The sequence below is a fragment of the Oncorhynchus kisutch genome, linkage group LG7, assembly GCF_002021735.2.
Source record: "Oncorhynchus kisutch isolate 150728-3 linkage group LG7, Okis_V2, whole genome shotgun sequence".
Lineage (NCBI taxonomy): Eukaryota > Metazoa > Chordata > Actinopteri > Salmoniformes > Salmonidae > Oncorhynchus > Oncorhynchus kisutch.
The window spans coordinates 45,875,809-45,947,897 of NC_034180.2; positions in this window are offsets into that span (position 1 = coordinate 45,875,809).

Here is a 72,089-nt window from a genome sequence, read left to right on the forward strand (position 1 = left end):
ACATGGCACCGTCCCTAAGGTAAATCATGGTGGTGGCAGCATCATGCTGTGGGGAGGTTTATCAGTGGCAGGGACTGGGAGACTGGACAGGATCAAGGGAAAGATGAATGGAGCAAAGTACAGAGAGATTCTCGATGAAAACACGCTCAGGACCTCAGACTGAGGCAAAGCTTCCCCTTCCAACAGGACCATGACCCTAAGCACACATTCAAGACAATGCAGGAGTGGCTTCAGGGCAAGTCTCTGAATGTCCTTGAGTGGCCCAGCCAGACACCAGACTTGAACCCGATCGAACATCTCTGGAGAGAACTGAAAATAGCAGTGCAGCGAAGCTCCCCATCCAACCTGACAGAGCTTGAGAGGATTTGCAGAGAAGAATGGGAGAATCTCCCCAAATACATGTATGCCAAGTTTGTAGCGTCATACCCAAGAAGACTTGGGTAGACAATATCCCTGATCTTACCTGTTTCAATATGCAGAGACAATATCCCTGATCTTACCTGTTTCAATGTGCAGAGGCAATGTCCCTGATCTGACCTGTTTCAATATGCAGAGGCAATGTCCCTGATCTTACCTGTTTCAATATGCAGAGGCAATATCCCTGATCTTACCTGTTTCAATACGCAGAGGCAATATCCCTGATCTTACCTGTTTCAATGCGCAGAGGTAATATCCCTGATCTTACCTGTTTCAATGTGCAGAGGTAATATCCCTGATCTTACCTGTTTCAATGCGCAGAGGTAATATCCCTGATCTTACCTGTTTCAATGCGCAGAGGTAATATCCCTGATCTTACCTGTTTCAATGCGCAGAGGTAATATCCCTGATCTTACCTGTTTCAATGCGCAGAGGTAATATCCCTGATCTTACCTGTTTCAATGCGCAGAGTTAATATCCCTGATCTTACCTGTTTCAATGCGCAGAGTTAATATCCCTGATCTTACCTGTTTCAATGCGCAGAGGTAATATCCCTGATCTTACCTGTGCACATAGCGATCTCTTGTTTTTAGGTAGGTTATACATAATATATATCTCACACACCAATTCACCCTTAATCAAACAAAAGGTTCTCGATTTGGGTTTATGATTAATCTCCTCCACCCATTTTTGTTCACATTGCATCAACAGTTGTTTTTTATATCTATGTCTCCCTTAATCAGGTTTTCATACAGTTGTTCACGTCATACTGTTGATAAAGGTCAGACATTTCAGTTGCCCAGGCTCCCCCTATGGATAGACCCCATTGAAACACTTTACTAGCCATTCCGGCAGTTGGCATATCCAACTATCTATCTATTCCAAAGTCTCACCATACACGCCTTCCATCTCACCTCACAGGGTTCCCAGCCCATGTCCCCTGTTAGTGCAAGTAAAGATGTAAACTTGTGGACACCTACAAAGTAAAGTACTGCTCTGTTATGAACATGCTCGTTTTTAAAACACCCCACACTCCTGAATAGTTCAGAACAGGACACAGGCATGTCTGATACAGTTTGGAATACCTGACATAACCAAGATCTTTGAGTGGTTTGGTTTTTCCTATAACTCCCCCAAGAGCTCTACTTGCTGAGTCGGCAAGGGCAGATGTTGGGTAAAGAAAGGTTATATGTTACTAAATTAAAATACCCAAATATTTAGAAATGCTAGTAAACTCTAGAATGTCTTCACCAAAACAAAACTGAAAAATACTTCTCTTAGTAGCTGGTTTTCTAAAATGCATTATGTGTTTTTGTCTGGTTATTCATGAGTCTCCATCTTTTACCCCAATTGACTGCACATAATAACATGTTCTGCAGGTCTTGTTTAGTTTCTGCCATCAAAATAATATCAGCATATAAAAAGGATACTTAGCATTTCATCATATCTTACTCCAATATTAAGTGTCTACATTTATTTTGCCAAAACATTTATAAACAAAGTCTGTGATAAGGCATCTCCTTGTTTTACACCCGAGGGTGTGGGAAACCATTCTGTACGATATTCATTAACACGCACACAAGCAATTGGTACTTTGTAAAGAGACTGGATTGCTTGAAAAAAATTCCCATCAACCCCTGTCTTTAACAAACTATAAGCTAAAAGATCCCTATTTACAAAATCAAAAGCTTTCTGGAAATCAATGAAACATGCAAAAGTAGGCTTCTCGTCATGTAATCTATTTCTGATTATTGTACAGACCGATAAGATATTGTAATGAATACTCAGGGAGAAGAATGTGTAGATTCACACGCAGAGCACGGCAGGTGTTTATTTCACCTTCGCAGAAGGCAGGAAACATGGTCACAGGCCGGCAATGAGCATACACAGGTAGGCAAATGGGCAGGTGAATCAAAACTAGGACTTGAATGCATTAACTGGTTCTCACGAACGAGCCAAGAACAGGCTTAGTAGAGTCAAAACTAACAATACCTCACAGACACAAACAGAATGAACTGAACTAAATAAGGAGCTGATGAGACCAGGTGAGTAACTAACACAGGTGAAATCAATGAACAAAAATGGCAGACAGGGCTACGTTCAAGAACAAAATGAAACAGAACACAAGGTTGATCTATACAGCCTCTGGATTTACGAAAAACATTTTGTTCTTCCACCATAATGTTTTGATCCTCCAAAAATGTAATTAGCCTATTGTTGAGGATGGATGAATATTATTTATAAACCGTACTTAATAAACTTATGCCTCTATAGTTCAGTGGCACTCTCAGACATTTTTTGAAGATTTGGGAATGGTATTCACTATATACTTATACCAACTGGATGGCAGTATACTGTACTCAAAACACATTTGGAGCAAATTATATAATCAATTAATTTAGGGGATTTTAAAATCTCATTAGGCAATTCATCAACACCAAACGCTTTCCCATTTTTTGCAGTGTCAATCACCTTAACTTCTGCCACAGACAGCTCCTCATTGAGGTATTGGTTACATATAAGAGGGTTCTAACATTGTATTTTCCAGTTTCGTTCTCAGGGAACATACGTCTTTATAAAATTCTTCCTCAAAGTATGTCACATTTTTGTTACCTGAGAACAAACGAGCAAACCCCTTCTCCCACTTCTTAAGTACCTGTGTAATATCAGAGTTCAGCCTCCCCTGCTCTTCCATAGCTTCCATTGGAATGTTCTTATGTCGTTTTGGTCCTATCTTGTTTATTTGGCTCCAAAACGGTTGGGGAATTTCTTGTCTGTATCTCCTCAAGGTGTATTAACTGCCCTCTCTGATATCTCTGTTTAAATAGGCACAGTCTTTTATCAAACATGCTGTTTTTTTCTAAAATTCCTTCCTACACTGTTCTCTTGTATTCCTATCTTTACAGTTTAAAAATAAGTACTCAGCCTTGCACATTGCTGACCATAGATCCCTAAACTTTCTTGGACTTCGGGTATATTCCCTATTCAAATTTTTTCCCCATTTCAGAAAATAGAATATCACAAAATGTTTCATATCTCACATCTAAATCAAATGTTGTTTCTTGGCATCTTTCCAGAGTTTCGATGAGTTCCATCAGAGCTCTACATGCCATTTCAGAACATAGAAAGTCATTTGGCATATTTCTTTCCATACATCTAGGCCTATGCGGGGTATGTATCTTTGCCACGTGTGATGCACAGCAATACCTGGTTGAGAAAGTTTGTGGCCAACAGAAAATATCATAAATAAAAAGAGAATGATCAGAAAGTCTACTTTTTTCTCAAATTAAGTCAAAACCTCTGCATTCTTCAACCATCTGTGTAGGAGATAATGCCTTAATTTCCAAACAAGTTTCTAGACTGTCGTGGAGGGTAACTATATAGTCCACCACAGCTTTTCCTTTGCCAGATATGGATGTAAAGTTATCGCATGTGGGGCATATCCTTCCATTAATGATACACATTTTAGTCACAAAGGAATTCTAATAGGGTGGAATGCGATGGAATATCATCAATATCATTTATATAATCATCTAACCTACCAATTTGACTGTTAAGATCCCCACATATGTAAATAGCATCTGCTTCTGTATATAGGTATTCTTGACTTAACAAATGATTATAGCAGGAGGACGCATCTCTACCCCATGTGGACTGTTCAGGTGGCAAATAGCATGAAAACACAACAAAACAAAAATATGACACCCTATGTTCAAAACACAAACCACTAATTCCTTTTATGGCTTTATCGATAATTTCAATTTCATATGCTTTCATCATATCAGACTTTACACGTATCCCCACTCCCCCAGAGCCCCAGGGGACTTTCACGAGTGTTTATGTTGTGTCCACACCATACATAACCTTCAATATCAATAGTTTCTTGCCGACGCAAATGCGTTTCATATATTGAGATAATGTCTGGGTTGAAGCATTCATATTCATAATTTATTGTTCAATGTGGTCCATCGGTTAACATTCCAATGTGCTATTGAAATCGAATCTCGGAAAGGTTGGGAAGCCCCTCAGTATGTAGTAGGTCTGTCCACCCCATGTCCTTGTCCGCGTGGTCCTTCTGGTTGATCTCATCCATGACCCGTCCCCTTCCCGTGACAAAAAAGTCCTTTCCTCCGGGTATTTCTCTCAGCAGCGTCTTGACGTTCAGTTCTATAAGGCGATCGGTGTGGGACTTGGTTGATTGAAGGAAGACTGTTATAATCAGGATGGTCTCGCAGCTTTTGTTATTCCGTAAGAGAGCCACTTTGTCCTCCATAGACCGACACTCCACCTTCACAACCCCAGGACCTTTACCTCTCAACTGCAATCACCTCTGTTTCGCAGCCTAGGCCTACCAATATCAACTGTTTCACTTTGGAGATTAGGTCGTGGTTTTCATCATCTGACTGTCCTGCCATTATGATAGACACGTCTGGGTCGAACTTTATTGTTTTGGCAGAGCCTATTCTCCCAGATTCTCCCGGGACTCCAGACGTCCAACTTCAAGAGCTATATGGTCTTGTAGCTGCTTGTTATTATTCTCCAGTTGAGTCAGGAAAGCTGTATGATTATCCTGAACGGCTTTCTCCAAAGATGCATGTAAGCTGTCAACTTGACTATTCATTCTTTTTTCAATACTCAGCTTCAGTTCATCCATCTTTTTTTCAATGTTTGTACCTTGACTCCTTATCTAAATCATAAGATTAGTCATGTTATTGGCACTTTCTTTCTTTGATAAATTAGTCTCCATGCTCAAATCAAATCAAATCAAATGTTATTTGTCACATACACATGGTTAGCAGATGTTAATGCGAGTGTAGCGAAATGCTTGTGCTTCTAGTTCCGACAATGCAGTAATAACGAACAAGTAATCTAACTAACAATTCCAAAAAACTACTGTCTTATACACAGTGTAAGGGGATAAAGAATATGTACATAAGGATATATGAATGAGTGATGGTACAGAGCAGCATAGGCAAGATACAGTAGATGATATCGAGTACAGTATATACATATGAGATGAGTATGTAAACAAAGTGGCATAGTTAAAGTGGCTAGTGATACATGTATTACATAAGGATGCAGTCGATGATATAGAGTACAGTATATACGTATGCATATGAGATGAATAATGTAGGGTAAGTAACATTATATAAGGTAGCATTGTTTAAAGTGGCTAGTGATATATTTACATCATTTCCCATCATTTCCCATTATTAAAGTGGCTGGAGTTGAGTCAGTGTCATTGACAGTGTGTTGGCAGCAGCCACTCAATGTTAGTGGTGGCTATTTAACAGTCTGATGGCCTTGAGATAGAAGCTGTTTTTCAGTCTCTCGGTCCCAGCTTTGATGCACCTGTACTGACCTCGCCTTCTGGATGATAGCGGGGTGAACAGGCAGTGGCTCGGGTGGTTGATGTCCTTGATGATCTTTATGGCCTTCCTGTAGCATCGGGTGGTGTAGGTGTCCTGGAGGGCAGGTAGTTTGCCCCCGGTGATGCGTTGTGCAGACCTCACTACCCTCTGAAGAGCCTTACGGTTGAGGGCGGTGCAGTTGCCATACCAGGCGGTGATACAGCCCGCCAGGATGCTCTCGATTGTGCATCTGTAGAAGTTTGTAGAAGAGTGCTTTTGGTGACAAGCCGAATTTCAGCCTCCTGAGGTTGAAGAGGCGCTGCTGTGCCTTCTTCACGATGCTGTCTGTGTGAGTGGACCAATTCAGTTTGTCTGTGATGTGTATGCCGAGGAACTTAAAACTTGCTACCCTCTCCACTACTGTTCCATCGATGTGGATAGGGGGGTGCTTTTCTCACCACTGCGTAGATTTCTACAGGAGTCCATATGTTTTAGTGATTAAGTGTTTCTGTTATTGCTGTTCAAGGTAACATTACAGCTAAATGTAACATTATAGCTAGGCTAGCCAGATTACTCGCCAAACGATCCCTGACAAGGCCATTTTGAGCCTGTAATCGAACCCAAAAATGCTGAGGCTCCAGATACTCAACTTGTCTGAAGAAGGCCAGTTTTATTGCTTCATTAATCAGAACAACAGTTTTCAGCTGTGCTAAGATAATTGCAAAAGGGTTTTCTAATGATCAATTAGCCTTTTAAAATTATTGGATTAGCTAACACAATGTGCCATTGGAACACAGGAGTGATGGTTGCTGATAATGGGCCTCTGTACACCTATGCAGATGTTCCATAAAAAATCGGATGTTTCCAGCTACATTAGTCATTTACAACATTACCAATGTCTACACTGTATTTCTGGTCAATTTGATGTTATTTTAATGGGCAAAAAAATTGCTTTTCTTTAAAAAACAAGGACATTTCTAAGTGACTCCAAACTTTTGAACGGTAGTGTACACAATATAATCAGCAGGATAAAAAGCAGAGAACACTAAACAAGATGGCAGACTAAACAAGGAGAACAGTAAACATCAAAATCAAATACAATTGTATTTGTCACATACACGTGTTTAGCGTTATTGCGGGTGTAGCGAAATGCTTGTGTTTCTAGCTCCAACAGTGCACTAATATCCAATAAGTAATATCTAACGATACACACAATCTAAAAGAATGGAACTAAGAATATTTGGATGAGCGATGTCAGAGCGGCATAGACTAAGATACAGTAGAATAGGATAGAATACAGTATATACATATGACATGAGTAATGCAAAATATGTAAACATTATTAAAGTGGCCAGTGATTTCAAGTCTATGTATATAGGACAGCAGCCACTAATGTGCTAGTGATGGCTATTTGACAGTCTGATGGCCTTGATGGCCTTTTCAGTCTCTTGGTCCCAGCTTTGATGCACCTGTACTGACCTCACCTTCTGGATGATAGTGGGGTGAACAGGCCGTGGCTTAGGTGGTTGTTGTCTTTGATGATCTTTTTGGCCTTCCTGTGACATCGGGTGCTGTAGGTGTCCTGGAGGGCAGGTAGCTTGACCCCAGTGATGCGTTGGGCAGACCTCACCACCTTCTGGAGAGCTCTGCGGTTGCGGGCGGTGCAGTTGCCGTACCAGGCGGTGATACTTCCTGACAGGATGCTTTCAATTGTGCATCTGTAAACGTTTGTGAGGGTTTTAGGTGCCAAGCTCAATTTCTTCAGCCTCCTGAGGTTGAAGAGGCGAGGTTGCACCTTCTTCACCACACTGTCTGTGTGTGGTCCATTTCAGTTTGTCAGTGATGTGTACGCTGAGGAACTTAAAGCTTTCCACATTCCCCACTGCTGTCCCATCTGTGGGTATGGGGGTTGTGCTCCCTCTGCTGTTTCCTGAAGTCCATGATCAGCTCTTTAGTTTTGTCGACATTGGTAATCAGGCCTACTACTGTTGTGTTGTCTGCAAACTTGATGATTGAGTTGGAGGCGTGCGTGGCCATGCAGTCATGGGTGAACAGGGAGTACAGGAGGGGGCTGAGCACGCATCCTCGTTGGGACCGAGTTTTGAGGATCAGCGAAGTGTAGGTGTCGTTTCCTACCTTCACCACCTGGGGGCGGCCCGTCAGGAAGTCCAGGACCCAGTTGCACAGGGCGGGGTTCAGACCCAGGGCCTCAAGCTTAATGCTGAGCTTGGAGGGTACTACGGTGTTGAATACTGAGCTACAGTCAATGAACAGCATTCTTACATGCTGTGGACATCTTGAATCATGTGGGGACAACAGACTGGGATAGGGAGAGAGTGAATATGTCCGTAAACACTCCAGCCAGCTGGTCTACGCATGCTCTGAGGATGCGGCTAGGGATGCCGTCTTGGTTGGCAGCCTTGCGAGGTTTAACACGCCTAAATGTCTTACTCCTGTCGGCCACGGAGAAGGAGAGCCCATAGTCCTTTTTAGCGGGCCGCGCAGGTGGCACTGTGTTATCCTCAAAGCGGGCAAACAAGGAGTGTAGCTTGTCTGGAAGCAAGACGTTGGTGTCCGCGATGTGGCTAGTTTTACCTTTGTAGTTCTTGATTGTCTGTAGACCCTGCCACATACGTCTCGTGTCTGAGCCATTGAAATGTGACTCCACTTTGTCTCTATACTGATGTTTTGTCTGTTTGATTGCCTTACTGCGGGAATAACTGCACTGTTTGTATATGGCCATATTCCCAGTCACCTTGCCATGGTTAAATGCGATGGTTTGCGCCTTCAGTTTTGAGCAAATGCTGCCATTTATCCACGGTTTCTGGTTAGGGTAGGTTTAATAGTCACAGTGGGTATAACATCTCCAATGCACTTCCTAAAAACTCAGTCACCTTGTTAGTGTATTCATCTATGTTGTTCTCGAAGGCTACCCGGAACATATCCTAGTCCACCTGATCAAAACTTGGATTCCGATTTGTCAGACCAGTGTTGAATAGTCCTTAGCACGGGTACTTCCTGTTTGATTTTTGCCTATAGGAATGGGGGGGGGGAATGGAGCCCTGGTCAGATTTGCAGAAGGGAGAGCGGGAGAGAGTCTTGTAGGCATCCCGGAAGTTGGAGTAGTATTGGTCAAGTGTTTTAACAGCACGAGTACTGCAGTCAGTGTGTTGATAGAACTTCGGGAATGGTTTCCTTAAATTTGCTTTGTTAAAATCCCCAGCTACAATAAATGCAGCCTCAGGATATGTTGTTTCCAGTTTGGATGAAGTCCAGTGTAGTTCGGTTTGAGGGGGAATATACACGGTTGTGACTATAACCGAAGAGAATTCTCATAGGAGGTAATACGGTTGACATTGAGATATCTTGCGTCGGGTGAACAAAAGGACTCACGTTCCTGTATGTTATCATATCACACCATGAGTAGTTAATCATGAAACATAGACCCCCGCCCTTCTTCTTCCCGGAGAGATTTTGATTCCTGTCTGCGCGATGAACTGAAAACCCGGCTGGCTGAACATTTCCATGAAACAGAGTATGTTACAATCCCTGATGTCTCTCTGGAAGGAAATCCTCGCCTTGAGCTCGTCAACTTTATTTTCCAGAGACTGAACATTAGCTAATAATATACGCGGAAGCGGTGGGTGGTGTTCGCCTCCTGAGTACCTCTTTTCCCGCCGACTCTGTTTCCTGGTCATAATGCTGGTAATGCTGGTGAGATACTGCCCCTCTGATATCCAAAAGTTCTTCTGGGCTGTATGTAATTACACAAAATATTTACTGGGCTAATAATGTAAGAAATAACACATAAAAAAACGAAATACTGCAAAGTTTCCTAAGAGCTAGAAGCACGGCAGCCCTGTCCGTCGGCGACTAACCATGAAGAACAGTAAACATGATGACAGACTGACCATGGAGAACAGTAAACATGATGACAGACTGACCATGGAGAACACTAAACATGATGACAGACTGACTATAGAGAACAGTAAACATGATGACAGACTGACCATGGAGAACAGTAAACATGATGACAGACTGACCATGGAGAACAGTAAACACGATGACAGACTAACCAAGGAGAACAGTAAACATGATGACAGACTGACTATAGAGAACAGTAAACATGATGACAGACTGACCATGGAGAACAGTAAACATGATGACAGACTGAACATAGAGAATACTAAACATGATGACAGTCTGACCATTGAGAACACTAAACATGATGACAGACTGACCATGGAGAACACTAAACATGATGACAGACTGACCATGGAGAACACTAAACATGATGACAGACTGACCATGGAGAACACTAAACATGATGACAGACTGACCATGGAGAACACTAAACATGATGACAGACTGACCATGGAGAACACTAAACATGATGACAGACTGACCATAGAGAACACTAAACATGATGACAGACTAACCAGGGAAGTGAACTAGACAGAGGTTAAAGCTAAGACAACAGAGAATCTGTGTAAGCCTGTGTGAAGAGGTGTGTCTTTAGTGTGGACTATAATATCTGTATGGATTGTGAGGTTCTGACATGGAGAGGGAGGGAGTTCCAGAGTTGGGGAGCTGCACTGCTAAAAGCCCCGTCTCCCATGGAGTGGAGGCTGGTGAGAGGGAGGGTGAGGAGGCCAGTATCAGAGGAGCGCAGTGAACAGGTGGGAGTGTAGGAGGTCAGTACGGTATGTGGGCGTGAATACATTGATTGCCTTGTAGGTGAGCATGAGCTATTTGATGATGATCCTGTATTGAAGTGGGAGCCAGTGGAGTTTGATGAGGGTGGGGGTGATGTGGTGCCAAGGTCTGGTGTGTGTGAGGACTCCTGCAGCTGAATTTTTAATATGTTGAAGTCTGTCCAGTGTTTTGACGGGGAGTCCGTAGAGAATGTTTTTGAGGTGGAAGAAGGCTGACTTAGTGATGTTCAGGACATGGGGTTCAAATGGCAGAGTGGGTTCAAATGGCAGAGTGGGTTCAAATGGAAGAGTGGGGTCAAATGGCAGAGTGGGGTCAAATGGCAGAGTGTGGTTCAAATGACAGAGTGGGGTCAAATGACAGAGTGGGGTCAAATGTAACGCCAATGTTCCTGACTGTGGATTTAGAGTCGATGGTGCAGTTGTCAATTGTCATATTGAATTGACCCAGTCATCCTAAGTCCACCAGATCAGAGGCAGCAGGGATGACAACGCATTATATTGTTAGTTGCGTGAATTGGACTATATTGAGTATTCAAAATGTAAGAAGTACTTTTGAGTGTCAAGGAAAATGTATGGGAGTAAAAAGTACATATTTTCTTTAGGAAGGTAATGGAGCAATATATTAAATGGAGCAAAGTATTAAAATATATAAATAGGAAAGTTCAGATACCACCAAAAACAACTTATTAGTACTTCAAAGTATTTTTTACAGTACACCACTGAAACCAGGGAAGAGGAGGATGAGCAGAGATGAAATGCTGAGTCACTCTCTGTTTGTCATGCAGGATGGACAGATCACAACCAGGAGGTGGACAGGCTGAGCATGACATCATCAGTTTCCACAGATACCTTGGCATTGACCAATGGAGCTCAAAAGAGGGATTCTTCATCCTCCAAATCCTATGACATGGACACACACAATGTCTCGCATGTACCATATACTATGTGTAGGCTACTAAATCACACAACTGTCAGGGGACTGCAAGGCTTTGTGTGTAAATTGTAGGATCATCCTGCAGACATAATGAGTCGGAACCTATTCTACATCCACAAAGCAATCAGACAGAGCAATTTAAGAAGCAAATTAGTTAAACCTATATTCCTCACTCTGTTAATCAGAGCGCAGCATGAAAGCAAAACCATGCTTTGTCGATCTCCACAAGAAGACCATACCAATTTCCCCAGCACGTTAAGATGTGATGAACGCTGGAATTACTTTTAGATTTCAATCATAATGATGGCTCTCTACAGTGGGGTTTCATTGCTTGATTTGACAGTTACTTGCTGACATTTTGCCTATAAGTCAAATGAGGGCCTTTGGAACATCTACATTTTTTAAAAGTCTAATAATAAATCCATTTAATATAGCCTACACCATCATAAGAAATCCATGAATTATTTTAGGTAGAACATACAGAAAAATTAATTTCAGAAGAACAGAATAATAGCACATTCTAAGTTGTCCTTTTGTTAGGTCCTGATCCGGCTATGCTATATGGCTGTGGGCTACACTAGTTCATTTAGCAGACAAGATTTGCTCACAATTCCTGTGGCATTATTTTATAGTAAGAAGAATACAATTAAACATAGCTGAATAAAATAGAAAGGATGTTTTTTCCCATTCGATTTCTGAGGGAGGGAGTGGGCACATACAGCTATTCTGTGCTGAGCAGTTAACAAAGTGAAAAGCGCTTAAAAGCGTTGGGCCAGTAACCGAAAGGTTGCTGGTTCAAGTCCCCGAGCTGACCAGGTGTCCTTGAGCAAGGTACTTAACCCTAATTGCTCCTGTAAGTCACTCATCTCCTAAAATATAATAATTTGAAACAGGTTTTCCTACAGTATATGCTAAATTTATAGTTGTCGTACAAACCTTGGGCAAAATGTCTAAAACATTCTAAGGCTGCCTGATGCGACTCTAATGATGATTTGAAAAAATGTGCACTAAAGGCTGACACTCTATTTTGCTTCTTGCTCTTGGCTGCACACACTTCCTCAGTGTCTCATTCCCAATTTGACAAGCACTTGATAATATTCTCACCCATCAGACTATTCTCAATTTAATCTACTTATACATATAGCCTACTGATATACACTGAGTGTACAAAACATTAAGGACATCTTCCTATATGCTATATTGAATGGGTGGTGGACCATTTTTGATGCACACGGGAAACTGTTGGGTGTCAAAGGCACTTCAATATTTTGTCTTGCCCATTCACCCTCTGAATGGCACACATACACAATCCATGTCTCAGCTGTCTCAAGGCTTTACAATCCTTATTTAACCTGCCTCCTCCACCTGGATTCACCTGGCCAGTCTGTGTCATGGAAAGAGGTGTCCTTAATGTTTTGTATTCTCAAAAGGTGTTATTTATTTAGAATGCCACCAAAAAGAGAGTTATCCATAGCATGGTCTCAAATAGCGAATGGATGAGGAGCTCCCTGTGGATATGTTTTTTAAAAATATTCCAGGTAGTCTATACCGGTTGTAAAGTGGATTAATTAGAGTTATTTGGCCACTTTATTTGTGATACAAAAGTTAATTAAACTTACATGATGCATACAACTATGATATGAAAAGGTAAAAAAAAAATGCATGCACTGTTTCTTACCTTGGGCCGCACACGATAGGCATCATTCACAAGTGTTGATATTCTAACCCATCAGATTATTCTCAATTTAATCTGGTCTTTACATATACTAAGTCATATATGTGTGAAATTAGTTTTGATTTAGAATAGGCCATTATCATGCACCTGTCGGAAACAGGGACAGAGGAAATAAAGACAACCAAAGAAAATTGAACAAAGGCAAGAAAATCGATTTCAAAGCAACAACAAACACACAGGATCACTACCTGAATGACAAATCATAATCCAGCAGCAGTGATCAGTCATCAAATATGTTTGCGTATCATGACCATGGGGGATCAAACAGCAATATAATCAAACAGAAAATGAATAAATATTTGCACGAAGAAAAAAAAAAAAGGTTCACAAACACCAACAACTGGGACAAAAGAATTGCCAATCCCCGTATAGAGCCTCTCATCTATTTATTGTTTCAGAGACAGCAACTTCAGATGTGCGTTGAATAAGAAAACTAGACTACAGAGAATAGCAGAAGATGTGATGTGTTTGAGGTAACAGCGGAGGGAAACATATGTATGAAATCCTCCGTGTTCTTTTTAATGATAAGGTTAATAGATTTGTGACCTGGTTCAAATCCCTCATCTAGCTCGTTCACCTTAGAGCGCCAGGATGTTTAACCCAGAGAGGTCTGGCCGAGCTTGCGAAGGACACATGCCTCAGAGAGAGACACAAACCTCAGAAAGACAGCAACTTGACTACAGCGAGCAGAGAGCAGATGTGCGTTGAATAAGAAAACTAAACTACAGAGAATAGCAGAGGATTTGATGTGTTTGAGGTAACAGCTGAGGGAAAAAATGTTCTGCTGTGATCTTTAATGATAAGGTTAATAGACTTGTGACCTGGTTCAAATCCCTCATCCAGCTCATTCACCTTGGAGCGCCAGCAGAATGTTTAACCCAGAGAGGTCTGGGTGAGTGAACATGGACACACACATCAGAGAGAAAAAAAAAACCAAATCAAATGTATTTATAAATTCTTCTTTTTATATCTGCAGGTGTCACAAAATGCGTATACAGAAACCCAGCCTAAAACTCCAAACAGCAAGCTAGAAAAAACTCCCTTGAGAGGAACCAGGCTCTGAGGGGTGGCCAGTCTTCTGGCTGTACCGGATGGAGATAAGAGTACATGGCCATTAAGGTCAGATCGATCTTCAAGATGTTCAAACGTTCCTCAGGAGTAAATGTCAGTTGGATTTTTACAGCCAAGAATTCAGAGGTCGAAACAGTATATGCTGAGGGAGAGAGAGAGAGAGAGAGAAAGAGAGAGAGAGGGGAGAGCGCATCGAGGAAGCAAGTCCGGTGAACAGGTCAGGGTTCCATAGCCGCATGCAGAACAGTTGGAACTGGAGCAGCATCACGACCAGATGGACTGGGGACGGGGACAGCCAGGAGTTATCAGGCCAGGTGGTCCTGAGGCTTGGTCCTAGGGCTCAGGTCTTCCGGGAGGGGAGAGTGAGAGAGAGAGAGAGAGAGAGAGAGAGAGAGAGAGATAGGAGAATTAGAGGGATCATACTTAAGTTCACACAGGTATGACAGGATCATTTCACCAGATAGGACAGACAGATACTGGAGGCTGAGACTGGGGGGGAGGGGGGACGACGACACACTGTATAACCCCACACCACTTGAGAGATATCAACAGGCCAACAACATTCTACCCTGAGAAAAGGCTGAGTATAGCCCACAGAGATCTCCTCCACCACACAATCCTGAGGGAAACCAGACAGGAAGATCAGGTCAGTGACTCAACCCACTCAAGTCGAGTATAGCGAAAAAAGCCTGGCACGACGTGATGCAACCCTCCTAGGGATGGCATGGAAGAGTGCTAGTAAGCCAGTGCCTCAGCCCCTGTAATAGGGTCAGAGGCAGAGAATCCCAGTGGAGAGAGGGGAGGCAAAGACAGCAAGGGAGGTTTGGCTATTCACCTTCGCACCCCTGGGCCAGACTACACTCAATCATAGGACCTACTGAAGAGATGAGTCTTCAGTAAAGACTTAAAGGTCAAGACCGAGTCTGGGTCTCTCGCAGACCATTCCATAAAAATGGAGCTCTATTGGAGAAAACCCTAACTCCAGCTGTTTGCTTAGAAATTCTAGGGACAATAAGGAGGCCTGCGCCTTGTGACCATAGAGTACGTGTAGGTATGTACAGCAGGACCAAATCGGAAAGATAGGTAGGAGCAAGTTGATGTAATGCCTTGTAGGTTAGCAGTAAAACCTTGAAATCAGCCCTAGCCTTAAAAGGAAGCCAGTGTAGAGAGGCTAGCACTGGACTAAAATGATCACATAGTAGCCTTATTTAGCACGAACTGAAGTTCATTTAGTGCTTTATCCAGGTAGCCGGAGGATAGAGCAATGCAGTAGTCAAATTTAGAAGTGACAAAAGAATGGATTCGCTTTTCTGTATAATTTATGGACAAAAGGTTTCAGATTTTTGCAATGTTACAAAGATGGAGAAAAGCTGCCCTTGAAATATTCTTAATATGTTCATCAAAAGCGAGATCAGGGTCCAGAGTAATACTGAGGTCCTTCACAGTTTTATTTGAGACTAAAATACAACTATCAAGATTAATTGTCATCTCAAACAGCAGATTTCCTTGTTTTTTGTGAGCTTGAATTAGTATCTCTGTTTAGTCTGAGTTTAAAAGTAAAAGATTTGCCGCCATCCACTTCCTTATGTCTGAAACACAGGCTTCCAGGGTAGGCCATTTTGGGGCTTCACCATGTTTCATCGAAATGTACAGCTTTGCAGTGAAAGATGACCGCATTGCAGTGAAAGATGACATTGTGTTTCCAAGAGGTAGAATATGTGGTGAAAACCATAGTGGTCCTAAAACAGAACACCATTGATTTGTCAGAGGACAAACCATCCACAGAGACAAACTGACACTACACGGCCAAACAATTTTTATGAGCTACGCACTTCAGCACTCTGCGGTCCCGTTCTGTGAGCTTGTGTGGCCTACCACTTTACAGCTGAGCCGTTGTTGCTGCTAGATGTTCCCACTTTACAATAACAGCACTTACAGTTGACCGGGGACTTGTTGGAAATGTGGCATCCTATGAAGATGCCACGTTGAAAGTCACTAAGCTTTTCAGTATGAGCCATTCTACTGCCAATGTTTGTCTATGGAGATTACATGGCTGTGTGCTCGATTGAATACACCTGTCAGTAACGGGTGTGGCTGAAATAGCTGAATCCACTAATTTGAAGGGTTGTCCACATACTTTTGGCCATGTAGTGTATCTTTCCAACAGATAAGATCTAAACCAGGCAATAACTTGTCCGTGTAGACCAATTAGGGTTCCCAATCGCTCCAAAAGAATGTGGTAATCGATGGTGTCAAAAGTGGCACTAAGGTCTCGGAGCACGAGGACAGATGCAGAGCCTTGGTCTGACACCATTAAAAGGTAATTTACCACCTTCACGAGTGCAGTCTCAGTGCTATGATGGGGTCTAAAACCAGACTGGAGAATTTCATATACAATATCTGACTTCAGGAAGGCAGTGAGTTGCTGCGCAACGGCTTTTTCTAAAATGTTTGAGAGGAATGAGAGAATCGATATAGGAGCTGCTAATTATGTTCAACATAGGGGGGCCAAGCACAGGAGGTAGCTCTTTCAGTAGTTTAGTTGAAATAGAGTCCAGTAGGCAGCTGGAAGGTTTAGAGGACATGACTATTTTCTTATTTACTTTTTTTTTAAACCCTTAGTAAACGTTTGAAAAAATGTGTGCTTGACCAGATACAATGATATTTTACAGACTTTCAGCACACTTATAGGGAAGGACATTCAACAAGCACGTCACTTACACAAATGACTGATGATTGGCTGAGAGAAATTGATAATACAAATATTGTGGGAGCTGTTTTGTTAGACTTCAGTGCGGCTTTTGACATTATCGATCAAAGTCTGCTGATGGATAAACGTATGTGTTTACACCCCCTGCTATATTGTGGATAAAGAGTTATCTGTCTAACAGAACACAGAGGCTGTTCTTTAATGGAAGCCTTTTCAACATAATCCAGGTAGAATCAGGAATTCCCCATGGCATCTGTTTAGGCCCTTACTTTTTTCAATCTTTACTAATGACATGCCACTGGCTTTGAGTAAAGCCGGAAGTGTGCGGATGACTCAACATTATACACGTCAGCTACTACAGCAAGTGAAATCAATTTTGTGGTATCCAATTGGTAGTTACAGTCTTGTCCCATCGCTGCAACTTCCGTATGGACTCGGGAGAGGCGAAGGTCGAGAGCCGTGCTTCCTCTGAAACACAACCCAACAAAGCCCCACTGCTTCTTGATACAATGCCCACTTTACCCGGAAGCCAGCCGCACAAACGTGTCAGAAGAAACACCGTACACCTGGCGACTGTGTCAGCGTGCACTGCGCCCAGCCCGCCACAGGAGTCTCTAGTGCCTGAAGGGACAAGGACATCCCTGCCGGCCAAACCCTCCCCTAACCCGGCGACGCTTGGCCAATTGTGCACCTCCCCATGGGTCTCCTGGTCGCGGCCGGCTGCGACAGAGCCTGGACTCTAACCCAGATTTACACAGCTTAGACCACTGCGCCACTCGAGAGGCCGCAGGCCATGACTATTTTCATGAATGTGAGATACAGGATTAAAAACTCTGTGTATCAGACTATGTCAGTCTGTGTGTGTTCAGACCCAGGGCCGGTTCCAGGCATAAGTGACCTAAGTGGGCACTAGGAACTCAGTTGAGGTCTCAACTAACTATTGAAAGTAACAACAGTAGAGTACGAAATTTGGTTGTGCATCAGCAGTTTTTCTCTTGTAATGTCAGTCACTGACCATCACTCAATTAACCATGTCAACTATTTTTGTTGTTGTTGTTTGGTAGTTAATCTAGCCAGTTATCTAAAGTTGTAGTAAACATGGCCGAATACTGACAGGGCACTCATGGAACGTGCACAGAGGCCCTGCCATCCTGAGGTTCCCCATTGATTTTGTTATTCATTCTCATTCAGATATTATATTAACATGGCATAAGTATTTATTAAGGATCCTCATTAGCTGCTGCCAAGGCAACAGCTATTCTTCCTGGGGTCTAGCAACATTAAGGCAGTTGCATACAATTTAAAATATTACATGACATTACATTTCATAACACTTTTCACAACACATTAAGTGTGTTCCCTCAAGCCACAACTCTGCTATCACCCATCAACAAACTCCATGTGTTGTGCATGTCTTATCATGTGTATGTCTTATCATGTGTACGTGTGTCTGTGCCTGTGTGTGGGCTTCTCTTCATAGTCCCTGCTGTTCCATAAGGTGTATTTTTATCTGTTTTTTCAATCTGATTCTACTGCTTGAATTCCACCTGATGTGGAAAAGAGTTGCATGTAGCCATGGCTCTATGTAGTACTGTGCGCATCCCACAGTCTGTTCTTGACTTCGGGATTGTGAAGAGACCTTTGGTGACATATCTTGGGGGTGTGCATGGGTGTCAGAGCTGTGTGCTAGTAGTTTAAACAGACACCTCCGTGCATTCAGCATGTCAAGACTTCATACAAAAACAAGTAGTGATGAAGTCAATCTCTCCTCCACTTTGAGCCACGAGAGATTTACATGCACATTATTAATGTTAACTCTATGTGTACATTGAGGGCTAGCTGTGATGCCCTGTTCTGAGCCAGTTGTAATTGCCCATGGTCCCTCTTTGTGGCACCTGGCCACACGACTGAACAGTAGTCCAGGTATGAAAAAACTAGAGACTGTAGTACCTGCCTTGTTGATAGTGTTGTTAAAAAGGCAGAGCAGTGTTTCATTACAGACAGACATCTCCCCATCTTAACTACTGTTCTATCAACACGTTTAGTCACCTCGACTTGCTCAATTTCCACATTATTTATTTCAAGATTTAGTTGAGGTTTAGGGTTTAGTGAATGATTTGTCCCAAATATAATGCTTTTAGTTTTTTAAATATTTAGGACTAACTTATTCTTTGCCACACATTCTGAAACTAACTGCAGCTCTTTGTTAAGTGTTGCAGTGATTTCACTCGCTGTAGTAGCTGAGGTGTATAGTGTTGAGTCATCCGCATACATAGACACACTGGCTTTACTCAAAGCCAGTGGCATGTCATTAGTAAAGATTGAAAAAAGTAAGGGCCTAAACAGGTGCCATAGGGAATTCCTGATTCTACATGGATTATGTTGGAAAGGCTTTCATTAAAGAACAGCCTCTGTGTTCTGTTAGACAGATAACTCTTTATCCACAATATAGCAGGGGGTGTAAACACATACGTTTATCCATCAGCAGACTTTGATCGATAATGTCAAAAGCCGCACTGAAGTCTAACAAAACAGCTCCCACAATATTTTTATTATCAATTTCTCTCAGCCAATTATCAGTCATTTGTGTAAAAGTCGTGCTTGTTGAATATCCTTCCCTATAAGCGTGCTGAAAGTCTGTAAAATATCATTGTATCTGGTCAAGCACACATTTTTTTCAAAAGTTTACTAAGGGTTGGTAACAGGCTGATTGGTCAGATATTTGAGACAGTAAAGGGGGCTTTACTATCAATCAAATGTATTTAGAAAGCCCCTTTTACATCAGCAGATGTCACAAAGTGCTATACAGAAACCCAGCCTAAATCACCAAACAGCAAGCAATGCAGATGTAGTAGCACGGTGGCTAGGAAAAACTCTCTAGAAAGGCCCAGGAAGAAATCTAGAGAGGAACCAGGCTCTGAGGGGTGGCCAGTCCTCTTCTGGCTGTGCCGGGTGGAGAATATAACAGTACAGTCAAGATGTTCAAACGTTCATAGATGACCAGCAGGGTCAAATAATTATCACAGTGGTTGTAGAGGGTGCAACATGTCAGTACCTCATGAGTAAATGTCAGTTGGCTTTTCATATACAAACATTCAGAGGTCGATACAGCAGGTGTGGTAGAGAGAGAGAGAGACTCGAAAACAACAGGTCTGGGACAAGGCGGCACGTCCGGTGAACAGGTCAGGCTTCCCTAGCCACAGGCAGAACAGTTGAAACTGGAGCAGCAGCACGACCAGGTGGACTGGGGACAGCCAGGAGTCATCAGGCCAGTTAGTCCTGAAGAATGATCCTAGGGCTCAGGTCCTCCGGGATGGAGAGAGAATTAGAGGGAGTATACTTAAATTCACACAAGACACAAGACTTACACCAGAATTACACCAGATATAACAGACTGACCCTAGCCCCCCGGCACAAAGATAATTGCAGCATTGATACTGGAGACTGATACAGGAGTGGGTCGGGGGACACTGTGGCTCCGTCCGACGATACTCCGGACAGAGCCAACCAGGCAGGATATAACCCAACCCACTTTGCCAAAGCACAGCCCCCACACCACTAGAGGGATATCAACAGACCACCAACTTACTACCCTGAGACAAGACTGAGTAAAGCCCACAAATATCTCCTTCAGCGCACAAACCCGAGAGGGGGCTGAGCAGTGTCAGCGTTTGTTGCTGGCATGTCATGCCTAAATTGGCTAATGTTGCCAATAAATAAATAAGTAAAGTAATTGGCAATAGCAGTGTGTTTTGGGATGAATGAGCCATCTGATTCAATGAATAATGGAGCTGAGTTTGCCTTTTTGCCCAAAATGTAATTTAAGATGCTCCAAAGAATCATTATTTATATAATGTATCTTTGTTTCATAGTATAGTTTCTTCTTCTTTTTATTCAGTTTAGTCACATGATTTCCTAATTTGCAGTATGTTTGCCAATTGGTTGTTCAGCCAGACTTATTTGCCATTCCTTTTGCCTCATCCCTCTAAACTAAACAATTTTTAAATTCCTCATCAATCCACGAGGATTTAACAGTTTTACATTTTCTTAAAATGGGTGCGTGCTTATTAGTAACTGGAATAAGCAATTTCATAAATGTGTCAAGTGCAGGGTCTGGCTGCTCCTCATTATAAATCATAGAACAACAAATGTTATTTTTCATCAACAACATAGGAATCACTACAAAACTTATTGTATGGCCTCTTATACACTATATTAGGCCAAGCCTTTGGAACTTTGGATTTCCTAGATATGGCTACTTTATTGTGATCAATGCATCTGATGGATTTGGATACTGCTTTAAAGAAAATTACATTTCTGCAGCATCAGCAAAGATGTGACAATACATGTTGATGATTTCATTCCTGTGCTGTTTGTAACTACCCTGGTAGGTTGACTGATAATCCGAGTCAGGTTGCAGGCACTAGTTACAGTTTGAAGCCTTTTCTTGAGTGGGCAGCTGGATGAAAGCCAGTCAATATTTAAAATCACCAAGACAATATACCTCTCTGTCGATATCACGTACATTATCAAGCATTCACACATGTTATCTAGATACTGATTGTTAGCACTTGGTGGTCTATAACAGCTTCCCACTATATAATTGGCTTTAAGGGAGGCAGATGAACCTGTGGCCATGTTACTTCAACAGTATTTAACATGAGATTGTCTCTAAGATTTACAGGAATGTGGTTCTGAATATAAATGGCAACCATTGACATTTAAACAGCAACCATTGCGACCACTGTATCATCAAAGGTATTATCTAAGTGAGTTTCAGAGATTGTCAGAATATGAATGTCATGTTACCAGCAAATTATTGATTTCATTAACCTTGTCTCTGGGACTGTTTGGGATGTGAGCGTCCCACCTTTCAACAGCCAGTGGACACGCAGGGCACCAAATTCAAAACAACAGAAATCACATAATTAAAATTCCTCAAACATAGAAGTATTTTACATGATTTTATAGATAAACGGTTCGTTAATCCAACCACAGTGTCCGATTTCAAAAACGCTTTTCGTCGAAAGCACAACATATGTTTGGTCAGCACCTAGTCACAGAAAAACACAGCCATTTTTAAAACCAAAGAGAGGAGTCACAAAAAGCTGAAATATAGTTCAAATTAATCACTAACCTTTGATGATCTTCATCAGATGACACTCATAGGACTTCATGTTACACAATACATGTATGTTTTGTTCTGTAAAGTTCATATTTATATCCTAAATTTACAGTTCAGTAGTTCCAAAACATCCGGTGATTTTGCAGAGAGCCACATCAATTTGACAGAAATACTCATAATAAACATTGATAAAAGATACAAGTGTTATTATACATGGAATTTTAGATCCACTTCTCTTTAATGCAACCGCTGTGTCAGATAGTCGGAGTAGAGTGCTCAGAGCCCATACATATATCCTCCATGTTGTGGAGACAACATTAGTCAGAATAGCATTGTAAATATTCACTTACCTTTGATGATCTTCATCAGAATGCACTCCCAGGAATCCCAGTTCAACAATAACAGTTTGTTTTGTTTGATAATGTCCATCATTTATGTCAAAATAGCTCCTTTTGTTAGTGCGTTCAGTCCAGTAATCCACATTCATGTTCACTAGTTTCAGACAAAAAGTCAAAAAAGCTCTGTTACAGTTAGTAGAAACACTTCCAAAGATGTATAGAATCAATCTTCAGGATGTTTTTAACATAAATCCTCAATAATGTTCCAACCGGACAATTCCTTTGTCTTCAGAAATGAAGTGGAACGTAGCTACCTTTCACATGAGTGCGCGAGACTGAGCCTGTTGCACTCTGCCAGACCACTCACTCAAAGAGCTCTTATGAGCCCCTCCTTTAGAGTCGAAACATCAAACAAGTTTCTAAACACTGTTGACATCTAGTGGAAGCCGTAGGAAGTGCAAAATGACTATGTGTTTTCGATAGGGGCTGAGTTCAAAAACTACAAACCTCAGATTTCCCACTTCCTGGTTGGATTTTTTCTCAGGTTTTTGCCTGCCATATGAGTTATGTTATACTCACAGACATCATTCAAACAGTTTTAGAAACTTCAATGTGTGTTCTATCCACATATACTATTATATGCATATTCCAGCTTTTATGGCTGAGTAGCAGGCAGCTTAATTTGGGCACGCTTTTCATCCAAAATTCCCAATACTGCCCCCTACCCCAAAGAAGTTATGCTACATATGTTAACATGGACAATTTTTTGCACTTTTCTGGGATGCTTGATTGTTTTGAATGCTTTACTGGAAAGTTTAGCAGAAGCAGACATGCTCATGTTATTTATATAAGTGCAGGGTGAGCTGCACACAGTGGAATTCCTACTAGGGCACACGACCTCGGTGCTAACAGTATGACTCTGGTTCATAGGCACATGATTACTGTAGACAATAGCTGTAGGATCAGCAGAGGCATTCAGGGCTGTTAGAAGGACATAAATTAGGTTACTTACATTGTGTCTTCCAACATTTGCAGAAGCATTTTGACAACTCAGCGACACAATGGTAGGGATTAACTGAGCTGGGCTTGGGTCACTGATAAGTCAAAGTCTCAACGCAGCCTTATAAATCTGTGAAATGATCCAGGAACCTAAATAATTTGGGTGGATCCCATCCTCCTTATAAAACGAGCTTTGTTTCCAGAAGGTATCAAAATTGTCAATAAACGCTACACCCACAGAGCTGCAATAGTCACGTAGCCAGTTATGGAGGGATACAAGTCTGCTGAAACATTCAATGCCACGATTTAGGAAGGGCAGAGGGACAGATATTATGGGGCGTTTTTGGTGTCAAGCAGAGACCAAATCAGTTATTTTAAAGCTATCTTCAGCTGTTCTGATATATTATTGATTCTCACATGAACTATGGTCCTCAATTTCCCGATGCAGGTTTATAATGTTTGGCAGTAGCTTATTGATATCCAGTAGTTGTGCTCCTGGATAGGACAATGTTTTTGCTCCAGGGACTGAGACATTTCTTACTATTGAACTGCCCAATACAAAAGGCCGGAGAAGGGGATGGAGAAATCCGCCCATTCCTACCACCCAAACATTACAAAATGTGTAGAATTGCAGGAAATTAGCTTAAAAACTGCTAACAGTTCTCTCCACCCCATGACAAAATGTGTAGAATTGAAGGAAATGAACATTAAAACATACATTTCTCTCCACCATCAAGAGGAGGGCCACTAAAATGTTTTGCCGCGAGTGGGGGCCTACCAACAAAAATCTCTCGCAGGACCTCCAAAAAGCTAGAGTTCAGCCCTGTTCAGACCTTATAATGAGTCTGTGCATTAGGATTCTGGCAGTGTGCGGGTGGTGCGCCTCTTTTTAAACTCCCTGTGATCTAATTCCAGTTGAAATCATTGAGTGCAGCCGAGAAGCAACCTAAGTAATGCCCATCATGTTTACAGAGCTTAGCTACTCCACACTGATAGAATTATTCATGGCCCCGGCTTTTGATCAGACGGTCCTGAATGCCACCTGGCGTGGGGGGGACATTAGCTATGCACAGGCTTGGGGAGTAACAGATGACATGTAATCTGTTACATGTAAGCGATTACAATTTTTTTTAAACTGTAATCCGTTACGTTACCAGCAAAATATTGTAAACAGATTACAGATCATTTTGAAAAACGAGATGTTTACTTTGAGAATTTCTTGTAAATTAAAAAAGGACTCTGTTTTCTCAAAGACATTCAAATTACCATTGAAAACCTGCAAGTTTAAGTTAGTTCCACCTGAGCGAGTTTGACCACAAGTCAGAGACCACTATAATGACACACCAAATGGGTTTGATGGATCGCAGAAAAATAACAGGAATAGGCTTTTGTAGGCTACAGTCCATGCTACAGTTGAAGTCGGAAGTTTACATACACCTTAGCCAACTAGATTTAAACTCAGTTTTTCACAATTCCTGACATTTAATCGTGGTAAAAATTTGCCGGTTAAGATCACCACTTTATTTTAAGAATGTGAAATGTCAGAATAATAGTAGAGAGAATGATTTATTTCAGCTTGAATTTCTTTCATCACATTCCCAGTGGGTCAGAAGTTTACATACACTCAATTAGAATTTGGTAGCATTGCCTTTAAATTGTTTAACTTGGGTTAAACGTTTCTGGTAGCCTTCCACAAGCTTCCCTCAATAAGTTGGGTGAATTTTGGCTCATTCCTCCTGACACAGCTGGTGTAACTGAGTCAGGTTTGTGGGCCTCCTTGCTCGCACACACTTTTTCAGTTCTGCCCACACATTTTTTATAGGATTGAGGTCAGGGCTTTGTGATGGCCTCTCCAATACCTTGACTTTGTTGTCCTAAAGCCATTTTGCCACAACGTTGGAAGTATGCTTGGGGTCATTGTCCAATTGGAAGACCCATTTGCGTTCAAGCTTTAACTTCCTGACTGATGTCTTCAGATGTTGCTTCAATATATCCCCCTAATTTTCCTCCCTCATGAAGCCATCTATTTTGTGAAGTGCACCGTTCTCTCCTGCAGAAAAGCACCCCCACAACGTGATGCCGCAACCCCTGTGCTTCACGGTTGGGATGGTGTTCTTCGGGTTGCAAGCCACCCCCCTTTTCCTCCAAACATAACGATGGTCATTGTGGCCAAACAGTTCTATTTTTGTTTCATCAGACGAGAGGACATTTCTCCAAAAAGTACAATCTTCGTCCCCATGTGCAGTTGCAAACCGTAGTCTGGCTTTTTTATGGCGGTTTTGGAGCAGTGGCTTCCTCCTTGCTGAGTGGCCTTTCAGGTTATGTCGATTTAGGATTCGTTTTACTGTAGATATAGATACTTTTGTACCGGTTTTCTCCAGCATCTTCACAAGGTCCAATGCTGTTGTTCTGGGATTGATTTGTACTGTTTTTCTGGGATTGATTTGCACCAAAGTACGTTAATCTCTAGGAGACAAAATGCGTCTCCTTCCTGAGCGGTATGATGGCTGCGTGGTCCCATGGTGTTTATAGTTGCGTACTATTGTTTGTACAGATAAACGTGGTACATTGAGGCATTTTGAAATTGGATGAACCAGACTTGTGGAGGACTACATTTTATTTTCGGAGGTCCTGGCTGATTTCTTTTGATTTTCCCATGATGTCAAGTAAAGATGCACTGAATATGAAGGTAGACCTTGAAATACATCCACAGGTACACCACCAATTGATTCAAATTATGTCAATTAGCCTATCAGAAGCTTCTAAAGCCATGACATCATTTTCTGGAATTTTCCAAGCTGTTTAAAGGCACAGTCAAGTGTATGTAAACTTCTCACCCACTGGAATTGTGATACAGTGAATTATAAGTGAAATAATCTGTTTGTAAACAATTGTTGGAAAAATTCACGAAGTAGATGTCCTAACCGACTTGCCAAAACTTTAGTTTGTAAAAAGAAATTTGTGGAGTGGTTGAAAAACCAGTTTTAATGACTCCAACCTAAGTATATGTAGACTTCTGACTTCAACTGTGCGTTCCAATGGTGTGACTGCTGTCCGGCATTCCAAAGATGATCCAACTTCAAAAAAGTGCTTGGAGGTAAGGATGACAGCAGTGGTGTTGTCTACGACGATACAGATATCACTTATTATTGCTATCTACATAGCGCATTGATGTGAATCACACTGCTGCTCTCTCATTTAGCTATTTGCGCCTTGTGGTTTGTGGTTGTTGTGGATGGCTGTTCACAAATCTAAATGTGTATTCGAACCCAACAATCAATCACTATTTTTGAAACCAGTGGACAGCCAGTGAAAATGCGCTCTTGCAACAGCTGCATAACACAGATCCAAGCCTATGGAATAAAAGTGGAGCTTTTAGTGCTCAATCTAATTCACGCTTATATTTATTTTAAATCCATAGGACTAATGCTCAAACTCACACACTTTTGATAGACTTACAGGGCAATCAGTAGTTGCTACATCAATTTTTGGACTTATAATTTATAAATAATATATATATATACATATATATATATAATTTATAAATAAATATAATTTATAAATGCCTCAGGAGCTTAGGTCAACTCTCACACTACATGAGAACCCAAAATATAAGCTTGTTGTTCTCCAAATTTGTAAACATTGTAAAGGTAAACACACATTGTAACCTCAAAACATGGTTAAAACCATAATGTTTATATAATGGATGGTCAGTCCTTGCATCCATAGCTCTGTCTATTTATCTGGGAGTGATTCCATTCCTCCAGGCCCATTCCTCAGCTTTTTACCAAAACAGAGGCGGGGCGGGGCGACTGTTTTGTTTTTGTTTCATCTCTTTAAACAGCTGTATATTATTAATATATCAAAGTGTCACCAACAGAAAGGTAAACAATAGGCATATAGCTGTCACACCCTGACCATAGTTTGCTTTGTATGTTTCTATGTTTTGTTTGGTCAGGGTGTGATCTGAGTGGGCATTCTATGTTGTGTGTCTAGTTTGTCTGTTTCTGTGTTTGGCCTGATATGGTTCTCAATCAGAGGCAGGTGTTAGTCATTGTCTCTGATTGGGAACCATATTTAGGTAGCCTGTTTGGTGTTGGGTTTTGTGGGTGATTGTTCCTGTCTCTCTGTTTGCACCAGATAGGGCTGGTTTGGGTTTTCACGTTTCTTGTTTTGTTAGTTTGTTCATGTGTAGTTGCTTTATTAAAGAACCATGAATAGTAACCACGCTGCATTTTGGTCCTCCTCTCCTTCAGCGCAAGAAAACTGTTACAATAGCAAGTGCAGCATATGGCATTACTTTTTCACATAGCACTTTCAGTAGTGCTCAAAGCATGCCATTCCATGAGCGCAGCATTTATTTTTCAACTCGAATCAATGAGACCAATCAGTCCTCCATGACAACAAAATCATAAACAACAGAGTAGAGCTGGCCTATAAGTCCTTAGTTTTAGGGGTTATGCTCAAGTAAAACAATTAGGCAAATCTATACCATATATCTTCCATATTTCCAAGTCCTATTCTTGAAGATCAAGGGGTATAACATTCATTGGAATGACTGGAATTCTGACAGACTTTGGTTTTTAATGTAAAGTTATAATTGAATCATATTATTATATGTAGTAGAAAGTGATGGGTTAGAAGAAGCCTACATAACCAACCCATAAAGTCAAATGTAACATCCATATATGGCCAGCTATGTTAACATTGATTTATCCTGCAATAGATAACATACATTTACATCTAAAAGTAATGGAATGTAATCAGATTATGTTACTGAGTTTGGGTAATCCAAAAGTTACGTTACTGATTGCTATTTTGGAAAGGTAACGAGTAGCTGTAACAAATTACATTTAGAAAGTAACCTTCCCAACCCTGTCTATGCACTGTAACATGTAACAGAGGGTATGAGATAAAAATTCAGAGATGACAAACCTTCCTATTTAATCCTATCCTAACATCTGTTCCTACCTCTACCTCTACCTTCACCACACCACACCTACTTGGCTGGCATCACTGTAAACATAAGCTCGTTATCTTGCACATGCTCCCTAGCTTACAGAGTAATTACTTTCCATTATGAGCCGGTTGTTTTAATCAACGCTGACCTATATTCTCGTGAGGGGGCAAGACCGTAAATATTCCCAGGGCTACCACTATTAACTTGCAAATCATTCTCAGAGGTTTTTGAATATCATTAGTGATGATGAAGAATGGCCATGACACCTATAGTGAATTCAATAGAAACGTTCAACCCTGGGCAAAAGACCTGCAGGATTGTCTTGTTCTTTTGACAATGTACTTTACTGCCCTCTTAATGCCAAATGCCCTTAGCCATACAAGCCATTGCCATTCTTTCTCATCATTGATGAAGTTTCTTGAATCTTTTTGATACTTTTTCAATTAAGTTTAGCAAAGTGTTACTTTCCAGACTATGAGCATGATAGCCACTTTGCACCTAAAGGTCAAAGGTCCTTCCTGAACGAGTGGGAAGTCACCAGCATACAATTGAAGCAGCAGAATACAGGCAAGACTTCAATGGTTGGGTCAGCAAAGTGAAAAAAGGCAGGGATGGCAGAGAGCATCAGGTTCAAAGCCCTATGACAGACGCTCCATTTGATCTTTTGACATGAGCTTATGTGATCTGCCCTGTGTAAGAACAAGGCGCAAGGGCAAACCCTGCTTCTCCTTCCCTCATCACAACACACTGGAGCTCCTCAGGGATGTGTCCTCGCTCCGTCAGTGTTGTACATTCTGTACTGAATACCAACCCCAGACCTGTCACTTCTTATCTCTGAAACCATCGCTGCTCCTCTGAACTCTTTTCCACCTGTCAGGATCCTATATTCTCATTTAGAAAAAGACAACGTTCTGAGGATGAATTTCTCCAAAGCCACTGAAATGTTTGTAGATAGATTTTTCATAGTCACATAACCCGCTATGTCAAATGTGGCATAAACCTGTGCGGTACTTTCTAAAGGGTGGCATAAGCACAACTTAATAAAGGCCTTGTAAATCTTATTAAATTGAGGCATCACAGAGCATATATAATACTGTCATGCATCCTGGAGGAGCATTGCAATGGCAGGATATTGGGTTCGATTCCCGGGACCACCCATAGGTAAAACTGAATTCACGCATGACTAAGTTGCTTTGGATAAAAACGTCTCCTAAATGTTATATATTATGTTTCACTAAAACATTTAGAGGATGGCCCAAACTTTTTCCGTCTTCGGTGCATAGTCAATATTGGACTTGACCTTAACTTTCCCAAAATGCTGTGCTGCAGGATGACACACACTTTAAAGTGCAGTTATGCACAGTAAAAAACATTGGTAGGACATTTTAAAATCTGTTTTTATTTCTTGCCTACTTTTTTCTCCCAAAATCTCTTTTCTTGGTTTTGTTTTTCCAGGTTTCAGATTTCCCCAATTGTTTCCTGGTTTACCCGTGTTTGTTCCTAAATAGAAAAACAACAACATTTGTATTCACAACAATGCTTAAACCATATCACGGGATTACTTTTGAGGTCTGGGAAAAATCGTAGAAACTGATTTTTTTGTGTAGTTGCCCTTTAATTCAGTGAGCATGTCCTGCACTGTTGTTTGGTTAGCAGATTTTCTGTAGTGCACACACATGATTTGATTCATTCACCATGAAATGACACCATATACTGGGCCTTCGGAAAGTATTCAGACCCCTTGACTTTTTCAAAATGTTGCTACGCTGTCATGACGTTGCCCTCTTTGGACACAGTGAGCACCATCCCCCTACCTCTGCACCATCTCTCTCTGTCTCCTACACCCAGGCTGCTATGGTCAGAGAGGTCGTAAATTCCTGGAGGAGATTATCTCCTCATGGCCACAGTATAGAGAGAGAGTGAGTTTTCATAGAGAGAACAAAGGAATTTCTTCCACCTTACAGAACTGGAGAACCGAACGACATTTATGTTCTGGAGAATGTATAAAAGATCGGTGAAGAATCCAGCTACGAACTGGTCCGTTTGGTACAATTTTGTGAAACTCATGAGACAATACGGCCACATTACCATAATGCTGTTTATACAATAGCCTCAGTTATGAGGCTTAAATCTAATTGTTGTACAAAATGAATGAGTAAAGATGATACTATTTGTGAAATGACAGATGCTATGTAATGATGTTAATGTGAGAGAATTGTATTTCTGTGTAAAGTTTCACTAAGTCATTGGCACACCCCCAGGTGTACAGACAGGACCTGGCATCATGAGAACACCCCCAGGTGCACAGACAGGACCTGGCGTCATGAGAACACCCCCAGGGGCACAGACAGGACCTGGCGTCATGGGAACACCCCCATGAGCACAGACAGGCCATGGCATCATGAGAACACCCCCAGGTGCACAGACAGGACCTGGCGTCATGAGACAGCCCTTTTCTATGTTCTGAATAAAACCCCCACCTGGGTTTTCTATCACCAGACCGAGCTTACCTCAATTACGAGATGGCTAAGGGTTGAGAAGAGACCAGTACCTCTATCATAGAGGGAAATAAGGTTTAAGTAGATTGCTGAATCTTTTAACCATCCCACGTGGTTAAACACTTAGACTATCGATACAGACAGAATAAGAACACATTTTTGATATTAATTACTAGTCTGCAGCTAGGAATTCGATATCATTTGAACGCGAAGACCGACAACCGCCAAAACATCTATTCTATAACGACATGGAAGGTGGACCTTCACCCCAATCTGAGGTCCTGAGCACTCTGGAGCAGGTTTTCATCAAGCATCCCTCTGTACTTTGCTCGCTCATCTTTCCTTCAAGCCTGACTAGTCTCCCAGTCCCTGCCGCTGAAAAACCTCCCCACAGCATGATGCTGCCACCACCATGATTTACCTTAGGGACGGTGCCAGGTTTCCTCCAGACGTGACGCTTGGCATTCAGGCCAAAGAGTTCAATCTTGATTTCATCAGACCAGATCATCTTTTTTCTCATGGTCTGAGAGTCCTTTAGATGCATTTTGGTTAACTCAAAGCGGGCTGTCATGTGCCTTTTACTGATGAGGGGCTTCCATCTGTGCACACTACCATAAAGGCCTGATTGGTGGAGTGCAGCAGAGATGGTTGTCCTTCTGGAAGGTTGTCCCATCTCCACAGAGGAACTTTGGAGCTCTGTCAGGTTGACAATCAGGTTCTTGGTCACCTCCCTGACCAAGGCCCTTCTCCCCTCATTGCTCAGTTTGGCAGGGCGGCCAGCACTATGAAGAGTCTTTGGTGGATCCAAATGTCTTCCATTTAGGAATGAAGGAGGCCACTGGGTTCTTGGGGACCTTCAATTCTGCAGACATTTTTTGGTACCTTTACTGTGCCTCGACACAATCCTGTCTCGGAGCTCTACAGACAATTCCTTTGACATCAGGGCTTGGTTTTTGATCTGACATGCACTGTCAACTATGGGACCTTATATAGACAGGTGTGTGCCTTTTCAAATCATGTCCAATCAGTTGAATTTACCACAGGTGGATTCCAATCAAGTTGTAGAAATATTTCTAAAAACCTGTTTTTGCTTTCTCATTATGGGTTATTGTTTGTAAATTGATGAGAGTAAAACAAATATTGAATCCATTTTAGACCAAGGCTGTAACATAACAAAATGTGAAAAAACTGTCTGAATAGTTTCCAAATGCATTGTACATTCCACAGACCCTACTGAGTATTCCCTACAATACCTTCCCTACAATACCTTTGCTGCGGCACCCAGAATAGGTCTTTGCTCTAAGCCATATATGTATTCCATATACTGTACAGTGATTCACATTGGGGAAATTTATTTGACCTTGGAACATGTTTCAAAACCCACATGTTATGTACATGTCACTTAAATATGAACAAATATGAATCATTGTTAATATCTAGACAATTATTTTTCATATGTCATCAATGGTTGACACTTTTTTACTATTACGTGAGAGACTTGTATTTAGAACATTTCTGAAATTCTGTGACCCAGAAGTACTTTTCTAGTGTCGCTGATCATGTGATGAGTTCACAAATCAAATGTCCACTTGTGCTGCCACTGGACAGTGAAAAACAACTAAGTTAACCTTTTATTTATAGTATTTTAAATGAGTTTGTAGTAGTTAAGTGTTGAGTTAGATTACATACTATAGCTACCTCTCGTTATTTCAAATCATTTTCAGTGACTTCATTGCTGGACTTTGAAACGTCATGTATTTGTATTGTTTTAAAATGTACAATTAAAGGAAATTATTGATTTAAACATGTCTTTAATGTTCATTTGTTTTAGCTGTTAGTGATAATTCCCTAAGTTTGCGTTCACATCATTAAGCCTTTATGTATGTGCCTAGAGAGTTCTCAGCTATACTTTTCGTGGCTGTTTATTTACTACCACAGACAGATGCTGGCACTAAGACCGCACTCAGTCAGCTGTATAAGGAAATAAGAAAACAGGAAACCACTCACCCAGAGGTGGTGCTCCTAGTGGCCGAGACTTTAATGCAGGGAAACTTAAATCAGTTCTACCAAATCTCTATCAACATGTTAAATGTGCAACCAGAGGGAAAACAATTCTAGATCACCTGTACTCCACACACAGAGACGCGTACAAAGCTCTCCCTCGCCATCCATTTGGTAAATACGACCATAACTCTATCCTCCTGATTTCCTGCTTACAAGCAAAAATTAAAGCAGGAAGCACCAGTGACTCGGTCTATAAAAAAATGGTCAGATGAAGCACATGCTAAACTACAGGACTGCTTTGCTATCACAGACTGGAACATGTTCCGGGATTCATCCGATGACATTGAGGAATACACCACATCCGTCACTGGCTTTATCAATAAGTGCATTGAGGACGTCGTCCCCACAGTGTCTGTACGTACATACCCCAACCAGAAGCCATGGATTACAGGCAACATTCGCACTGAGCTAAAGGGTAGAGCTGCCGCTTTCAAGGTGCGGGACTCTAACCCGGAAGCTTACAAGAAATCCCGCTATGCCCTGTGACGAACCATCAAACAGGCAAAGCATCAATACAGGACTAAGATTGAATCATACTACACCGGCTCCGATGCTCGTCGATATGGCAGAGCATGCAAACTGTTACAGACTACAAAGGGAAGCACAGCCGCGAGCTGCCCAGTGACACGAGCCTACCAGACGAGCTAAATCACGTCTATGCTCGCTTCGAGGCAAGCAACACTGAGGCATGCATGAGAGCATCAGCTGTTCCGGACGACTGTGTGATCACGCTCTCCGTAGCCGAATTAAGACCTTTAAACAGGTCAACATACACAAGGCTGCTGGGCCAGATGGATTACCAGGACGTGTGCTCTGGGCATGTGCTGACCAACTGGCAGGTGTCTTCACTGACATTTTCAACATGTCCCTGATTGAGTCTGTAATACCACCATGCTTCAAGCAGACCACCATAGTCCCTGTGCCCAAGGACACAAAGGCAACCTGCCTAAATTACTACAGACCCTTAGCACTCACGTCCGTAGCCATGAAGTGCTTTGAAAGGCTGGTAATGGCTCACATCAACACCATTATCCCAGAAACTCTAGACCTACTCCAATTTGCATACCGCCCAAACAGATGATGCAATCTATATTGCACTCCACACTGCCCTTTCCCACCTGGACAAAAGGAACACCTATGTGAGAATGCTGGTCATTGACTACAGCTCAGCATTCAACACCATAGTACCCTCAAAGCTCATCACCAAGCTAAGGATCCTGGGACTAAACACCTCCCTCTGCAACTGGATCCTGGACTTCCTGATGGGCCGCCCCAGGTGGTGAGGGTAGGTAGCAACACATCTGCCACGCTGATCCTCAACACTGGAGCTCCCCAGGGGTGCGTGCTCAGTCCCCTCCTGTACTCCCTGTTCACCCATGACTGCATGGCCAGGCACGACTCCAACACCATCATTAAGTTTGCTGACGACACTACAGTGGTAGGCCTGATAACCGACAACGATGAGACAGCCTATAGGGAAGAAGTCAGAGACCTGGCCGGGTGGTGCCAGAATAACCTATCCCTCACCCTTTTTTTCCGCACCATTGGTTAGAGCCTGTAAGTAAGCATTTCACTGTAAGGTCTACACATGTTGTATTCGGCGCACGTGACAAACTTTGATTTGATATGAACGATCAAAGCTGTCTGACTTTGTAGTAAGTACAGCATCATGTGATATAAGGCATTTATGTATGTGTTATGAATGACCAAAGGTGTCTGACTTTGTAATAAGTACACCGTCATATGCAACACAATCTCTAAATTCTTGCAAATATGTACAAAAGTACTTCAGCAGATTTTTTGTGTTTTAGTGTGGCTTAATTTGTGTGAAAATACACCACTTTTGTGCAACTTCATTCATAGGAAAATACATTTTTGGGGGGCCATCTTCTAAAAACAATCTTTTGAAAGTTATAAGAGCAATGCGTTTTGGGTAAAGGTGTTCTACTCTGTCTTTTTTTTGCGTCTCAAATTTATTTATGTAAAAAAACAATATGTTAACAACCCAATATTGTTAAATCAACCAGATTGTTTACCAACATACTTATATAATATAATAGTTGACTTATGTTTATTTATTTATTTTTATTAACACCAATACTGTTTTCTAAGCTTGTTTTCACTTAATACCCTTGGGATACTGTCAGATTTTAGGAGGGTTGACAGATTGGAGTAAAAAGCTGTATTTGTATTTTTTTGGTGGTATCGATGAAGGTATTTGATTGGGGAATGGGGATACATTTGTACATGTGGGGAAACAGAAGACCTGCAAAAACAATCTGTTTGGTTTAAATTCCCCTGGTGCAACTGCATGTTATTTACAGCTATAACGAGTCTTGACTATGATCAATTAAGCCATATCAATGCAGTTAAACAGGTTCATGTAAAATAATGAATTATGTTGGCTTACCCTTATGGCACTTCCAAGGCTGTTTCTTGATGATTATTACAGTCATGTCAATCATGTTATATACTTAGGCTATTGTAACAAGGCATATGCCAGCATTGTAGACCTACAGCAGGCCTTGGCAATTATTTTCCATGGAAGGACACATTGGAATATATTTTTGCCATCGCGGGCCAGAATCATGTTACAGGATTGTACATCATGTGTTTGACTGTGTTAACATGCACAGAAATAAACCACATCCATGTTCTCCTTTTGGAAGGTATTTTCATTATTAAAACATGCAATAAACTACACAGAGGGTTAAAGTACATTCAGCACCACGGACAGAACTATTGTTAACGTGTATACACAAAAACACAAGAAAGAAAGAAAGAGCTCAACATTACATGTAAACTACTCAATCAGTGTGAACCTTTAAATTGCTGAGTTTTTGAAAATGAAAAGAAAATCTAGCAATACCTATTAGTAGATTAGATTAAACTCAGCAATCTCTGACTTCAGGTCCCACATGCTTTTTAAGCACCTTCCCCAAACTCAGCCATCTCACCACGTTTGTGTGGTAGGGGAGAACTGCATGACCCGACTCTGTCTCTTCCAACAGTGAGACAAACTGCCTGTGGTTTAAAGATTTTGCTCTTATGAAGTTCACTACTTTGGTGACTGTATCCACAATATGGCTCATTTTCAGAACACATTAACAGAGCACCTCCTGATGAATAATGCAATGCAGGAAAATAATTTTCTGATCTGGGTTCAGCTCAGCTACTTGATATTGTATCCTTGTCAAGTTTGGGCACCCATCAGTGGTCACACTGGATAACTTTTCAAAACTCAGTCCCAGCTTTGCCACACATTTATTAACCTCCTCCAATAAATCTTTCCCTGTGGTTGTGCTCTTCATTGACTGCACTGAAGCTCCTCTGTAATTTCAAAGTCTGGGGTTATGTCGCGTCAGAATATCAACAACTATGCCGTTTCGTGGGCATCACTGCTCTCATACAGGGCCAAGGAGAAATAGGTTAAATCCTTTACCTTGTCTTTCAACTGTTGTTCTATATTCTCTGCGATGTCTCCAACATGCCGTGTCGCTGTTCGTCTTGAAGGGGAAACATTTTCAAACAGCTCTTTCTTGTCGGGGCAAAGTATTGCTGCAGAGTCAATTAAACATTCTTTAATGAATTCTCCCTCGGCGAATGGCTTGCTATGTTTAGAAATGTTGTGGGACAGTACATAGCTAGCTCTCACAATTCCGTTGTTTGCTGAATGCAGTTTTGTGAAATGTCCTTGCTGCTTTTGCAACTGAGAAAGCAACTCTTTCGATGCACTTGCCCTCTGCTCAGAAGTCTTATTCCTATATTTCTCTGCATGCTTCGTCTGGAAATAGCTGGACAAGTTGTAGTCTTTCAAGACAGCGATGCTCTCTTTGCACGCTAAGCACACAGCTTTCCATGATACCTTAATAAATAAATATTTCGATGTCCACTCTTGCTGGAGGAACACCCTACATTCATTGTCTACTTTCCTTTTCCTTTTTTACGCAATATCTAGCGAGCTTCTAATTGTCCGTCACTGTCTGTCCTCATGCAGTTGTTATTTATACGTGCCTTCAAAAGAAATGTCCCACAAGTGGTGAGAATTAAATCATTACACAAAGGAGAGTATTCATTGGGCTTTTAATTTGAATAATTAACTTTACTATGGCAAATTCTTTGTGATCTGACCATGATTCCACCGGGTGTATTGAATCAGGTTGCGGGCAGGTCTTTGCACAGGCCTGAGCTAGAAGGTACAATTAACCTGTGTTGATGAAGTGGTTTAATTTTCACAGTACTCAAGTCAGACAGAGGAATACAAATGAATGCCTCAAAGATTAAACATCAAACTCCACAATATACTGCAATACTGCACATTATAGATGGTATTTGTGTTAAGGGAACTGGAGTTGAGGAATCAAGCCTGATATTCACAATATACTGTATTTATCTTTTTACAACAGAGTTCAATATGAATGAATTTCAGCATTTCTAAAGGCCATTGTTTGTGAATGTTTACTCTGTTGTTCTGATCTGCTTATCTTGTTTTAGCCACTTGGTACTGACCGTACAAGGTGCAAAGCAGAATACTTTATTTTTTGACGATATTGGTTTTGCAAGTCACACAAAATGAAATAATCCACCTAAAGTCTGGCAGGCTACAGATGTGTGCACATCCTTCCGGGGGTGTGAATCCATCTCCATGCTGCTTCATTGAACCAGCGCTCTGACAGAGGAAAAAGTGGAATGGGGGTAATTTCATAATTCACACGAGGGATCGATGTGACATAATCTGTAGGGAAGGCTATTATTCTGTGGCATTTCTACAAGTTGTGTAGGCAGACATTCGTGGATGGCAGGGCCAGACAAAAAGTAGGCGGGCACTCGAAAAATCATCATTAAATGATCATAAAGGTTTAGACTACCATATACCTTAATGTAATCAATTGCACACAACAAACCATCTAACGTGATTTCACATTACAGACTAAATAGTACTGTGGGCCTACCGAAATCCATGACTCTTGCATTTAACATGCAACTCACATAGACCTAGACATAATAAACCATAGAATTAACAGACTATCAGACTTGAACATAATGCCCTGATATACAGTATATCACAAAAGTGAGTACACCCCTCACATTTTGTAAATATTTGAGTATATCTTTTCATGTGACAACACTGAAGAAATGACACTTTGCTACAATGTAGTGAGTGTACAGATTGTATAACAGTGTAAATTTGCTGTCCCCTCAAAATTACTCAACACACAGCCATTAATGTCTAAACCGCTGGCAACAAAAGGGAGTACACCCCTAAGTGAAAATGGTAAAACTGATTTGAGTTTGCCTGCTATTAAAGTCCCCGGCCACTAAGAGCGCCACTTCTGGGTGAGCATTTTCTTGTTTGCTTATGGCCTAGAATTGGTTGAGTGTGGTCTTAGTGCCTGCCTCTGTATGTGGTGGTAAATAGATGGCTAAGAATAATATAGATGAGAACTCTCTTGGTAGATAGTGTGGTCTACAGCTTATCATAAGGTACTCCACCTCAGGCGAGCAATACTGCGAGACTTCTTTAATTTTAGACATTGCGCACCAGCTGTTATTGACACACACCCTCACCCCTACTCTTACCAGTCGTAGCTTCTCTGTTCCGTTGGTAGGATAATCATAATCGTATGTTATCAATTTTATTTTACAGTGATTGCATGTTAGCAAGTAGAATTGGTGGCAGTGGGAGTTTACTCGCTTGCCTACGAATTCTCAAAAGGCAGGCAGATCTGCGTCCTCTTTTCCTTCGGGAAAGCAGTATATCTTTCTCGTCAGGGTCGTTAAAGGATAAAGCTTCTTCCAGTTCGTGGAGATCCTGGGCTGGCGTGTTTACACGTGGTCTGTTGTGAGGCCTGTTGAACGTACTGCCAAATTCTCTAAAAGAAGGTTGGAGGCGGCTTATGGTAGAGAAATTAACATTAAAATCTCTGGCAGCAGCTCTGGTTGACGCGGTCAGTGGACACTGTCACCATGCTAATTGCACTCTCCCTCAAAACTTAAAACGTCTGTGGCATGGTGTTGTGTGACAAAACTGCACATTTGAGAGTGGCCTTCTATTGTCCCCAGCACAAGGTGCACCTGTGTAAAGTTCATGCTGTTTAATCAGCCTCTTGATATGCCACACCTGTCAGGTGGATGGATTATCTTGGAAAATTAGAATTTCCCATCTTATCACAGAAGAGGATTGTGGGAAATATAAGGCCTTCCCCCAGAGGTACGGAAGGGGATGAACATGTTACAATGAAACGGAGAGAGTGAGAGAGAGACAGACAGAGATAATAGACTGAGTGCAATTCAGGCAGAAATGTCCCATCTTCTTCTTACACAGTGAATGTGCTATGCATCAGTCCATCCCCACTGATCTGACAACCAGGGAAGCACCTCTATCAAAACTGACAGAGGGATATTGAGTCCTCAGCACTGAGATGCGACTTACATGATTGAGAATCATTAGTGGCTGTCAGGCGTTTCTCTCTCGCGCGCTCTCGCGCTCTCTCTCACTCTCTCTCACACTTCAGTATCTAGATGCACTGCTCTTTTACTCATCTGCCCCAGTGGCTCTGAATCACGCTCCCTGTGTCTTTCTATCATATTAACATGGTTGCCTGGGAGAGTGGATTTATATAATTGTTACCTCTGAAGTTATTTATAGAGGGGAAATATACAATTCTCTATCTTTGTGTGTGCTAATATCCTAATTAAATCATACACATACTAATCCTGCAAATCCCCCCCATACAGCACGAGACCATGTTTATTAGAACGGCTCATTACGCCACACATGACAACAACTAGAAGAAGAGCTGCTAAGTTTGGTTTGTGGGAGCTCCTGTACGCAGGGAGGAACTCCCCTCCCTGGACCTCCTCAGGGGGATTAGTGAGAAACTGCTGTGCCTTGGCAGATAGAGTCACCAGTTGCACCCACAGATAGAAATCCCGTTCAGATGACGCACACACTGTGAAACTACACCAGGAACACAACTCAAGAAGGAGCACCACAAGGCAGAGCCACCAAGTGAACCCACAGATACAGTGCCTTCAGAAAGTATTCATACCCCTCGACTTATTCCATATTTTGTTAGGTTACTGTCACGCCCTAGCCATAGAGAGGCTTTTATTCTCTATTTTGGTTAGGCCAGGGTGTGACTAGGGTGGGCATTCTAGTTTCTTTATTTCTATGTTTACTGTTTCTATGTTTTGGCCGGGTATGGTTCTCAATCAGGGACAGCTGTCTATCGTTGTCTCTGATTGGGAATCATACTTAGGCAGCCTGTTTTTCCACCTTAGTTGTGGGTAGTTGACTTTGTTAGTGGCCTGTATAGCCCTAGTAAGCTTCACGCTAGTTTTTGTTGTTTCTTTGTTTTGTTGGCGACATTCTAAATAAAAAAGAAATGTACGCTCACCACCCTGCACCTTGGTCCGGTCATTTCCCTGACGACGTTTGTGACAGTTACAGCCTGAATTCAAAATGAATTAAATAAATATTTTTCTCGCACAATACCACAAACTGACAAAGTGAAAACATGTTTTTAGAAATGTTTGCAAATGTATTGATAATGAAATACAGAAATATGTAAATGAGATAAATATTCACACCCCTGAATCAATATATGTTATAATCACCACTGGAAATGATTACAGCTGTTTCCGGGTAAATCTCTAAGATTGTTAATAATTTCTAGACTGCCATTTTCAAGTCTTGCCATAGATTTTCAAGCAGCTTTAAGCCAAAACAGTAACTAGGCCACTCAGGAACATTCAATGCTGTCTTAGTATGCAACTCCAGTGTATATTTGGCCTTAGGTTTTAGGTTATGTTCCTGCTAAAAGGTCAATTTGTCTCCCAGTGTCTGTTGGAAAGCAGACTGAACCAGGTTTTCCTCTAGGATTCTGTGTGTGCTTAGCTCTATTCAGTTAATTTTAAGCCTAGAAAACTCACTAATCTTTGACGATGACGAGCATACACATAACATGATGCAGCCACAACTGTGCTTGAAAATATGAAGAGTGGTAGTCAGTGATGTGTTGTGTTGGATTTGCCCCAAACATAATGCTTTGTATCACGTTCTGTATTCAGGATATGAAGTTAATTTCTTTGCCACATTTTTTGCAGTTTTACTTTAGTGCCTTTTTGCAAACAGAATGCATGTTTTGGAACAGCCCCAAAACATCACTGCTCTAGAGGAGATCTGCATGGAGGAATGGGCCAAAATACCAGCAACAGTGTGTGAAAAACTTGTGAAGACTTGAGAAACTTTTGTTATTGACCAAATACTTATTTTCCACCATAAGTTGCAAATAAATTCATTAAAAATCCTACAATGTGATTTTCTGGATTTTTTTACTTCTCATTTTGTCTGTCATAGTTGAAGTGTACCTATGATGAAAATTACAGGCCACTCTCATTTTTTTAAGTGGAAGAACTTGCACAATTGGTGGCTGACTAAATACTTTTTTGCCCCACTGTATGTGTGGGGTACAGAGATTAGGTAGTCATTCAAAACCATGTTAAACACTATTATTGCACGTAGGCCAGTTACACAACATCTCAATTTAATTCATTCTAAATTCAGGCTGTAACACAGCAAAATGTGGAAAAAGTCAAGGGGTGTGAATACTTTCTGAAGGCACTATAGACTTCCCTTTCAGTCATATTATCCACAGCCCTCCAAAGAAGCCACCCTCGTCCCCAAAAATTATTTCTGCTGTTTTCCCTTTATACTGGTAGAGTAATCCCCTTAACATTCTAACATTCTATGACCACCAATGAAAATAACTGTTATCATGGAGTTCATAATTTGTTAATGGTCTCCAAGTAGCTTCTATCAATGGAGGCCAACCCACCTTCGTTCCGACCTTTGTTTATCATCACAGTCTCCCAGAATCTTCTACCAATGGAGTCCCACCCACCTTGGTTCATACCTATGCTTATCATGAGTTTTGGGTCAGTTTAGTTTAACATGGAGCAGCAGGGGATGTGTGGATAGAGAGTGAGTCTAAATGTGTCCTCCAGCTGCTGTTGATTTAGAGAATTGCTGGGATTTCTAGGGTTTAGTACCAGTGCCACCATTAGATACTATTGGTGTTCCATTCAGCAGATGACAGCTCAGCTCCACATTTACCTCCTGCACTTCCACAATCATTATGGGTCTTTATGAGTCTATGGATCAGTCCTGAGGTTTGCTATTAAAGGAGGATGAAAATATGAATTGAATGTTTGAATGACACATGGAGATAGGTCGGACTAAATTAATGTGTAACCAAGTATATGTTACATTGTACCTACAAAGTATTTCCACATCTTCAATGCCTAGTTTCTATGCCTATTCTTGTTGTTGTGTTTTTTACACTCTTTTTGAGCCTGGCTTAATGGAATGTCTGCAGCATCCTGACTTGCTGCCTCCAAGGGGCAAAAGCACTAAGCCAAGCCCAGAGAACAGACTGTATTGAGTGTTGTGGGCTGCACTATGAAGTTCAACACTTCACACTGTCTTGTGACAGTGACAAGTTGTGACAGGATCATCATACAGCACACTGTAGCCTTATACAGCTGCCCGGTGTATGATTAGCACACAACAGCAAAACAAAAGCACAGAAATATAGCTAATTCAGCATGCAGAAACATGGAACAACAACTTATTCGAACTTGGGGATAAAGACAGATCTCATAATTTCAGGGGATTCAGAATCATAGTTGTTTACAATAAATAATGCAATTTAGAGTTTATTGGATAGAAAATTGCATTCAATTTATATTGTGAGATGAGATAAATAATGAACATGGTATAACAAAACAGAACATGACAGCGCAGCTTGACCACAACTGAAGTTACATGCAGTATTAGTCGTTGTGCCTCAACTCTCAACAATAGCCCCCACAATATATAGGCATTAAGGGGTTAAATGTTCAATTCAAATCTCCTTACCATCATATCTAAGCCAATATTTTTTTATTTAACCTTTATTTAACTAGGCAAGTCAGTTAAGAACAAATTCTTATTCTTAATATGAGACCAGTCTCAATGAAAATCAACTTTGAGGTACACAACACACTCCCCGTCTCTCATCATGAGCCGTCCGTCATTACGGATTTTTTTTTTCTTCTTCACATTACGGATTTTTAACAGGGTCATTAGCATTAGGAAAAAAATTAAATGTCTTGCCCAGAACTAGCTCAACATCTAGGTGTCAGATAAGAACAAGACTACAGTACAGTGTCCATAAAGTGACCATTAGACTTTCCACCTTTCGGACTGAATTCATTTGTAGGGCAACAGTTTAGATTAAATATATAATTTATCGCTCTCACGTGCACATTTCCGTTCATTAAGAAACATAAATTGGCTAGCTTTTTGTAACATTTCTGTCAATGCTAACATATTTTTAGCCGAATCACAGAGTTCTATTTAACCGGGTCAGCAACTCGGTTGCTTGGCGACAACACAGCTTCTGGAAGCTAATATTAGCTTTGCTTGTCCAAGTCCAGCAGCCAGCCTTTGTAGCTAGCTAACTAACACCAGTGAGCTGAAAGCTAGCTAGCTAACGAACAGGCAAAGAAAGCTATATTTGCTTATGGAAGGTTAGTTACACAAATGACTTCAGCCATTAACTAGCTAGCGAGAGCCAGACAACAATAGCTGACGTCGACACAGAAGGTAGCTAACTATAACTAGTGCGCGTCCAAATGCCAGTCCTACATTTTCCACAAAGCATAGCTAGCTAGCTAACGTACATCAGTTCAAAACCAACACCAAACTTTGGTCAAATTGTCACACTGATACCTTACTATGCATGCAATGGGCTTTTGCAACTCTTTTGCAACAACTAGGTATTCCATAGTCCAAGCTACAGTATGAGCTTCAACACAGTACCTGTTTGTGTATGAGATATTACCTATCCTAACTGCCATTGGTAATTGAACAGTAACTGTATATGGAGCAAGCACAAGGAGACTTGCAAAATTATGTGATGAAGCTTAGACCGACAGACGGGCTTGGTACTGATGTCTGTGAATGGGGAGAACCCTGGCCCTGGCATTAACATTTGACTTGTATTGTATTTTTTAAATTATTGAGTTGATTTGTATCAGTTAATATGGGGAGGGAGAAAACTGTATTCTGCACCAGGATCAGGGAACTCAAAAATACAAATTACACTAGATCAAAGCTGTGTGCTGGAAGACCTTGGTAGAGCATGGGTGGAATAGGCATTGTGGTGCTCATGTAAAATTCCTTCCTTTTTCACTTTCAGACCAATGCCTACTTCTCACTTAAAACATTTATTTTTATTTTTATAATACAAATGCTTTTCCCACCTTCCGTTCAAGGTTACCACCCCCCAATACACACACCATACTCAGAACTCTAGAGCACATCAATGATAAGACTGGAATAGTTGTTATGCCACACTTTTTCTCAGCAAATGTTGTTTGAAGCAATAGCCTACCTGCATTGATCCATGGATTCATCCCCCTCTTCGGATTGCAGCCCAAAATAGGATAGATAAAAATAGTAAACTTTTCGACCAGATGGAAAATCTTTGTCAATTACAGTCTTTTTCAAAGCCTGCAAATGAGAATCAACAGCTTTCACTTAAATCTGAGACTAATTTATGCCAGGCGTCTCCCATGCACATGCCAGCAAGTTTAGTAGTGGGAGTAGGCGTGGGCCGATGTGGACGGATGTCTATTTTAATAAATCCATTGAATACACACCGTCACACCGAAATCCATTATTAATTTGTTTTACACAGAAACATAAGACTAATCAAATGTATTTTCAAAATGATAGAATGCCATATTTTGAGTTGAATTATGTTACTGGTCTGTGTAGCCTACACTGAGTAGACAAATAATTAAGAACATCTTCTCTTTTCATGTCATAGACTGACCAGGTGGATCCAGGCGAAAACTATGATCCTTTATTGATATCACTTCTTAAATCCACTTCTATCAGTGTAGAAGAAGGGGATGAGACAGGTTAAAGAAGGATTTTTAAGCCTTGAGACATTTCACACACGAATTGTGTTTGTGCCATTAAAAGGGTGAATGGGCAAGACTGTCAGGCGCACCAGTTTGTGTCAAAAACTGCAATGCTTCTGGGATTTTCTCGCTCAACAGTTTCCTGTGTGTATCAAGAATGGTCCACCACCCAAAGGACATCCAGCTAACTTGACACAACTGTGGGAAGCATTGGAGTCAACGTGGGTCAGTGGAATCCCTGTGGACTGCTTTCGATGTAAGGACAGACGCTGGGAGATGAGAAGCAAGTACAGGGAGTGAATATATTCATAAATAACGGACATGAAACAAAACAAGGACAGCGTCTGGACGAGGGGAACAAAACGACATTAATGCAGACACGGGAAGAAACTGAGGAAATGACAGATATAGGGGAGGCAATCAATAAGGTAATAGAGTCCAGGTGAGTCCCATGAAGAGCTGATGTGCGTAACGATGGTGACAAGTGTGCGTAATGATGGGCCACCTGGCCCTCGAGCGCCAGAGAGGAGGAGTGGGAGCAGGCTTGACATTGGACACCTTGTAGAGTCCTTGCCCCGACAAATTGAGGATGTTCTCAGGGCAAAAGCGAGTGTGCAACTCAATATTAAGAAGGTTTTCCTAAAGTTTAGTATACTCAGTGTATATGCTACATGGCTGCAGACAAGACACACTTAGGCTACCCTAATCACATTCAACAACAGTCTAGGAATATAATGAAACATAACATATTAAAATACAAATAATATTTTTCCCATACAACTTGTTTCATTGCAATGTATGGAACCGCTGTTATATAAAAAAAGGGATATTTTGTCAAGCCCATGCTTTTTAAAACCCACGTTTCATCTCTTTCCGACCCTCACTTCGCTTCGGAGCAGGTAAAGTATCATCACGATACCAAAAGAAAATAATACCAATCTATATTTTCAAAGGCAAGTGTCTCCACAACCTCCATGGGCTTTTGGAGTTGCCTTTACGCAATTGAGCAAAAATAATAGGCATACACTTGATTTAGGCTACATTATTGCATGCTAAATGTTTCTGATCAGTGATAGATATGCAAACGAATATAGAGATACCACCTCCACGTATTTGCCCTGCCGGAGAATTAACCAAATATACAGACGGAGATTCAGTGAAACAAAATCACATTGATTGATTAAGACAAGTTACAGGCTTTAGGTAGGGAGTAGACCTAGACTACTAAAAGACTGTGAGTGAAGAGCAAAACAATCCAGCTGTTAAACTACATGCTGGAAAAATGTTCTGATCAGTGCTAACGAATGAGCCAACTAAACAAGATGATCCTGAGCAGCACTCACCTCAACTTAGCTAACATTTCCACAACCAAAGCTTTAATCAATATCCAAATGGAGATTCAGTCAAAATACAAATCTGACATTGATTGACTTATCAAGACAAGTCCCTATGCTTGTCTCAAAAGCAGCGTGAAATGGTGTTGAAATAGTTTACCAGACGTGGGTAGGCTATTGCTTCAAATGTATTATATCAATTGGATGACTTTGGGAGTTTCAGCAAGAAACTATTTGATGCCTTCAATTGCATTAGCCTTTTATTCCCATATTTTCATCACCCAGTGATATATATTCCCACAGTAAGTCTTTATGAATCCATCCAGTAGTGGTTAAGAACACAGTGCATATGGTGGGCTATGTGAAGAGATGGGTGAAGGGACATGTCTCGCAAAGTTTAGAACTGCAAGGAGGATAGTAGTAACAGGCACTGCCTAGCAAAAATCAAGACATTAAGAGCGTAGTGCGTGCCAATGCCGCCTCAACATTATGGCTACATTTCATACTAAGCCGTAAGCAGAACTTTATGTCAATCATGACTAGGTTGGTTGGCGGAAATACAAGTAGTGGCTTTGTCGCTGGCAATAACTTTCATAAATAAATAAAAAGTCTGCAAAAAGTTGGCGGGATGCTAAAGTGGGCGGAAAAACATCTTGGTTTGCATAAGATAAAAGTTTACAAAAGTGGCACGGGCGTTACCATGTGACTAGAAAAGAGCTCTCTCTCTCCCTCATTCTCTTACTTCCTGACCTCTTTTAACTCCTGGACCTTGTGTTGCAGGTCGTCTCTCCTGAAGGAGAGAAGTGTCCTCAGGCCTACCAAGGGGCCTTCGCTTTTCATGGAAAGAACTAGTAACCGATAAGACAGGAAAAGTACCTTTCAGGGAAAGAGTAGCTGCAATTAAGAACACTTCTAATTGGGACCAGGGCCGGTTCCAGGCATAAGTGACATAAGCAGTCCCGGCTTGTTATGTCCGTCACTGACAGTCACTCAACTAGCCATGTCGGCTAACCAATCTTAGTTAGTATAGCCAACTATCAAACTTCTATTAAACGTAGTCGAATACCGACTGGGCACGCAGGGAACTTGCCCAGGGACCCTGACCTCCTGAGGTGCCCAATTGATTTTGTTAGTCATTCTCACTCAGATATTATATTAACATGGCTGCTCTCTGTGTCTTTCTATGACTGTCTTGGAGTGTGGATTTATATCATCGTTATCTCTGGATTTCTTTAAAGGGGGGAAATATACAATTCTATATGCCTGTGCTTTTGTGTGTATGTGTGTGTGTGCATTGTAGCAGTTTCAGGGGTTGTGTGGTGGATGGATGGTATGTGCCTGCGAGGTTTCTGTGTTTTCTGTCTGCCAGGACCACGGACAGCAATGGGAAGTATTCCCCAGAGGCAGGACCATGGACAGTAATGGGAACTATTCCCCAGAGGCAGGTCCATGGACAGCTCAGGGGAAACTTCCAGACTGCAGCAGAACAGCCACACCTGTCTCCAGTTTACCCAGAATAAAGGAACTGATGATTTCAACACGGAGTGAACCCTCAAAGACCAAGATTGGAAGACCTTCCACTGGTGACAAATAATTTCCTTTCTTTGAGTTGTGTGTGGATATATAAGGAACACTGCCTGTACCTGATTTAAAAAAAGAACCGTGTTAACCCTTCACGTGGACTGGTGGTGTGTGCTTGTATGTGTAAACTCTGCCTTACTAAGATCATGGCGCTGAAACCGCCACATTATGCTAATATCATACACATACTAATCCTGCAAATCCCCCCAAACAGCTGGAGACCATGTTAATTAGAGGTTCACGGCTCATTACACCACACGTGACAGCAACTAAAAGAAGAGCTGCTAAGTTTGGTTTGTGGGAGCTCCTGTACGCAGGGAGGAACTCCCGTCCCTGGACCTCCTCAGGGGGATTAGAGAGAAACTGCTGTGCCTTGGCAGGTAGAGTCACCAGGTGCACCCACAGATAGAAATCCCGTACAGAGGACACACACGCTGTGAAACTACACCAGGAACACAACTCAAGAAGGAGCACCACTAGGAGCACAGTCCAGAGGAAAAGAGCAACCAGCACCAGGAACACAACTCAATATATAAAAGAGACACAGCCTTCTCCTTTGATTGGTCAGGCTGCATAGAGGAGAACAGAGTTTGGATCACAGACTGGGTATTAACATTTAATATTCAGTAGCTCCAGGTCTTATACATTGTTTAAACGTGCTTTTCACGACATCCAGAGTCACTTTACATACACAAAATCAGCAGGATAAAAAACAATAAAATCTCATATTAAATAAGTTTATAAAATAAAACTAAACATGATGACAGACTAACCATTGAGAACACTAAACATGATGACAGACTGACCATGGAGAACACTAAACATGATGACAGACTAACTAAGGAGAACACTAAATCAAACCAAATCAAATCAAATTTATTCATATAGCCCTTCGTACATCAGCTGATATCTCAAAGTGCTGTACAGAAACCCAGCCTAGAACCCCAAACAGCAAGCAATGCAGGTGTAGAAGCACGGTGGCTAGGAAAAACTCCCTAGAAAGGCCAATACCTAGGAAGAAACCTAGAGAGGAACCAGGCTATGTGGGGTGGCCAGTCCTCTTCTGGCTGTGCCGGGTGGAGATTATAACAGAACATGGCCAAGATGTTCAAATGTTCATAAATGACCAGCATGGTCGAATAATAATAAGGCAGAACAGTTGAAACTGGAGCAGCAGCACAGTCAGGTGGAAGTTGAAACTGGAGCAGCAGCATGGCCAGGTGGACTGGGGACAGCAAGGAGTCATCATGTCAGGTAGTCCTGGGGCATGGTCCTAGGGCTCAGGTCAGTTGAAACTGGAACAGCAGCATGGCCAGGTGGACTGGGGACAGCAAGGAGTCATCATGTCAGGTAGTCCTGGGGCATGGTCCTAGGGCTCAGGTCCTCCGAGAGAGAGAAAGAAAGAGAGAAGGAGAGAATTAGAGAACGCACACTTAGATTCACACAGGACACCGAATAGGACAGGAGAAGTACTCCAGATATAACAAACTGACCCCAGCCCCCCGACACATAAACTACTGCAGCATAAATACTGGAGGCTGAGACAGGAGGGGTCAGGAGACACTGTGGCCCCATCCGAGGACACCCCCGGACAGGGCCAAACAGGAAGGATATAACCCCACCCACTTTGCCAAAGCACAGCCCCCACACCACTAGAGGGATATCTTCAACCACCAACTTACCATCCTGAGACAAGGCTGAGTATAGCCCACAAAGATCTCCGCCACGGCACAACCCAAGGGGGGGGGGGGGGCGCCAACCCAGACAGGATGACCACAACAGTGAATCAACCCACTCAGGTGACGCACCCCCTCCAGGGACGGAGGGGGTGCATGAAGACAGACTGACCATGGAGAACACTAAACATGATGACAGACTGACCATGGAGAACACTAAACATGATGACAGACTGACCATAGAGAACACTAAACATGATGACAGACTAACCAGGGAAGTGAACTAGACAGAGGTTAAAGCTAAGACAACAGAGAATCTGTGTAAGCCTGTGTGAAGAGGTGTCCTTAGTGTGGACTAGAATATCTGTATGGATTGTGAGGTTCTGACATGGAGAGGGAGGGAGTTCCAGAGTTGGGGAGCTGCACTGCCAAAAGCCCCGTCTCCCATGGAGTGGAGGCTGGTGAGAGGGAGGGTGAGGAGGCCAGTGTCAGAGGAGCGCTGTGAACAGGTGGGAGTGTAGGAGGTCAGTACGGTATGAGGGCGCCAGTACTTTGACTGCCTTGTAGGTGAGCATGAGCTATTTGATGATGATCCTGTATTGAAGTGGGAGCCAGTGGTGTTTAAAGAGGGTGGGGGTGATGTGGTGCCAAGGTCTGGTGTGTGTGAGGACTCCTGCAGCTGAATTTTTAATATGTTGAAGTCTGTCCAGTGTTTTGGCGGGGAGTCCGTAGAGAAGGCCGTTGAAGTAGTCCAGGTGTGATGAAACCAAGACGTGAATGAGGGTTTCAGCACTGGGGTCAGTGAGAGAGGGTGTGAGTCGTGAGATGTTTTCGAGGTGGAAGAAGGCTGACTTGGTGATGTTCAGGATGTGGGGTCAAATGTAACACCAAGGTTCCTGACTGTGGAGTAGGAGTGGATGGTCTTCACTTCACTTCTTGTCTTTCATTATATTTCCTACCTTTTCATGATCATTCTCATTATGTTTGTATTTTGATTTAGTGGTATTAAATGCTGATTTTATGAAGAAATTGTGGTTGTCTTGTTATTCTGGTAAAGAACTCCAATTGATTTTCATAAATAATTCATACCTTCAGATTAATAAATGTATTACTATTATTCTAATTTGTCTCATAAAAACTGTGACTCATAAGTCAGATCTTCTTCTCCGTTAATAATTTACAAATGTAACTATAATGGACAAAATACACAGTGTGTACAAAACATTAAGAACCCCTTCCTAATATTGATTTGAACCCCCCCCCCCCCCCCTAATTAGCAGAAACAAATTCAGGGGACAACACCGAGATGATTAAGTGATTGTTGTTCTTTTGAACACAGTTTCCCATGAACGTCTCTTATTGTTGGTTCACTTCAACAGAAAAGTGCAGTATCACTGGCCTGGTTTCTTGTCTTGTAACATCACCCCCATCCTCCCCCCTGGATCAGTACCATGGAAGGAATCAGTACCATGGAGGGTACTGGGACTACAGCAGTACAGGATATCTTCAGAAAATCTTTTACCCAATCTAGATTTCACTCTCCATTGCACTGTTAATAGACTGTATGGCTTGCTTTGTCAGTTAGATGAATTGATCCTTTCAGGCTATTCACACCATTATTCTTTGGGGGATGTTCAATAAGAAATGCAACAGTGAAGCTGTGATTAACTTACAATTGATTTACAATTAATCACGGCTTCATAACACGAGATGTCATTGCTATTTTAAATCTAAGTTGCCTGCAAAGCACACTGAATGAGTCATCTTCACTAGGGACTCTGGATTCAAATCAATTCACTGAATGAGTCATCTTCACTAGGGACTCTGGATTCAAATCAATTCACTGAATGAGTCATCTTCACTTGGGACTCTGGATTCAAATCAATTCACTCAATGTATTTCAAACAGTAAGGTTTTTACTCACAACCCACTTTTTTAATGGGTCAGTGTAATTTGTCTATGTCAACCTTTGCAGTTAATTCTGTTTGTTGTTGAAATTAGTATTTTGTTTTTATTGGTGCAGATGAACTGAGGTGAGTAATTGTCATTGAGCTAATTACAACGTTGTCTTAAAAACGGGTATGTGTTCGGGTTGATGTTTTGAAATAAATACTTGAAAAAAAGGCCAGTCATCATTGATTTAAATAAATCTCTGGCGTTTAATTAAAGCACATTGACCAGCTAGCTGCCTTACCTCTCTCTCACAAACACCCACAAAGACCTGCAAAAACATACTGTAAAGTCATATTTCTAGGTTTGTAAAGATTTTGCGGTTTCAGCCCATAACAGCTTATGAGGTTTTAGAGGCAAGTCAATACTATGTTTAAACATAAGCTCAAATATGGATTTGTGTTGTTTACTGTAAAGAGCAGCGTTGGAAACATTTACTGGAATTTCCTGGTTATTTAGCATAGATAAAATAAATGCTATAGAATTGCTCTCAAAAGTAGTAAAATATATGAGTAAAAATAACATTAAAAGAAAATGGCTGTCAACTCTCTCAAGGACGTATATAAACTCGCAAAGCTTCACCTCAATTCCTGATGAACAAAAAAGCTAGAATGGTGAGATTCTCTATTTACTTACAAAAATTATTTAAAAAATCTGTTACACCATTCAGGAGACGCTTCTCAAGGAGAGGGTAATAGGCTGGTTTTTAGAGCCCCCTTGAGATAAGATTAAACATTTTGATATTTGCTCATTTCGTAGCGTCTCTTAAATCTTAACATGTATGTTTCCATTTAAATTACATCTTCTAGTCTCTTGTGACCGATTTGCTTCTGGGTGCCAACTTTCACGCTTATATGAAGTTCACAGTCAATACCATCACTATCATCACATGGCTATATAAGCTTGAAAATATTTCCTTCCATTTCTTTGGACCCTCTCCACCCAACCCTGGTCCAAATTTCCTCCAAGTTGAAACAGAATGCTTGACGTCTCCTGCTCCCTTGGGGTCAAACTACAGGGACCATGGTTAACATGGAAAATTATCATCCTCACATATAAACCTGGTAACAATAGAAGACACAAGAATACTACTCACACTAGAGATGCTAGCAACTGCAATTGACAAAAACCAATGTCCATGCAGATACCGTAGCTCAGGCTAAAAAACACCATGATGTTATGTTTCCCCTGGCCCAGATGGGATCATAGATGGGATCATAGTGCATCGCTTTTCTATGCTACCTGCAGCTGTTTTTTTGTTTTGGTGTCAGGTATGGGCTTCCATATAAAACAGCTCTTTGTGGTGAATTCACCTATACCCACGTTTTCAGTTGCAATTTGCTTTTACCACATTTAATGATTTGCATTATATTCATAAAAACTAAGCCTGGTTTGTTTTAATGTTGTAAGGTCAGCCCAGTAGTGCCAGGTCAAGCTACAATTTCTAGCCCAATGACCCCTCAACACCTGAAAACTATCCCAATTGTTTTTTTCAGCAGCAGGAGAGGACATTCTAAATACTTATGGTCAAATTGCTTCTCTGCATTTCTCCCTTTGTTTTTGGTTCATCACACCAAATGATTTAATCTGAACTATAGAAGTGATTGATAGTAAATGGTTAAGAGGTACGTTTCTTTCAATAAAACATTCTTGTGAAATGGTGTTAATTTCACAACATCCAGTGAAATGGCAGCACGCCAAATTCAAAGTACAGAAATATCAATATTCAAGATTCGTGTAATGCATCAAAATAAAGATTAACTTCTTGTTAATCCAGCCGTAGTGTCAGATTTCAAAAAGGCTTTACGGCAAAAGCAGACCATGCGATTATCTGAGGACAGCGCCCCGCATACAAACACATGAAAATAATTTTGGGGGTGACACAAAAGTCAGAAATAACGATATAATAAATGCCTTACCTTTGAAGATCTTCTTCTGTTGGCACTCAAAATGTCTCAAAAACATCACAAATGGTCCCTTTGTTCGATAATATTCTTCTTTTATATCCCCAAAACGTCTATTTATTTGGAGCGTTTGATTCAGAAATACACCGGTTTCATCTCGCCCAACATGACTACAAAGTATCTAATAAGTTACCTGTAAACTTGGTCCAAACATTTCAAAGAATGTTCCTAATCCAACCTAAGGTATGCTAAAAATTTAAGACAGAATATACTGTGTTCAATACCGTAAAAAACAACGTGAAGTGTGTTCACGTGCAGCAAACAGAAGAGTCCACTTGGCTTGACACTTACAAAGAACAGCCCTACTTCTTCATATCTCAAAAGAAAAACAATTTCTAAACCAATTTCTAAAGACTGTTGACATCTAGTCAAAGCCATAGGAACTGACTTTTTAAAAATGTATTTGTAATATTGACAATTACAACAATACTGAATAAACACTTGTTTTAACTTAATATAATACATTATTAAAAATCTATTTAGCCTCAAATAAATTATGAAACATGTTCAATTTGTTTTAAATAATGCAAAAACAAAGTGTTGGAGAAGAAAGTAAAAGTGCAATATGTGCCATGTAAAAAAGCTAACGTTTAAGTTCCTTGCTCAGAACATGAGAACATATGAAAGTTGGTGGTTCCTTTTAACATGAGACTTCAATATTCCAAGGTAAGAGGTTTTAGGTTGTAGTTAATATAGTATTTATAGGACTATTTCTCTCTATACCATTTGTATTTCATATACCTTTGACTATTGGATGTTCTTATAGGCACTTTAGTATTGCCAGTGTAACAGTATAGCTTCCGTCCCTCTCCTCGGCCCTACCTGGGCTCGAACCAGGAACACATCGACAACAGCCACCCTCGAAGCAGCGTTACCCATCACTCCACAAAAGCCGCGGCCCTTGCAGAGCAAGGAGAACAACCATTCCAAGTTTCAGAGTGAGTGACGTTTTAAACGCTATTAGCGTGCACCCTGCTAACTAGCTAGCCATTTCACATCTGTTACACCAGCTAAATCTCGGGAGTTGATAGGCTTGAAGTCATAAACAGCTGTGCTTGCGAAGAGCTGCTGGCAAAACGCACAAAAGTGCTATTTGAATGAATGCTTACGAGCCTGCTGCTGCCTACCATCGCATAATTATAACATAATAACACACAGAAATACGAGCCTTTGGTCATTAATATGGTCGAATCCGGAAACTATCATTTCGAAAACAAAACGTTTATTATTTCAGTGAAATACGGAACCGTTCTGTATTTTATCTAACGGGTGGCATCCCTAAGTCTAAATATTCCTGTTACATTGTACAACCTTCAATGTTATGTCATAATTACGTAAAATTCTGGCAAATTAGTTCGCAACGAGCCAGGCTGCCCAAACTGTTGCATATACCCTGACTCTGCTTGCAATGAACGCAAGAGAAGTGACACAATTTCACCTCGTTAATATTGCCTGCTAACCTGGATTTCTTTTAGCTAAATATGCAGGTTTAAAAAGATATACTTCTGTGTATTGAAAGGCATTGGTGTTTATGGTTAGGTACAGTCGTACAACGATTGCGCTTTTTTCCCCCGCAAATGCCTTTTTGTTAAATAATCCCCCTGCATTGCATCGATTATATGCAACGTAGGACACGCTAGAAAAATGTGTAATATCATCAACCATGTGTAGTTAACTAGTGATTATGATTGATTGTTTTTTATAAGATAAGTTTAATGCTAGCTAGCAACTTACCTTGGCTTCTACTGCATTCGCGTAACAGGCAGGCTCCTCATGGAGTGCAATGAGAGGCAGGTGGTTAGAGCGTTGGACTAGTTAACCGTAAGGTTGCAAGTTTGAATCCCGGCGCTGACAAGGTATAAATCTGTCATTCTGCCCCTGAACGAGGCAGTTAACCCACCATTCCTAGGCTGTCATTGAAAATAAGAATGTGTTCTTAACTGATTTGCCTAGTTAAATAAAGGTGTAAAAATAATATATTTTTAAAATATATTTTTTAAATCGGCCAAATCGGTGTCCAAAAATACCGATTTTCGATTGTTATGAAAACTTGAAATATCCCCTAATTAATCGGCCATTCCGATTAATCGGTCAACCTCTATTTTCTATCCAAATCTACCAATTATATGCATATCCTAGCTTCTGGGCCTGAGTAACAGGCAGTTTACTTTTGGCACGCTTTTCATCCGGACGTGAATATACTGCCCCCTATCCCTAAGAAGTTTTAACACAATGTTAATCATTGTGAAATAGTGTTAATACAAGTCACATTGCTCGAAAATTACTGTATTCCTTTAAACTGGAGTATAACAATCTCTAAGACCCAACAGTTTGCTTTTCGGCTTCTTTTATTTAATAATAAACATAAATTAATGTGTAGAGATAAGTACTCACCAAAACAGTAGTGCTGGTTTGGTAGTAGCCCTCCAAAGATGACGAGGTGATCCCCATACAAGTTGCTGCTGCTGCTGCCATTCCCCATATGTTACTCTACAGGGAGCAGAGGAGCAGACAGAGATATAATGAGGGGTGAGTTAGATAAACAGGGGGAATGAGACTTTACAGACAGATGTGTGTGTTCTGCTCACCCACAACGTGCTGGGTTAGACCAACCAGGAGCCCCACTACCAGGTCGAAGTGCTGGGTGAGGCCAACCAAGAGCCCCATTACCAGGTTGAAGTCATTTCTTGGACTTTAGGGTACACTCAGCAACAGTGCTCCAGTCAGTGAGGGTTCAAAGGGTGGAAAATGCTCACGATCCCAATACAAGTTGGTGCTCCTGTCCCCATCACCACAAAACAGAGAAAGAGAGTAGAGAAACAGACAGATATACATTTATGAGGGATGAGTTAGAGAAACAGGGAGAATGAGACTTTACAGACTGACGGAAGTGTCTGTGTGTGTAGACTCAAAAATAACGCTTGTAAAAGTTACTCACCCTGCTTTTATATTGTGGGCTCTGCCCATATCCAGAGCACTATTTTCCTGTTGTGAACTAACACCCTGTCTGTTCTTTTTTGTTCCACAGATCAATACTATTCTCATCAAATTGAACTATTTACAGTCTGTTTCTTCTACTTTTAGATAGGAGGGTTGTCCTCATCTACCTCAGCCTGTTGTGAGTAGATGTCAGCGGTGAACAATGAGAGCATCCTTGCTGACGGCCTGCATTTGTGGCAGCATATCTTGTTCCTTTGCATGTGGGCTCGGACTCTCATGATGTTCCCAAGAGATCTTTCCTGCATTCTGTTTCTCAGCTTGTTTTTTATTAATGCCATCTGGGAGAAGGCACATTCACCAGCAGCATGGCTGAATGGCAAAGAAAGCATGGAGAGAGCAACACTTTCGAGTTCCTAATAATCTTTCTCCTCCGCAGCATGTCTAGACTCCTCTAACCAGAACCATTCTATTTTACTGTCTTCTTTGTTGGTCCATCCTTGAGTGTGGATCACTCTCCACTGTTGGTCAGCCTTTCCAGGATCTCCTTTGAAGAGAGGGAAGAAGGAGAGAGCATCTAGACGCTACAGAGCACAATGCTCAGGGAGAGAAACTTGAGTGCCTCCAGTTGTTTGATATTATCCAGGAGTCTCTTCTTGATCTCCCTTGTCAGAACTACCATGTAATCTGCACTGGGTTTTCATGTCCTGTACTATTTGTGGGTCTATTCCTCTGGCTTCAGAGAGGGCAAGGCAGAACTGAACCCCAAAGTCCACAGCCTCGAGTGGCAGGCGATACTCATCTGTCAACTCGAATTCCATGAGTTCTCTCCAGGTGTGGAATTATTGTGGCACCACAATCCACAAGAGAGTAGTAGAAGGTCTTTAGATCAGATAAAAGTTTTCCTGGATTAGCTTGCTGAAAAGTTTATTGATCTCCCACTATTGGCTGCAGAAACTTCAGGTACACTAGGTTGCCTAGTTCAGTGTACATCTGCAGCATGGTTTCTCTCACCGTCTTTAACTATCTGAAAATGAAGCTTCAGCTCATCATACTGTGACAGTACCCGATTGACACACTCACTGATTGCAAGCCATCTGGTGTCAGAGGGGTTGCAATATCTTCAGAGGGGCTTCACCAACATTGATGGTGGTATATATACAGTATATGTCCTCATATTTTGAGATTTGCTGGGTGGCATTGGAGAACCATGTACGGTGCATTCGTAAAGTATTCATGATCCTTCCCATTTCCAAATTTATCTTACAGCCTTATTCTAAAATGTATTAAATTATTATTATTCCTCATCACTCTATACACAATACCCCATAATGACAAAGCGAAAACTGGTTACATTTTTTGTTGTTGTAACTTTATAAAAAATTTAAAACAGAAATAACTTATTTACATAAGTATTGTCCGTAGAGCTCTGAGACAGGATTGTGTGGAGGCACAGATCTGGGAGCATTGAAGGTCCGCAAGAACACAGTGGCCTCCATCATATTTAAATAGAAGACATTTGGAACCACCAAGACACTTCCTAGAGCTGGCTGCCTGGCCAAACTGAGCAATTGGGGATGAAGGGCCTTGGTCAGGGAGGTGACCAAGATTTAACTCTTTGGCTTGAATGCAAAGAGTCATGGCTGGAGGACACCTGGCACCATCCCTACGGTGAAGCATGGTGGAGGCAGCATCATGCTGGTGAGGATGTTTTTCAGCGGCAGGGACTGGGAGACTAGTCATGATTGATGGAAATATTAACGGAGCAAAGTACAGAGAGATTCTTGATGAAAACCTGCTCCAGAGTGCTCAGGACCTCAGACTGGGGCGAAGGTTCACCTTCCAACAGGACAACAACGCTAAGCACACAGCCGAGACGAAGCAAGAGTGGCTTCAGGACAAGTCTCTTAATGTCCCTGAGTGGCCCTGCCAGAGTCCGGACTTGAACCCTATCGAACATCTCTGGAGAGAACTGAAAATAGCTATGCAGCGACGCTCCCCATCCAACCTGACAGAGCTTGTCAGTATCTGCAGAAAACGATGGGAGAAACTTCCCAATTACAGGCGTGCCAAGTGTCATACCCAAGAAGATTCGAGGCTGTAATCACTGCCAAAGGTGATTCAACAAAGTACTGAGTAAAGGGTCTGAATACTTATGTACATTTTATTTTAATTTTTTTAAATTAGCTAAAATTACGAATTACTTTTTGCTTTGTCATTATCGGTTATTGTGTGTAGATTGATCCATTTCAGAATAAGGCTGTAACGTAACAAAATGTGTGTGCTGTTCTGTGAAGGGAGGAGTACACAGCGTTGTACAAGATCTTCAGTTTCTTGGCAATTTCTCACATCCTTTCTTTTCCTTTCTCAGAACAAGCATGACAAGTTTCAGAAGAAAGGACTTTGTTTCCGGCCATTTTGATCCGGTAATCGAACCCACAAATGCTGATGCTCCAGATACTCAACTAGTCTAAAAAGGCCAAATTTATGGTTTCCAGCTACAACAGTCATTTACAACCATGTCTACACTGTATTTCTGATCAATTTGATGTTATTATAATGGTCAAAAAATGTGCTTTTCTTTCAAAAACAAGGACATTTCTAAGTGACCCCAAACTTTTGAATGGTGGTGTTGTTCCTGTGTCAAACAATGTTCTTTCTTTAGAAAATGGAGCAGCATTTCTCTTGTGTTTCTCTGTTTGTGCATGTGAAATAGGATCAGCGTGGTGGGCCCACATTTCTGATTTCCAATACCTACAGTATGCTTTTATGTAATCTGCTGGGATGCTCTTAATCCATTCCATTATACCCTGTTCTCTAGCCCAGCCTTTGCAATATTTTCACCATATTTTGCACATTTACCTGGCATTCTGACAGTAGAATCGTGTCTAGCCATTAAACTAGCCTGTCAAATCGTTCCTCTGTCCTCTCTGCTCGTTGCTCCCTCTCCTGACCTCAGCTTTCTGGCCAGAGCCAAAGCACATTGTTCGATCCTCTCTCCCTCTCTCTGAAACGGTTGAATGATTATTTATCGGTTTCTCTCCCTTGCTCTGTTAGCTGTAATGACTGGTAGGACTGGATGCGGTCAGGGTACTAAGAACAAAGCAAATAATATGCAGCATCCTCTGGATATGTGTGCAACAAAAGTTAAACATTCACCTTCTGCTACCATTTCTGTCAAGCCGTCTACGCATACGTTTGATAAATCCAACGTCCTCACCACACGGAACGCACTGCAACTGTCTCTGCAACGCAATGCTGCAAGGCTAACGCAGCGTTCCATTGGAAATGAAGGTACTTCCGAAGTACCAAAATGCAATGACACTATAAGTCTGATCGAGATGCGACTCAGCTGAGCTGCCTGCTGCAGCAGAAGCGTTCTCCGTCACAACAGTACACACACACACACACACACCCCTCCGGCCCGCACCTCCCTTCCAATGACTGCATTCGGAAAGTATTCAGACCCCTTGACTCTTACCACATTTTTTTTAACGTTACAGCCTTATTCTAATATTGATTCAATTGATTTCAATCTACACACAATACCCCATAATGATAAAGCAAAAACTGGTTTTTAGAAATATTTGTAAATGTATTAAACATTTAAAAATTAAATATCACATTTCCATAAGTATCCAGACCCTTTTACTCAGTACTTTAAGCAACTTGGATTACAGCCTCTAGTCTTCTTGGGTATGACGCTACAAGCTTGGCACACCTTTATTTGGGGAGTTTCTCCCGTTCTTCTCTGCAGATCCTCTCAAGATCTGTCAGGTTGGATGGGGAGATCTGTCAGGTTGGATGGGGAGATCTGTCAGGTTGGATGGGGAGATCTGTCAGGTTGGATGGGGAGATCTGCAGGTTGGATGGGGAGATCTGTCAGGTTGGATGGGGAGATCTGTCAGGTTGGATGGGGAGATCTGTCAGGTTGGATGGGGAGCGTTGCTGCAGTTATTTTCAGGTTATTTTCAGTTATTTTCAGTTATTCAGGGACTTGTCCCGAAGCCACTCCTGTGTTGTCTTGGCTGTGTGCCAAGGGTCGTTGTCCTGTTGAAAGGTGAAACTTCACCCCAGTCTGAGGTCCTGAGCGCTATTGAGCAGGTTTTCAACAAGGATCTCTGTACTTTGTTCCATTTATATTTCCCTCAATCTTGACTAGTCTCACAATCCCTGCCACTGAAAAACATCTCCACAGCATGATGCTGTCACCAACATGCTTCACCGTAGGGATGGTACCAGGTTTCCTCCAGACGTGATGCATGGCATTCAGGCCCAGAAAAATCTATCTTGTTTTCATCAGACCAGAGAATCTTGTTTCTCATGGTCTGAGAGTCCTTTAAGGGCTTTTTGGCTAACTCCAAGTGGGCTGTCATGTGCCTTTTACTGAGGAATGGCTTCCGTCTGGCCACTCTACCAAAAAGGCTGGAGTGCTGGAGAGTGCTGGAGTGCTGGAGAGATGGTTGTCCTTCTGGAAGTTACTCCCATCTCCACAGAGGAACTCTGGATCTCTGTCAGAGTGACCATCTGGTTCTTTGTCACCTCCCTCACAAAGGCCCTTTCTCCCCTGATTTCTCATTTCGGCATGTGGCCAGCTTTAGGAAGAGTCTTGGTGTTTCCAAACTTCTTCCATTTAAGAATGATGGAAGCCACTGTGTCCCTAGGAACCGTCAATGCTGCAGAATTTTGCCCCAGATCTGTGCCTTAAGACAATACTGTGGGCAATTCCTTCGACCCTGTGGCTTGTTTTTTTCTCTGACATGCACTGTCAACTGTGAGACATTATATAGACAGGTGTGTACCTTTCCAAATCATGTCCAATCAATTGAATTTAGCACAAGTGAACTCCAATCAAGTTGTAGAAATATCTCAAGGATGATTAATGGATACAAGATGCACCTGAGCTCAATTTCGAGTCACATAGCAAAGGGTCTGAATCCCTATGTACATTTCCCAAAATTACCACAAACCTGTTTTCACTTTGTCATTATGAGGTATTGTGATGTCATTATGGGATATTGTGATGTCATTATGGGATATTGTGATGTCATTATGGGATATTGTGATGTCATTATGAGGTATGGTGTGTAGACTGATGAGGAAAATGTTTTAGTAAATCCTTTTTAGAATAATGCTGTAATGTGACAAAATGTGGAAAAGGGATGGGGTCTGAATACCTTCCCCGCCACTCACTCACTCACTCACTCACTCACTCACTCACTCACTCACTCACTCACTCACTCACTCACTCACTCACTCACTCACTCACTCACTCAGCAACAGCAGCCTGCCTTACTGCCTGATAGTCAGCAGGTGACAGGTGATAGTGAAATGAATAGATAATACAAAAAATAGAACTACCATGGCGGCCGCGGTACAATTAGGAATTAAACCAAAAAAACAACCCGGAACCAATACATTTTCACCCACAATATCGCTTTCAAAGTAGCCCAATTTGGCAGGAAAACCGCCAACATGGAAACCCTGGTAAGCCTACTGTACTTTCATATTGATATGAGAGGGTTAATCGTTTAGTTTTGATTGGCTAACGTTACTTAATGAAGACACGCTGTTAGCAACTCTGTGCTTTTGTCTTGAAGCTAAAATGTAATGAGTGTAGCCTACAGACGAGAAAATAAACCCTTTAATTGTCTGCACCTGTATGCTTATGAATTGTTGTATTATTCAAATGTGTAATATGGTTTGATGCATTATTCAATAGAGTAATATGTTTTAGAAGAAACATTTATGTAATTGTTGAATAGTTTGTGCTTACTGGCTATAGTGGCTAATGTGATATTTATGCTCACTTTGAGCTGAAGACCAAGAATGTTGCGTTGCCGACGACAACGACAGGTAAGACAAAGATGTCATGTGAATTGAAAAATAAAATAGAAATCTCTTTCGTCACCACACTTCTCAGACTCTCTTTCATATTGTTGTGGTTTCAGATCTTCACTGTGTGTGAGCTAATGTTAGCTAATGCTCAATCACCTCAGCAGCTAACATTAACCTGGCTAGCACTGTGAATCTAGCTAACTAATAACTCACTGTACAGCTTATGTGGGTGGAAGGACAACAAACCTTCTTTCTGTAATGTTTATTGTACAGAAACAACACATACTTTTAAGGATTCACTAGCTCCAGCACAGAACAATCTGTGTTCTATGCCGGGGCCATGCGTAAAGTCAACTGCCCCAAAATGACAGTTACACAGAACATGAATGTGGCGCGACTGGTGATTGGCCAACACTATTGCCAATCACTCCACACAGTAGGCAGGACATAAAAGGGGTATATGTGGTTTCACAACAATATCTCATTGTGGGAATAGGGCCTTTCATGGAAGAAGCAAAGGAATAGAGGATAGAATATGTGAATAGATTTTCACTGAAATATATAATGAGTTTGTAATGAACATAACTAAATGATCAACTGTGGCCTCAATCAATACCATGAAATGATATGATGTCTCAGTGTGGGAAGGGAACTTTTAATATGTCCAGCATATCACATGGTTGTCATGGTGTCACTGCAAAATATCTAGAAAGATCTTCAGATCAAACAGAGGACTGAATTGCCTTAGAAACATAAATTCGCTTAGCAATTAGTTTTTGCATACATTGCATGGTTGTACCAATAAATGTGTCATCCTGTATATGTATACTGTATGTCCGATCTACAGTTCCCTACCCTGGATAGAGAAAAATGTTGATTGTTCTCAAGACAATGGGCAAAACATGTAAAAACCTTTCCCAGTCTTCCCAGACAGTTTGGCAGGTAACCACTCTCCTCCCCATCGCCTAGTCATCCCCTAGTCTCCCAGGCATATCCAGGGAGACAAGTGGAGGGTGTCATGATGATTAATAGACGCTGAGGGGATAACCTTTGTACGCACAGAATTAGCAATTATGAGCATGTGTCTGGCTGCATCAAAGACCTGTCAGTCAGACTCTCTCACAGAGCACCGCTAGCTGCTCACACTGTGGCGATAACCTCTGTCGACTGTGTGTGTGAGGGTGTGTGAGAGAGAGAGAGAGAGCGAGAGAGAGGGAGACCTAGAGAAGAAAACACAAAATACTAAGACCAAGGCGTGACAGAATCCCCCCCCCCTAAGGTGCGGACTCCCGGACGCACCTCAAAACCATAGGGAGGGTCCGGGTGGGCGTCTGTCCATGGTGGCGGCTCCGGCTCGGGACGTGGACCCCACTTCATTAATGTCCTAGTTCCTCCCCTTCGCGTCCTGGGATAATCCACCCTCGCCGCCGACCATGGCCTAATAGTCCTCACCGAGAACCCCACAGAACTGAGGAGCATCTCGGGACTGAGGGGCAGCTCGGGACTGAGGGGCAGCTCGGGACTGAGGCAGCTCGGGACTGAGGGGCAGCTCGGGACTGAGGGGCAGCCCGGAACTGAGGGGCAGCCCGGAACTGAGGGGCAGCCCGGAACTGAGGGGCAGCCCGGAACTGAGAGGAAGCCCAGTACTGAGAGGAAGCCCAGTACTGAGAGGAAGCCCAGTACTGAGAGGAAGCCCAGGTAGGTAGTAGGCTCCGGTAGATCCTGGCTGGCTGGCGGATCTGGAAGATTCAGGTTGACTAGCAGATCTGGAAGATTCTGGTTGACTAGCAGATCTGGAAGATTCTGGTTGACTAGCAGATCTGGAAGATTCTGGTTGACTAGCAGATCTGGAAGATTCTGGTTGACTGGCAGATCTGGAAGAATCTGGTTGACTGGCAGATCTAGAAGATCATGGCTGACTGGCGGATCTAGCTGCTCTATGCAGACTGAAAGCTCTGACTGCTCCATGCAGGCTGACAGCTCCTTGCAGACTGGCAGCTCCTTGCAGACTGGCAGCTCTGGCTGCTTCATGCAGACTGACAGCACCCTGCAGACTGGCAGCTCCTTGCAGACTGACAGCTCCCTGCAGACTGACATCTCAGGCTGCTCCATGCAGACTGATGGCTCTGGCTGCTCCATGCAGGCTGACAGCTCTGGCTGCTCCACGCAGGCTGACAGCTCAGGCTGCTCCATGCAGACTGACGGCTCTGGCTGCTCCATGCAGGCTGACAGCTCTGGCTGCGCTGAACAGGCAGGAGGCTCCGGCAGCGCAGGAGAGGAGACAGGCTCTGGCAGCGCTGAACAGGCGGGAGGCTCCGGCAGCGCTGTAGAGGAGGAAGGCTCTGGCTGCGCTAAACAGGCGGGAGACTCCAGCAGCGCAGGAGAGGAGGAAAACGCTGGCTGCGCTGAACAGGCAGGAGGCTCCGGCAGCGCAGGAGAGGAGAAAGGCTCTGGCTGCGCTAAACAGGCGGGAGGCTCCGACAGCGCAGGAGAGGAGAAAAGCTCTGGCTGCGCTAAAAAGGCGGGAGACTCCAGCAGCGCAGGAGAGGAGAAAGGCTCTGGCTGCGCTTAACAGGCGGGAGGCTCCGGCAGCGCAGGAGAGGAGAAAAGCTCTGGCTGCGCTAAACAGGCGAGGCGCACTGAAGGCCTGGTGCGTGGTGCTGGAACTGGTGGTACTGGATCGAGGACACGCACAGGAAGCCTGGTGCGGGGAGCTGCTACCGGAGGACTGGAGTGTGGAGGTGGCACAGGATGGGCTAGACCGTGAAGGCGTACTGGAGATCTTGAGAGCAGTGTTGGCACAGGACGTGCAAGGCTAGGGATGTGCACAGGAGGCCTGGTGCGTGAGGCTGGCACCAACTTCACCAGCCGACTAACACGCACCTCAGGACGAGTATGGAGCGCTAACCCAGGTGCCATCAAATCCCCAACACGTTCCGTCGGGCGAATTCCATGCAAAAAGCACCAACACAGCAACTCCCTTATTTCTCTCTCCTCCAATTAACTCCTTCACAGTCTCTGTTTCGCTCACCTCCAACACCGGCTCTGGTTCTAGTCTCCTCCTTGGCTCCTCACGATAAACAGGGAGAGTTGGCTCAGGTCTATCTCCTGACTCAGCCACTCTCCCTCTGAGCAATACATTTTTGGGGGTGAATTTCGGGTTTCGCTCTGCGCCTTCGTGTCTGTTTCTCCAACTCCATTCGCCTATAGCCCTCTTCGCACTGCTCTAGCGAATCCCAGGCGGGCTCAGGCACTCTCTCTGGGTCGGCCGCCCACCTGTCTATTTCATCCCACGTCGTATACTCCATGCTACATTCCTCCTTTCGCCTTTCCTGCTGTCGCTGCCTGTTACCACGCCGCTCGGTCCGTGTGTGGTGGGTGATTCTGTAACGGCGTTCTTCGTTTGTCGAAAGAGAGGACCGAAATGCAGCGTGGTGGTTACTCATGTCTTTAATGAAGAAATGACGATACATGAAATAACTATTGAATACAAAACAACAAATGGAACGCGAAACTTATTACAGCCTATCTGGTGAACACTACACAGAGACAGGAACAATCACCCACGAAATACAAAGTGAAACTCAGGCTACCTAAATACGGTTCCCAATCCGAGACAACGAGAATCACCTGACTCAGATTGAGAACCGCCTCAGGCAGCCAAGCCTATACTAGACACATCCCTAATCAACCACAATCCCAATGCCTACAAAAACCCCAATAAGACAATACAATAACCCCATGTCACACCCTGGCCTGAAAAAATAATTAAAGAAAACACAAAATACTAAGACCAAGGCGTGACAGTACATTCATCTCTAGGAGACAGAATGTGTTTCCTTCCTGAGCGGTATGACGGCTGCGTGGTCCCATGGAGGTTATACTTGCGTACTATTGTTTGTACAGATGAACGTGGTACCTTCAGGAGTTTGGAAATTGTTCCCAAGGATGAACCAGACTCGTGGAGGTCTACAATGTTTTTTAACAAGAATATTTTGGAGTGGTTGAAAAATGAGTTTTAATTACTTAATTACTTTAATTACTTAAGTGTATACACCTAAGTGTATGTAAACTTCCAACTTCAACTGTATTTATTGTTCCATGTATGCTGCTATACCTGTCCTCCTTGGCACTGTTGTACTCCACCCTGCCACAGGAACATCATCTCCGGACTGACTGATTTGGAAGCAGCCAGCCTCGGCCTACAGAACCATGTCTGTTATGTTGTTGCAGTTGGCAGCATCTGCCTCAAGAGACCGTTGCCGTTTCCCTCTTAATTTCTCCACACCACTCTTCTTGTTTTATCCATTATGACACCACCAAGCTCCTCAGAATAGTTTTTTTGAAAATGTGCAGAAGACAGAAAACAGAACCTGTTGCTTAAACAGAACCTGTTGTTTTAGGCTATTGACCAATCATGTTCTGCAAAAATGCCAGACGAGTTCAAATAAGGAGGGGGTCCCTCCTCCTCCCCCCTTACATATGGCAAAATATTTAATCAATCCATCCAAGAGAGTGGTTGTCCTGTGTGTGATTTACAACATGAAACGATCAGCCATTTTCCACAAAGTAAGATGAATAAATCCATGATTATGTAAGCATGCATGCTAATATCTTTCAAAACTAATCAAAGAATCGTATATAAATATTTAAAAAACTACTCGTGACCCCTATAAGAAAAGGGCTGTGGTAAAACAATGGCCAAGTTATAGGAATAAAAAATAAAGAGACAAAATGCTTTGCATAAAAGTTACCTTAAACCACCACCCTCCACTGGTCTGCCTGGACTTTAATCTTGGGCTGAAGATTGGGAGCTAAATTAGTCATTGTGCCTCATTCATGTGCTAGCCTGATCTAGGAATCTCTGAAATTTCCCACTTGCTAACTGGTTGAACATGACACGTGTTTAACTACAACCAGTTACAAAGTCACACATTTCCAAGTTTCCTACTTCTGACTAGCACATGAACCCGCCATTAATGTGTTGGTAAAGGACCCGACTCACTACACTACAGCATATCTGACCTTGAAAAAAGTCAGGGGACACCAGTAATTACACAACAGCCCTTCATATCCCTGCACAGACTTTGGAGAGGAGTCACTGAGGCGAGTCACTGATAGGGTTTGATGCTCTCTGCCCGCTATCCAGACCAACAAGCCTCAATGGTGCAATTGTGGAGAGGGAGGAAGCAAGTGAGCAAAAGAAAATGAGAGAAAGAGACAGTCCGCAGATGAAACGGAGCTCTGACCTTTTTTAGTGTCGCTGAGCCGGTTCACTCAAGTTGACAAAGTGACAAGAGAAGGACTTGTGAAAGAGACAAGTACACAAAAAATGACACCCTTCATTAAGGACTTGACTGAACGTATTCAATGGTAGGGTGCACTGTATGGTACTACTGACCTACTACCTCCTCAGCCTGGTCTCATAGACTACACGTAACATAGTAAATGTAAATCTGCTATACTCAAATTAGTATGATTTGTTACGTTTTGTATGGTTTCTTAAGAGAGAAGGTTACTTAAGACAAAAGTTAAAGTAGGATGGTTGGATGGTTGGATGGATGGGCATATGACTCGTACAGCTAGCAACCTAAAAGTTGCATGTTCGATTTATCACAGACAACTTGAGCATTTTAGCTAATTATTAACTCAACTACTTAATAGTTTTTAGCTACTTTGCAACTACTTATCATGTTAGCTAACCCTTCCCCTAAACCTTTAACCTAACTCAATCACATACAGTATTCACCTTTTAAACATTGAGCCTAAGCCCTCAGTATCTTCTGCGGGGGGGGGGCTGTCTGTCTTTAGCACATTTATCATCAAACTCAACTGCTTAAAATGTATATATTACATCTGTCTACATCAGTCTAACATTGCTATTGATCTGCTGACATAGCACCCCATATGCGCCTTTTTCAAGGAAATGACTACAATGTCTCTCCTTGAGCTAATACCAGCTAACTCAGGCCATCAAGTGACCATTTCAACACTCACTCTGATAATACTGTAAGTAATAATTTGTGGGTCCTCAATGTCAGCTTCCATTGAAATAGAAAGATCATTGGGAAGAAATCCTTTCCCTCATTGTGATGAGATGAGAATGAGAGATCTGACAATTCTCCTGGGAAAATAAATCATGCATTATGTATAGCCTACACATCTGGGAAAAACAGATATTTTAGAAATCTGTGTATTTTATCAAGGATAGAGCAGGAATGAATGATTCATGGGTTCACTCTCATAGTATCACCATTTAGCCACAAGCTACAGCAGTAATCCCTTTACCAGTAGAACATCCACGTCTTTCAATCCATTACAAAATAAAAGAGAGAAAATACCAAACGATAAGGTATTCATTCTGGTCTCAAATTCTTAGCAGCAAAATTTTCATGACAAATTACAATTTTCCAGTAGCATATCCTCCTTTCCTCACAAACTCATATTTAAATTGTCTTCCCAGTCTGGTCACTTTTGTTTGCTTCCATACTGCTTGTCTCGCCCCCTCTCCCACTCTCAAGTTTCACGTTTTTCACGAAAGTCCAACTTAAGTCGTTTTTTGGGGTATCTGTACTTTACTATTTATATTTTTGACAAGTTTTACTTTTACTTCACTACATTCCTGAATAAAATGATGTACTTTTTACTCCATACTTTATCCCTGACACCCAAAAGTAGTCGTTACATTTTGAATGCTTAGCAGGACAGGAAAATGGCCGAATCCACACACTTATCAAGAGAACATCCCTGCTCATCACCACTGTCTCTTATCTGGCGGACTCACTAAACAGAGCACATCCCTGGTCATCACCACTGCCTCTTATCTGGCGGACTCACTAAACAGAGAACATCCCTGGTCATCACCACTGCCTCTTATCTGGCGGACTCACTAAACAGAGAACATCCCTGGTCATCACCACTGTCTCTTATCTGGCGGACTCACTAAACAGAGCACATCCCTGGTCATCACCACTGCCTCTTATCTGGCGGACTCACTAAACAGAGAACATCCCTGGTCATCACCACTGCCTCTTATCTGGCAGACTCACTAAATAGAGAACATCCCTGGTCATCACCACTGCCTCTTATCTGGCGGACTCACTAAACAGAGAACATCCCTGGTCATCACCACTGCCTCTTATCTGGCGGACTCACTAAACAGAGAACATCCCTGGTCATCACCACTGCCTCTTATCTGGCGGACTCACTAAACAGAGAACATCCCTGGTCATCACCACTGCCTCTTATCTGGCGGACTCACTAAACAGAGAACATCCCTGGTCATCACCACTGCCTCTTATCTGGCGGACTCACTAAACACAAATGCTTTTGTAAATGCATTTGTAAATGACGTCTGAGTGTTGGAGTGTGCCCCTAGCTATCCGTAAATAAAATGAAATAAGAAAATGTTGCTGTCTGGCTTGCTTAATATAAGGAATTTGAAATTATTTATACTTTTACTTTTGATACTTAAGTATATTTTAGCAATTACATTTACTTTTGATACTTAAGTATATTTAAAACCAAAAACTTTTTAGATTTTAACTCAAGTAGTATTTTACTGGGTGACTTTCACTTTTACTTGTGTCATTTTCTATTAAGGCTATCTTTACTTTTACTCAAGTATGACAATTAGGTACTTTCCACCACTGGGTATACATCGTCCAACGAAATGCTTACGTGCAGGTTCCTTCTTGACAATGAAACAACAATAAGAGATAATAAAGATAATCAAATCAAATCAAATGTATTCATATAGCCCTTCGTACATCAGCTGATATCTCAAAGTGCTGTACAGAAACCCAGCCTAAAACCCCAAACAGCAAGCAATGCAGGAGTAGAAGCACAGTGGCTAGGAAAAACTCCCTAGAAAGGATAAAACCTAGGAAGAAACCTAGAGAGGATAAAAATTAGAACATAAAGCAAATGGCTCAGTAGAATAGAATAGACATGTTAGCACAAGTATAATACAGGAAGTCAAAATGTATAGTACAATATTTACACATGTATCAGAGAAAGGGGGCATTGGGGGCAAGTGTTTACATTTTGAAATATAAGCAACAGTAAATAAGAATATGGTAACAGTAGCAGCAATTGTGACGTATGTAGCTTGAATGTTTGTGTGTGTTTGAGTGAGTGAATGTGTGCTAAGGTGTGGAGAATCAGAGTAGGTGGTCAGTCCAGTGCGAGTGTTCAGCAGTCTAATGGCTTGTAGATAGAAACTGTTTCTGAGCTTGTTTGAATCAGACCTCATGCTCCAATACCATCTGCCCTACAGTAAGGGAATGAACAGCTCGTGGCTGTGGTGTGTGGTTTCCTTGATGATGCTGCGGAACTTTCTCAGGCATTGTTTCCAGTAGACATCCTGGATGGGTGGAAACATGGCCAGAGTGATGTACTGGGCCCAGGGCCTTGGGGTCGTGGATGGAGCAATTCCCACACCAGATCGTGATACACCCGTTAGGATGTGTTAGAGCCATGTGAATAGCTCCTCTCACCATCTCCTCTCACCATCTCTAGCCTGTCACATTTACTAGCTATAATAGCCTTTGACGTAATGGCAGTACCTTGGCTTCCTCACACTCTGAACCGCCCAACTTGTCCAAATACGCGTCTCCTGCTGATTTCCGTCTGAACTATATGGAGACCAGGTCCGCCTCTAATTTGATAGAACCACGTGCCCACTAATTTCATCTCTAAACTGTGTTCCACAGAATAAAACCAAAGCTTTCCCTCCCGGTATTACATTTCCTTTGATGAATGTTAATGAGAAAATGTTCCATTGATTAATTTGCAATTCTGGACTATGGTCCGCATGAGGGTTTTACCTATTCTGGTTTGTTCCCATAGTCTTTTATTTCTTGTATTTGACGAATGGTGAGCTGCTGTGCAAGTGAATATGAATAGATATCACAACACTTGGGCAGATGAAACGCTCACAAAGGGCAGCCCTGCACGCCTAAATAAACATAGGATTTCCAACTGAGCAAATCACATATAGGTTTTGCTCTTCATTCGTCAAATGTATGCTTGAGTTTACATCAACATTAACATCAGACTAGAGAGAGATTCACTCAGCAACAAGACGTCACCTTCACCCTTGAGGGGATTTAAGGATAGTGGATAAACTGGGGAGCATCACAGAAACACTTCGGTATCACAATTAGGAGATAAAATCATCTAGCATTTCCTTGAAGCTAAATTCGCCGTGACAGGAGTGTGTTGTGTGTAGTCTGTAGTGTGTAGCAGGCTGGGAAGACGGCGAGGCATGGGCCTTGTGTGTTTAAAGCGGCGATGGTGCTGTGAAGTTAAGTCAGCCTGAAGCATCCCCATTGATTTTCCCCAGTCCCCACACCCCTTCTCTCACAGCCCTGGTGTAGAGGAGCGTTATGCCCCATGACATCTGATGCTTCTCTGCATCAGTATGTTCAGTACAGATTGCGTTCCTATGGCGACTATTAGTAAAATCAACTGCAGAGCAATTACAACCCTCAGTAGCTTGTGGTGTAGCTTAGATTTACACTGTTTTGTCTAATGCGCTGATCCCCCTTGTTCCTACCGCCATCTAACCTTATTAATTAATATTCATTTCACGAGACAGCAGGGGGAGAGAAGCCCCTTTTTAATTATGCTTAAGCACCTCATTCACAGGCAGGACCTTCATTAGCGAAGTAGCAGGCTGTGGAGACGCCCGTTAATTTGGACTATTCAAAACAATTTTGCAGACGTCAACAGTTGTTACTGTTTCAGTTTGTGGCATCTCCAGGAAATCACAATAACATACTGGCTATGTCTTTTGAAGTGCCAGCATTCTGTCTCAATAACATGAAACCTATTGGGGCCATACTTGGGACCATTAGAAAAAGGTTTTCTCCGTCTCAAAATGCGCATCAGCCAATAACAAACGTCAGTCATA